The sequence below is a fragment of the Macaca nemestrina genome, chromosome 5 (assembly GCF_043159975.1).
Source record: "Macaca nemestrina isolate mMacNem1 chromosome 5, mMacNem.hap1, whole genome shotgun sequence".
Lineage (NCBI taxonomy): Eukaryota > Metazoa > Chordata > Mammalia > Primates > Cercopithecidae > Macaca > Macaca nemestrina.
In genome coordinates this window covers 11,899,918-11,972,006 of record NC_092129.1, presented here as the reverse complement: position 1 = coordinate 11,972,006, position 72,089 = coordinate 11,899,918, and the positions used below count along the sequence as shown (strand labels likewise).

At 43.4% G+C, this 72,089-nt stretch overlaps 1 protein-coding gene and 1 long non-coding RNA gene across 3 annotated transcripts in view; both read right to left on the bottom strand.

Moving 5' to 3' along the window:
- LOC105492027 (uncharacterized) overlaps positions 1–12,981 on the bottom strand; it is a 25,375-nt gene extending 12,394 nt beyond the window's left edge. Inside the window, exon 1 of the long non-coding RNA XR_011623278.1 lies at positions 7,587–12,981. This is a non-coding gene — a long non-coding RNA (uncharacterized lncRNA). The remainder of the gene's footprint in view (positions 1–7,586) is intronic.
- A 36,513-nt stretch (positions 12,982–49,494) lies between these two features.
- SOD2 (superoxide dismutase 2) lies at positions 49,495–62,882 on the bottom strand. Of its 2 annotated transcripts, XM_011758857.2 has the most exons (6): positions 62,724–62,882; positions 62,240–62,442; positions 57,672–57,788; positions 54,431–54,610; positions 52,838–53,002; positions 49,495–49,675 (listed from the first exon to the last, which is right to left on the bottom strand). In XM_011758857.2, exons 1-5 carry the CDS (start codon positions 62,744–62,746, stop codon positions 52,857–52,859), a joined length of 669 nt encoding a protein of 222 aa, XP_011757159.2. In that variant the 5' UTR covers positions 62,747–62,882; the 3' UTR covers positions 49,495–49,675; positions 52,838–52,856.
- Positions 62,883–72,089: the final 9,207 nt, after the last annotated feature.

The window sequence follows — 72,089 nt, the reverse complement described above, 5'->3', positions numbered from 1 at the left end:
CTTTGTGTGCATTCTCCTGGTTCAAAGCCAGTGCTCAGTAAATGATACTATTCTTATTGTCAGTCTCTCTAAGTGGTGCAAATGTTCACATCTCATAGTAAGTATAATAAGACAGACAACACACTTACCAGGAAGGGGAACTCCAAGATTAGGAAGACATATCAGATAGCTTTAAGCCAATGTCTCAAGAAGAGAATAGGAAAGAATTCTGGCATCAGAACTGGCTTGAGCACTAAGATGGCCAGTTATTTGTATTTTTCAACAGCTTTCTATGTTGTAAATTAAAAGTAATGTTCACTTTTAGTCAGTAGGTTTTTCTTTAGCCTAAATTACAGTCTTTTAATTACAAGTATTAGCATGCCTTCCTTAAAATTATTACTAGTTAGTGACTTCAGTTATAAGAAATTTTATGTAATTATTTCTATGACACACTAGTCTTGTAATTGGCCTCATTTTAAAAAGAAATACAAAAGGCAAAAGCGGTACCTCAGTGGCCAGGATGTACAGAAACAGACATGCCTGGCCTCTCGATGCAAATTCTTTCCTCTAGGTGGCACTGGGGCATGATTGTATTTTAGAGTCACATCTCATCTTTTTAGTAATGGTGTTCATAAGCACTGGTTATTAAACTGAACAATCACACTTCATTTCCAAGTGATAAAGACCAGAACTGATATTATCTGATTACATATTGTGCTTACTCCTAAAAACCATCCCAGGAAAACGATATGAAGTGACTGGAGACTCACTGGTTCCAGTTTTATATGCCGTAATACTCTCAATTCACTTCCACTATAATTGAGCTCACATATTCAAATAAAGAAGAAAGAACAGCTGGGTGCGGTGGCTTATGCCTGTAATCCCAGCATTTTGGGAGGCCAAGGTGGGCAGATCACCTGAGGTCAGGAGTTCAAGACCAGCCTGACCAACATGGTGAAATCTCATCTCTGCGAAAAATATGAAAATTAGCCAGGCATGGTGGCACGCACAGCTACTCAGGAGGCTGAGGCGGGAGAATCGCTTGAACGCAGGAGGTGGAGGTTGCAGTGAGCCGAGATCACACCACAGCACTCCAGCCAACTCTGTCTCAAAAAAAAAAAGTCACAGAAAATTGAGCCCTTTCATTGAACTTTCACCAGATATTACAATGCCACATGATGCCTGATAGCTTAGCACAAACTCTCTGAGGATAATGTTTGGACTTCCAGTGGAGATCCCTCATCCATATTTTTTCTTCTTCAAACACATAGAAATCTGGGTAAAATTAATTATTCACTAGTATACACTCAAACTCAAAAGCAAGAAGGAGAAAGTGCTAGAAGAAAGACAGGAAAGAACCTTGCACAGTGGGCAGGTTGGAGGAAACCTCCAGCTGGTCTGTAAGGGAGGAAGCAGAGGCACATGGAAAAACACTCTGGGGCAAGCCACTCATAGGTGGAGACTGAGGATGAAAGAGCCAAGGAGTGCCAGCTCCTGCAGTGGGCCCGGCCCAGGGTGGGGAATTACTGTTACCACCTCAGCAAGAAGAAAATTTAGCCCAGAAGCGAGAAGAGTGCATGAAGTAATGAGCTTAAAACAAAACAACAGAAAACTTGGAAACTCTAAATAACACCTATCTCAAAAATAAAAATAACAACTTTTGAGATTACAATTTGGAACTAAAATAATAGACAACATTTGGAACTAAAATAATAGACAACAATAACATGGAAGATGATAAGTGGATTCAAAGGGAAGTTACAGCATTCTAAGGTCACTGTTCATGAGTAGGATAAGGATATTTATTAACCTTAGACTTCGTTAGAAAAATAAAAATTATGTATATGTGAATAGAAATATAACTTATATTAATAATACAATAAAGATATTTATTAACCTTAGACTTCATTAGAAAAATAAAAATTATATATGTGAATAGAAATAGAACTTACATTAATAATTTCCAAATCTACAGAAGAACAAGAGAAACTTTTTATAAAAAGAAAGAAAAGAGAAAGAGAAAAAAAAAAGAAAAAGCTCTTTTAGTTCAATAGAATGCAGTAAAGAAAAAATAAGACCTTGGCCATCATGGTGGCTCATGAATCTCAGTACTTTGAGAGGCTAAGGCAGGAGGACTGCTTGAGCCCAGGAGTTCAAGACCAGCCTGGGCAACATGGCGAAACTCTGTCTATACAAAAGATAAAAAAAATTAGCTGGGCGTGGTGATGCTTGCCTGTGGTCCCAACTACTCAGGAGGCTAAGGCAGGAGGATCACTTGAGCCCAGAAGGTTGAGGCTGCAGTGAGCTGTGTTCGCAGCACTGCCTTTCAGCACAATCTCAAGAAAAAAGAAAAAGAACCAAAGAAAAACATAGTCGACACAAAATAAAATGATAGAAGTCCAAATGCACAGTAATTATAGTAAATGTAAATATATTTTGACTCACTAGTTAAAAGACAGAAACTCCCAGAGGTTTTTTATAGAATATCTAGGCTTTTTATTCAAAAACTGGGCATAAAAATTTGAAAATAAGGCCAATTTAATAGTATTAATTTAGTCAAATATAATTAAGGCCAACAATACTAACAAAGATAAAAAGCTAAAAAGGGAGCTAATAATAAAAGGAAAACATAGCTAATAAGATATAGAAATCATAAATTTGCTTCATCTAACAAAATACCCTTGAAATACATATGCCAAAAATTACTAGAATGTAAAAGTACAAATTGACAAATACACAATCATAGTGGTTTTTTTTTTTAACACATCTCCATCAGAAACTGTTCCATTAAGCACGATAAGAGCACAAATGATTCAAGCAATACAATCAATAGCTTGATATACATCCCAATAGATACAATATACAGTCTTTTTTTTTTTCTTTTTCTTTTTCTTTTTTTTTTTTTTTTTTTTTTTTTTGAGACGGAGTCTTGCTCTGTCGCCCAAGCTGGAGTGCAGTGGCGCGATCCTGGCTCACTGCAAGCTCCGCCTCCTGGGTTCACGCCATTCTCCTGCCCCAGCCTCCCGAGTAGCTGGGACTACAGGCGCCCGCCACTGCGCCCGGCTCATTTTTTGTATTTTTAGTAGAGACGGGGTTTCACCGTGGTCTCGATCACCTGACCTTGTGATCCGCCCGCCTCGGCCTCCCAAAGTGCTGGGATTACAGGCGTGAGCCACCGCGCCCGGCACAATATACAGTCTTTTATGAAAGCAATTCTCAACACGGTTCAAAAAAAATTATATCACATAAACCAGGTTCTGTAATTGCAATAACATTACAAACAACAGTAGTTTTTTAATTGAAAGAATAAAAATACCTTTAGAAATTAAGAGGCAGATTTCTAAAATAATTTATGGTTTAAGGAAAAGCTCACCTGAAAGTTACAAATATTTAGTACTAACAACAAAAACATAAGCTATCAACATTTATTGGATGCCATTAAACCAGGAAGCATATTTTAGGAAACAAAAAAACCCAAAACAATGAGGTAGAAATCTTCAATCAAAAAGCTAGAGAAGCCACAAACTGAAAAAAAATTTGAAAATCACATATATGGCCAGGCACAGTGGCTCATGCCCGTAATCCCAGCACTTTGGGAGGCCAAAGCTGGCAGATCACGAGTTCAGGAGTTCAAGACCAGCCTGGCCAAGATGGTAAAATCCCATCTCTACTAAAACTACAAAAATTAGCCAGGTGCAGAGGCAGGCGCCTGTAATCCCAGCTACTCCGGAGGCTGAGGCAAGAGAATCGCTTGAACCTGGGAGGTGGAGGTTGCAGTAGACCAAGATTGTGCCACTGCACTCCAACCTGGGCAACAGAGTGAGACTCTGTCTCAAAAAAAAAAGAAAGAAAATCACATACATGATCAAGTATTTACATCTAGAAAATATAAAGGACTCTCAACGCTCAATAATAAGAAAACAAGGCCAGGCGCAGTGGCTTACGCCTGTCATCCCAGCACTTTGGGAGGCCAAGGCAGGCGGATCATGAGGTCAGGAGATCGAGACCATCCTGGCTAACACGTTGAAACCCCATCTCTACTAAAAATACAAAAAATTTAGCTGGGTGTGGTGGCGGGCGCCTGTAGTCCCAGCTACTTGGGAGGCTGAGGCAGGAGAATGGTGTGAACCCGGGAGGCGGAGCTTGCTGTGAGCCGAGATCATGCCACTGCACTCCAGCCTGGGCCACAGAGCGAGACTCCATCTCAAAAAAAAAGAAAAAAGAAAAAAGAAAACAAACAACCCAATAAAAACACTTGGGCAAAGTTTTGAACAGATGCCTTACCAAAGAAGACACACAGACAACAAATTAGCATGTGAAAAGATGCTCAATATCTTTGATGCTAGTTTTAATTAGGTATACTAATTAAATGGATATGCCCAGGATAATGGATCCCAGGATAATGCCCAGGACATGGATAATGCCCAGGAGACCCTGGGCAATTGGCAAAACCCCATCTCTACAAAAAAATACAAAAATTAGCTGGGCATGGTGGCACACGCCGTAGTCCTAGCTACTCAGGAGGCTGAGGTAGGAGGATTGTTTGAGCCTAGGAGGTCAAGGCTGCAGTGAGTGGAGATTGTGGCACTGCACTCTGGCCTAGGAGACAGAGTGAGACCCCTATCTCAAAAAACAAAAAACAAAAAGTCTGTAATGAGATTTCACTACATACTAAATTAAAAGAATTGATCATTCATAGTGTTGGTGATATGTGAACGAGTGTTGGCAGGAAGTTTCTTTAGGAGTCATTCCATGACTAGATATTTATTTATCCAAGAGAAATTAAAACATATGTCCAAACAAAACTTGTACACAAATGTTCATACCACCTTTCTTTATAATAACTAAAAATCTAGTGAATGAGAAAAAAATATTTTCAGCCCACAAAAGATTGTAGTTAGACTGGGCACAGTGACTCACGCCTGTGATCCCCACACTTTGAGAGGCCAAGGCGGACAGAACACTTGAGACCAGGAGTTCGAGACCAGCTTGGCCAACATGGTGAAACCCCATCTCTACTAAAAATACAAAAATTAGCCAGATGTGATGGCACATGCCTGTAATCCCAGCTACTCAGGAAGCCAAGGCACAAGAATGGCTTGAACCCGGGAGCCAAGATTGTGCCACTGCACTCCAGCCTGGGCCACAGAGCAAGACTCTGTTTCAAAAAAAAAAAAAAAAGTTTGTAGTTGGAACAGACTTTTGTAACAAAAGACAGATTAACAAGAGAAAAAAAATTACTAATGTGTGCAGTGCCTCAGTGGAAAGTGACTCAGACAGCAGTTTAGGTGTGTGGCTTATATAGTATATCTAACAAAAAAAAATACATTTTAGAAAAGTGACAAGACAAAATAAAACAGTCCCAGGCCTCCAAAGGCAGGAAACTGTGGGAAAGGAGAAGAAAATAATGGAGTAAAGTCTGTTCACAGGTTTCTCTAGTGCCATCTCTGAGCTAATAAGGATTTATTTAATAAAGGAGAATGTACATCCTGTCTTCAGGAAGAAAAGTTGGGGAGGGAAATAGAAAGACCTTTTGTATGTAAATTTCTGTCCTGCCTTTTTTTCTTTCTTTCTTTTTCTTTTTTTTCTTTTTCTTTTTTTTTTTTTTTTGAGATGGAGTCTCACTCTGTCACCCAGGCTGGAGTGCAGTGGTGCAATCTCAGCTCACTGCAATCTCTGCCTCCCAGGTTCAAGAGATTCTCCTGCCTCAGCCTCCCATGTAGCTGGAATTACAGGTGCCTACCACCATACCCAGCTAACTTTTTTATTTTTACTACAGACAAGGTTTCACCATGTTGATCAGGCTGGTCTCGAACTCCTGACCTCAGGTGATCCAACCCCGTCAGCCTCCCAAAGTGCTGGGATTACAGGTGTGAGCCACCCCACCCAACCTCCATCCTGCTTTTAAGCAAACAGAGAGAAAGCAGAGGACTCTCCTGCGTCTTAATTGTCTTTAGCTCAACCATATTTTATATTTTGGGGAGGTATTTTCTGGTCTCTCACACCATAAACAACCCTAATGTCCATCAGTAAATGGATCAACAGACTGTGGTACATCCGTACAATGGAATACTGCTATGCAGTGAACAGCAGTGTGACTTCCTGATGCACACAACAGCATGGAGAAATTTCAAAATAATTATGCCAAGCAAAATAAGCTATACAAAAAGAAGTGCCTACTGTATGATTCCACTGATACAACTCTAGAAAATACAACCTGCGCCATGATGGAAAATGCTGGAACTCAGAGAATGATGTCCAAAGTATGACACTTTGACATGCTGAGTGCTTTGAACTAAAGAAGCAGCCTCAGAATCAAGGTCTCTCTGACCTTTCGCCACCCTGCTATCTATTCTCTTTCTCTCTCAAAGCATGAGAAGGGACTTTCTCTGAAGTTTTCTGTATCTAAGGGAAGTTCCTCCAGAAGGAGGGCCATTGTCATGAACCCCTTCCCTGAAATCTACATTAACCAGAGAAATTGAACTTGTATTGCAGGAGAGGAGGCAAAAGGTCTCCATCCAGGTCACCATGCCCAGACTCTTCACCTATTCTTCTGAAGGTAGCTAACTGAGAGTATGCCTGCATTATAAGCCAGCCTTTGTTTGCAGTGCAGTTCCTCCCCCTATTCTCCCATAGCTTGTCACCATTGCTCTCCAGGAGCCTCCAAGCCCCATTTCTTTCTGTATCTCAAAATGATATTTAAGCTTCAACAGTCTGGCCCATTTCTGAGTCTAATATTTTGTGTGGTTCCTGTGCACATGTGCATGTAATAAACTTGTATGCCCTTTCTCCTATTTGTCTACTGTCAGTTGATTCCAGAGACTTAAATTATTGAACCTTTAGAGGATGAAAGGAAAGGTCCCAACACCCCTATGAAAGCAAATCATGAGTTGCCGGGAATCTGAAGTTGGGAGAGGCAGAAGGAAGGGATTGCCAGCGGCACAAGGAAACTTTCAGGGGTGACGATGCAGTTGTGATTGTGGGGATCGTTTCATGGGTATATAAGTCAAAACTTAGGTAACTGTAAACCAAATATGTGCAACATATTGTATAATTAACAATTATACAATATGTGCAATGTATAATTGACAAATCATACCTCAATGAAACTCGTTTGAAAAAACAGTTTGGTGTCTGTGCAAGCGTTGATTTAAAAAAAAAAAAAATCAGTGGATCTGAACAGTGAGTCCATAAATTGACCTGTATATGTATAAAAATAACATATAATGTATACATTATATATAAATATACATATATATTTAGAAACTTGGTATAGTATAAAGATGGTATTACCAACAGTGGAGAACTGATGACATTCAATTAGTGGTACTGAGGCAGCTGACTTTTCTTATTGAAAAGTTAAAGTAGATGCATACTTCCAAAATAAATACCAGGTTGATCAAAGACTCAAATGTGGAAAGAATAAAAGAGGTTAAAATTATCAGTAAAGACAAGGAGCAATGACTCATGCCTGTAATCCCAGCATTTTGGGAGGTCAAGGCAGGAGTATCACTTGAGGCCATGAGTTCAAGACCAGACTGGGAAATGTAGCAAGACTCTGTCTCTACATAAACCAAACAAAATTAGCTGGGTGTGGTGGTGCATACCTATAGTCCCAAGTTACTCAGGAGGCTGAGGAGGGAGGGTCCCTTGATCCAAGGAGTTCAAGGTTGCAGTGAACTGTGATCACACCACTGCACTCCAGCCTGGGCAATAGAGCAAGACCCTGTCTTTAAAAATAAAAAATAAACATGTTCATGACTAATCCTTTTTCCCAGGCCAATGCGGAGTGAATGTTTAGGGGGAAAAAAACTAAGTTGGCAAGTTTCTCAGTTTTCTGCAGTTTTTGTTCTCTCTTTAGTTTTCCTTCGGGACTTTCAGGATTAGTTGATCCAGAGGGCAAACAAAAGGATTTCGATTGAAGATAATATAACTGATTGCCAGGAAATAGGACAGAGACATGCATCGGAGTTTCAGCCGACCTTGACTTTCAGCTGAGAGCCTCTTGAGCACCTGCAGGTGACAAAAGCACAGGGACGAGTTGGTGTCTTCTTACTCCCACACCACCTCCTTCTTTCCTATAGAAGCACTTTTCTGCACCTGGGGGAGTAGGACCACTAAGTCTCCAGTAATAGAAGGACTCACATGTCCCGAGGTCACATTTCTGATTTGGTGCAGTGCCCTCTATGAATCAGACCCCTGCTGGGCTGGCCTGCCCATAATTCAACTCTTATGTTAAAAACGTACACATCAATAATACAAAGAAAAACTGCCCAATAAAAAATATGCCAGGCAATGAATGGGCGAATTCTTGATTTTCTTTTAGCCAGAATCTCCCAACACAGCCAAGTGCAAGCAGCAGGACAGCCAGACCAAGGCATCCCAAAGCACGTCAGTTGCCACGTGCAAACTAAAGGAGAGGCCTCCTCTGGGTGGATAAGGTTAAGGGCTGGACTCTACAGCAGCTGAGCTCAGCCCCACTCACCCTGTCTTCCAGGTGCCAGGTGCCTTTTGGCCATGCAGAAACTTCATCATTTTCCATTGTATCCCTGATCAGAATCCCTCTTCCTCAGCTTACAGACCATTCATTAGCCCGGTTTTTCTCATTTGCCACCCTTCTCTCAAGAAGCCTTTTAGACATTTTTTTCCTAATCACTCCCTCCCATAAAGTGGTAATGATACAAGAGATAGAAAGAAATTACTTAGGCAGATAGTGAGGGCAAAATAGTCCTCAGCAAAATTTCCCTTCTAACAAAAAGCAGCCCCAAAGAGCATTTTCTTCTTACAAAGAGCAGCCAGAAAGATCAAGCTTCAAATATAGATAAGGAAGCTGGAAGCTTGCACGAGGGAATGCCAGCAGTTGTGCCAATAGAAAAAAGCTACCTGGGGCAGAAAAGCCTGTCCACTGTGGAAGCTCCACCTTCCCTTTTTTGTTAGCATGTGTACAGTAAGGAAGAAATGGGCAACATAGAGAAGCTCAGGCAGAGAACCCACCTGCACAATAAAAGATTGGGGTGGGGACTGCCAGAGATTCACACCCTATGTAGATGGCACATCTGGTTCTAACCACCTCCCCACTAGCTCATCTACAAAAACCCCTGCATTTCACTGAGGATCGGCAACCCATTTTTTCCCGGACCCCTCTCTGTAGCAGAGAGCTAGTCTCTTTCTTTCACCTATTAAAGTTCCGCTTTTAACCTCACACTTTGTGTGTCCGCGTCCTTGATCTCCACGGCCATGAGAAAACAAACCTCGGGTGCTGCCCAGACAATGAGGCTGCTTCAGTAATACACAGATATACTGCATATTGGTCATGCACTGAAGGACTTTAGAGGGCCAAAAGCCACTGGTATTTCTAAGATTTTTTGCCCCAACTTTTGAATAAACTTTTGCCCCCATGGGGTGATACCACCCTGTTGAGAGTTCACATTTTAGCTGTTAGCTGTGGAGCCTGTCCTCCATCACCAGAGGAATCCACCCACCTGCAGTGAGGTCAAACACAGCCTTCACATTGATGGCACTAAGACAACCAGCTGGTCCACTCCAGGACCAGGCACCCTGTGACGGTCCTCCAGTACCACCTGCAGGCAGCAGGAACCTGGCATAGACCCCACCACCTGCTGTGCCCACTCTTCATGCTCCCTCCACCTCACTAACCTCCACTCTCACCTGGTTTTCTTCTATTCCCACTTCCTGGTTTGCAGGAGAGAGAGGGAGAGATTCAGCTCACAAGGGAATCTCATGATTTTTGAATGCTTGACCAATAAAACCTCATAGTCTCTAAACTGGCCAGCTGATAAAGCAACAAATTCATTCATGTGCTAACTAGCTCATTCAACCAATGACAGCAGAAGGAGAGGACCCTGTGCTAGGCTCAAGGCTGCATGGAGGGGCAACGGGAAGTTGTCCCAAAACACAGGACATTGGGGTGTGAGGGATGCAGTGTCAATTCCAGAAAGAGCTGATGCTTGAGCACAGTCTTGAGGAATGAGCACAACTTGGTTTAGTGAATAACTAGGGACCTTTGTGCACAGACCAGGAAAGCAGATGGGCTTGGGAAACTGCATCATAATGCAATGGCCGAGGTGTGGAGTAAAGGCACAGAAACCGAGGGACTGAGGATGGTGGATAAGGGGCTGGAAGATGCAGGCTGTGCCCAGTTGGTTTGTGTTATTAAATGGATAAGAAAAGATGTGGTGGCTCTTGACAAGTGATGTCTCAGGCTGTGCCCACAGAGAGGGGCAGGACTCCTGGGGCAGCAAGAGCGAAGCAGGGCTCTGCTAGAGGCTGCAGAGACAGAGATAGCCTGTCAGGCTCAGATGAGACAGGACAGGCTGACAGGGAGAGAACTAGACCAGAATCCATCCAGACTCATGGGGCGGTTGAAGCCCGAGGGTCTAAGCCTAATGCACTGTCTGATTTTAATAATTTCGGGAAGTCAGATAGGCATATGCACTTGAAAGTAGATTTCAGCCCATCAAGATTTAGGAAGAAAAGACACAGAAACCACCGGCCAAAGGCCTAAGCTGATTCGAATATGTCTGGTAATTAAGCAGCGACTGTGCAGGAAATCATCAGAGTTCAAATGGACAATCCATCTTCAGACCAGAACGGAGGAGCAGTGGGAATAACCAGCAGCCAGAATGAGCACATGAGCTTCCAAACAACAGCTTTCTGCATCCTCCTCAATAAGGAAAGGAAAGGAATGAAAAGAAATGAAGTGAAAAAGAAAGTCTGGGTCTTCAGTTGGATTTGTGCCTTTTGCTAAAGAGTAGTATTCTATCTTTTCTTCTTTCCCTCCCCATGCTGCAGCAAATACATGGAGAGAGGGTTGACTCCCCCACTGGGTTGCAATAGCATGATTTGAGGGGTTGATACCAGCTCCATGGATGTACTCTGACTGGTCTACACTAAACAATTGTAATTTGGTCCTCTAAGTAGAGATTGGTTCAGGAACCTAGGTCTAAGCCTGTTAGGGAATGGATTGATTCAGAAATGGGCATGTGGCTCAATTCAAACCAACGCAATGCAAGAAGTTTGGGTTTCTGGGTTTCTGCTATTCAGAGAACCACAAGACATAAAACTGTCTCCCACTAGATGTGAACAGAGAAGCATGAAGCCCTGACTGAGCTGCAGCCAAACCACGACTCCTCAGAAAGCTAGTTTGTGGATGAAACTGATATTGCAGATGTCAGAACAAACAGATAGAAGATACCTGGATGCTTGAAGACCAACCACACTGAGCCGCTGGATCAAACAGCCCCGGAGTGTATCATAGCCTTGGATTTCTGCATGTGAGTCATTTCATTTTCTCTTAAAGCTGTCTTGAGTGGAGTTTCTTTTTCTTTGCAATTAAAACACCCTAATGGTCCCCCCACTCAATTTGGACCAACCCTCAGTCTCATGGTTCAGCATGCTTCTCACTCAATGTTCACCTAAGTGTGGGTGCTTGTCTATTAGCACCTTGAAAAATGCAAATTTTGAATTGAAATTTCTAACATGATTTTTGTTGAGTTTGTTCTTTTATACTCTACAAGGTTTCAACAAATTAGTGTTGTACACCATAAAGACTGTGTAATTGCAAGTACACACACACACACACACACATTATTCCCTCTACAATGTTGATTTTTTTCCCTCTTGTTAAGATTACGCCAAGTAGACAGTAGGGCTCTAGTAAAAACAGTGAGCAAAAACTATGGTAATAGGCATGACACCAAGGACACCACAATGGCCCACATTCTGCATGAGTAAATACATCTGTTTGCTGTGCTACTCTGTGGCCAGGTCCATGGAACGCTAAACATCTGGTTGAAAACTAAAAATAATCAAGTAATAATGAGGGTTTCCAAATAGTCATGGCTTTCAAGTATGAAATAGAATTTTACACATTAAAGTTTTCATCCCATGATCTACCTATAATACAGCTTGTTGGAATTAAATTAGAAACTAAATTTTAACATTTGTGTACTTTTCGAATTAAGAGCTAACATATTGTATTCCTCAACTACTCCATAGACCAGAACTAGAAAATAAAACATAAAATTGAATTTGAAGTCTCTGTATTTTTCCTTAATAAAGTCATCTAAATTTTGAGACTCCTATACATTTTCCAGATGTAGATTCCACATTAATTTCACAATTTAATTTTGAAACATAAATTTATTTCAAATGTTCACAGATGTTAGAATTCAAATACTCAAATTTAAGACACATACATTCTCTGGCAGTAGTAAATATATACTGTACTTTTGAAGAATTCACAGAACACTTCAAAAAATGTTTGCATGAAGTCAAGGAAAAAAAGTAATGACATTTTAACTGAAATCTGCCTCATAACAATTATGAAAGAACAAAAGCAGATAATTAACCTGTTTATTGTAATATAAACACCAGTAAGTTTTAGGTAAACTGTCTAATGAATGGTCTAGAATATAACAATATGGTAAACATCATCTCCAAACACATTTTTAAATATTTGACTTAAGTGGAAAATAAAAAGCAATGGTATTGGCATTTGCCCAAGACACTCACTTGCAAGTTCTTGTATTTATTTTCTAGATCTACATAGTACCTTTCATCTCAAGAATTCCAATTTAATATTAAAAATCTTGAAAATAACCATGGGCTAACACACTGCGTTGTTCTCCTCAAAAAACTCCCTAAGAGATTATATATCCACCAACATGTAAGAATCAGCTTAAACAATTATATTTAAAGAATAACTCTTGGAGGCCAGGCACGGTGGCTCATGCCTGTAATCCCAGCACTTTGGGAAGCCGAGACAGGTGAACTGCCTGAGCCCAGGAGATCGAGATCAGCCTGGGCAACATGGCAAAACTCTGTCTCTACAAAAAATACAGAAAATTGGCCGGGTGTGGTGGTGGGTGCCTGTAGTCCCAGCTACTCAGGAGGCTGATGTGGAAGGATCACCTGAGCCTGGGAGGTCAAGGCTGCAGTGAGCCGTGATTGTGCCACTGCACTCCAGTCTGGGTAACACAGTGAGACCCTGTCTCAAAAAAAAAAAAAAAAAGACTCCTCTCTCTCCCTCCTTCTCTGTCTCTTTCTCTTTCTTTCTCTCTCTCACACACACACACCCCACACACACATGAACACATACATAAAGAAAAAAAATACCAAATTGATTATTTGGATCTGAATAAATAGGCAGTAACAATTTAGCCTAATCTTTTTAAGCTATTGTCCTCTGATATATTTTTGGAGACTCCCAAGTTTTCTGCCTAGATTATTAATTTTCACTTCTTCATTTCAGTAACAATCTGATGTTGTGAATGCAAGCATGCTCTGGGTTATTTGGGTGTCTGATTTCATTTGTGGTTGTGCTTCTTGATTACATGGTCATCAGGTAATAACACTTTAAGTTTGGTGGGCTATGCAGAGTTAGACTTAATAGATCAAGGGGGTTTTTTTGGTTTTGCTTTGTTTTGAGACAGAGTCTAGCTCTATACTTAATAGATCAAGGGTTTTTGTTTTGTTTTGTTTTGTTTTGAGACAGAGTCTAGCTCTGTCACTCAGGCTGGAGTACAGTGGTACCATCTCTGCTCACTGCAACCTCCCCCTCCCAGGTCAAGCGATTCTCCCACATCAGCCTCCCAAGTAGCTAAGACTACAGGCATGTGCCACCACGCCTGGCTAATTTTTTTGTATTTTTAGTAAAGACGGGGTTTCACTATGTTGACCAGGCTGGCCTTGAACTCCTGACCTCAAGTGATCCACCCACCTCGGCCTCCCAAAGTGCTGTGATTATAGGTATGAGCCACCGTGCCCAGCCTAAGGATTATTTTTAACTCAGTGAAGGTAAATTTCCTTGCAGACCACAGAAGAAATACATATTTTGCAATATTCTGAATAAAGTGTTAACAGAATTGTATCGCCTCAAGAACGGAGCCTGCCAAAGACCACAGAGGAGGGGAGGGGCAGAGAGGAAGATTGTCAATGTTAGGTGCAAATTTGTTTCACTGATGCTGTTAATTTGAATTAGATTGGTTTCATAACTTTGTTTGGATTAAATGATACATTAATCTTATTTTACAGTTGAACAAGATCTGTATAAATAGAGATATATAGGTTTGTATTTTTACATATTCATATTAAATATAATAAAAAATAATTTAAGGTTAAAAAAACAAACAGCTAATAGAGTCTCCTGAATTCTTTCATTTACACACACACACACACACACACACACACACACACAATGGGTTTCTTATTAAAATTTACCATTCCTCTGATATTTCACAACAAATTAGCAGAGTGGGAAATTCCAGACAACTGCTAAATCATGGCCTACGCCAGGCTCCATGGCCCGCATCTTGCTATCATAACATGTAGTCTTACAACATATTCTTAAATACACAGATTTTCATCCAACAATATGTCTGCTTATGGCTCTCCAAACAGAGGTTTCATAACATAGGTTCTGGCATTAAGGGAATAAAAAAATAAAAATAGTCACTCTGATTCAGTTCATTCATTCAACAATATTTATTAAGTGTACAGTACACTGTAGCAGGTTCTGGGGATACAATGCTGATTTTCTTTTCTTTTCTTTTCTTTTTTTTAGACAAGATCTCACTCTGTCTCCCAGGCTGGAGTACAGTGGCACAATTACGGCTCACTGCAGCCTCGAACTCCTGGACTCAAATGATTTGCTTACCTCAGCCTCCTGAGTAGCTACTATTACAGGGGAACCACCATACCCAGGTAATTTTTTTTTTTTTTTTTTTTAGAGGTGATGTCTCACTATCTTGCTCAAGCTGGTCGCAAACTCCTGGGCTCAGGTAATTATCTCACTTTGGCCTTCCAAAGTGCTGAGATTATACGCATGAGTCCCCGCACTCAGCCACAATGCTAATTTTCGAAACAACAGCAAGGCTTGTGCCTTCATGGAGCTTATGACCAAGTGGAGGAAATAGCTATGAACCACACAATCACATAATCAAGAAGGTAACAACTAACTGTGGTAAGTGCTCCAAGGTCACTTGGTGCTTTGAGAAAGTTATACAGACAACTAAGTCAGGCTTCGTCAATCTAACAGTCTATTGCCAAAAAGGAGCCCTCGCTTTGATCTAGGAGTTGATTTAGACTAGCTTTCTGGCTGGCAACACAATGAACACAGCTCTAGAAATCACACAAGTCATACTTTAAATAATCTTTCATAATCTTACCTCTCAACTCTCAGAAACACAGCTGACCCTTACATTGCAATTTAAGGAAAAAAATTTCATGTTGATCCACCAGAAGGAGAAGGAGAAAGAGAGGAAGAGGAAAATGAAGGGGAAGAGGAAGAAAAAAAGAGATAGAGATGAAGCCTGGCCAACATAACAAAACTCCATCTCTACTAAAATTACAAAAAATTAGCTGGGCTGTGGTGGCACACACCTGTAGTCCCAGCTACCCTGGAGGGTGAGTCACGGGAATTGCTGGAACCCAGGAGGCAGAGGCTACAGTGAGCTAATATCACACCATTGCACTCCAGCCTGGGCAACAGAGTGAGACCCTGTCTCAAAAAAAAAAAAAAAAAAAAAAAAAAGAGAGAGAGAGATGAAAGAAAAGAAAGAAGGAAAAAGGAAAGAAAGGAATTGAGGGAGGTTAAAAGGAAGCAAGGAAGGAAAAAACAAAGGCAGAGGGTGGGCAAGAGGAGCAAAAGGGAGAAAGAGAGCAGAGAGAGAGAAGGAAGAAGGATGGAGGAAAGCAAGGGCAGAGAGGAAAGAAGAAAGCTATGATATACAAGCTGAGCAATGTACTCTCAACTCACACCCCTCCAATGGCCCCATCTCATTCAGAGCAAAAGCCAGTGGCCCTCCAGAGGCCAACAAGGCCTCAGAGAACCACTTCCCTAGACAATCTCTCCACCTCAAGGCCTGAGTGGGGATGATCTCCCTAGATATCTGTGTGTCTCACCCCAACTTTCTTCAAGTGTTCACTCAAATGATGCCTCAGGGAGGCCTACCATGCACCCTTCTTACAGTGCCCCCTCTTCCCCACTGTCTTACTCTACTCTGCTCCATAGCACCCTCGCTGTCTCTTGTATTCAGTCATTTCCTTATTTATTATGTTTCTTGCCTGCTCACCCAATGTCAACTAGAATATAAGCTTCTTGAGGGTGGGGGTTATTTAATGTTTTGTTCATTGCTCTATCACCAGCAAGTTAAATTATGCCTGGCATGTAATAGTCAATCAACAAATACTTATTGAATACATGAATTAATGAACATTTTGGCAACAGCTTTAGCATAATACCACAAGGGACCTCTGTCTTACAATGTTGCCTTAGCATAATACCATAAGGGACTTCTGTCTTACAATGTTACCCCCATGCAGGCCAAGGACAGTACAGGAATGTGCGGTTAATAACTATGTTAAAATAGTTTTAAAAAATATATTAAAATATATCTCAGCTGGGTGAAGTGGCTTATGCCTGCAATCCCAACACTTTGGGAGGATTGCTTGAGCCCAGGAGTTTGAGACCAGCCTGGGCAACATGACAAGACCCCATCTCACCATATATATATATATATATATATATATATATATATATATATATGGAGAGAGACAGAGTACTTACTGTGGGCCAGGCACTGTGTTAAGTGCTGTCCATGAATTATTTGTTTAATCATTGCTACAACCCTGTCAAGGGTATCTTTAACCCATGTGACAGATGAGGAAACTGAGGCAGAGAGGTCAGGTAACCTGCCAGCGGTACACAGCTGGCAAGAGGATACAGCCAGGATCAGAGCAGGGTTTAGATCAGGGCCGTTGGTCTCCACAGTCCAAGCACTCAGCTGCTTTCTTCTCCCTACCTGTTCAGCGAATGCAGGTCTACAAAAGGCCACAATACCTCAGTGCACATGGGCAGCAGCCAATGGTCTGCCCAGTTCAAGGATAATTTCTAAAGCATCTAGCAAAGTCCAGAGAACAGATAGACTTCATCATCATCGTATCAAGGAAGTGGAAGTCCATGCTGGGGGTGGGGAGAGAGCAAAATCTATTATTTATGGATTACTGTGTAATGTGCTAGGCAGTCATGCTTCAGACAAATTCCTATAATTATTATTTCCTAATTTGTATAAATATTGGTCAGCAGAGTTTGGGGTTTTGCTCTGACAATTATCCAAAGTAAAATTACAGTATATGTTGCAAATTACGGACAGGTCCACCCTCCTCGAGAACCAATAGGGTTGAGGCAGGGTCTCTAGAATAAACTACAATGTGCCATTCACTCCACAGGAGGTGGCCCGGGATGGCAGCCGGAGGCAGGGCCCTCGTTTCCCAGGGGACAGTTCCAGGACCCCTCAACATACAAATGGATCCTTGAAGTCCAAGCTGTAGGCCATTAAGGATACCCACAAAAATTCCTACCAGGCGAGTGTTTTTAAATGAATTTTACCAAACGCTATTTGTAGCTGGGTTTTTTTTTTTTTAATCTTAGTAAAGAGCCAGAAATGTCTTTAAACATTTTCACATTTCAGAAGCTTAAATAAACTGACCCAGTCATGCAGCGTGCTTAGCAATGAGCCTTTAGAATGACAATCAGGCTTTGGAAAGGGCTACCTTATGTTACATTCCCTGATGATCATGACATGTCTATTTAGACAACCCCTCATTATTCATAATAAAGCCATCAGCATTGGGGTAATGCTTTCTAGTCTGTTTTCCTCAACAAAAAAATACACGCCATCTCAACTGAGAAAAACAATGGACTAAAATAAAACGTGAGAAGGAAACACTCAAAGAAAGAGTTCTTAGGTTCTAAGAATTCTTAGTATTCCCCATTTTAAATTAACACGCGCTAGGCGTCAAGCCCTGCGATAAGCTTTCAGGACACAAAAGTGAGTTACAGCCCCATTCCCATCCTGAGAAACTTGAAGCTTGTGGAGAAAGCAGACCTAGAAGCAGATTAAACCAGCAAGTACCAGAAAAGAGGGAGGAGCAGAGCCAGTGATCGATTTGGCCTGGGGCCTCAAAAAGAGGCACCGTTACACGGAATCATGGAGAATAAGGGGATTTTCCCAGACAGAAGGCACAAGTGAAACATTTGAGGAAACAGGAACTGAGGATTATAACCTACACAAATCGGATTACCCTCTTGTGGGAAGAAACTCCTTGGCAGGAAGTGAAGGGAATAAAATAAATACACGCCGTCGTGACTGGCATTCGCACTGGCGGTTACCCTACTGCCCCTTCACCTGTCTGAAAACTGACTATGGCATCCTGGTAACCTAAGTAAGTCAGAACAAAGGATTCAGAAAAAAAGAACTTGAAGCATGAGTTATTGCCTTAGGAAATGTTTTCTAGATGGGTAAGAAAAAGGAGAACGATACTAGTGCGTTCAAATTGGCATGTGATAATAAGTCATCCCCGGCAGATTGAGGCAGCCTGTGCGGGATTGTGTATGTAGGCTAAATACTCTACTCAAACGTATGGTACAAGACAAACGGAAAGAGTGTTTTTCCGTGGTCCCCACTTGCACAGGGTCATGTCAGTGTCCAAGGCAGGTTTCAAGCAGTTTCTAGTGCAGATTGTCGGAGGCCAGAGCCAAGGCCCGCTTCCTAGACGGTGGGACCTGTGCAGATGCACGGGGACTATACCCAGAAAATCCTTGCTTTGTTTAATGCTCTACTGGCACCATCTGGAAATCCTTAATAATTTTATCTTTGAACTTGTGTTTTGGATGTGAAGTCCAACGGGACACAGAACATGTGAATCAGCAGAGGAGACAGGCACAATGCCCATGTCTGCAGTTCACAGATGTCACATTCGTAACACTGGCGATGCCCAGGAGCACAGAATTCCTGTGGCCCATGATGAGTGGCGTTCGGTGACACCCAAACCAAGTACTCAGCAAGTACATGTCACATCTGTGACAGAGTAACAGGGCATTGACAACTCTGCGTTGAAACGCCACACTCTGCGTTTCAACTAGAACCTTTTTCCAAAGTAATGAAAGGAACACAAAAGACCAAGGAACCCTATCATGTTCATTATGACACGTGTTATTTTGTTTTAACCAGCCAGCTGTGCAGAAAACAGTGATGTAGAAGGAAAAGCAAAGAGAGGGCTCCACGTCATTCCTTCTCCTTTCCGTCCTCCCTTATTCATCAGTAAGCCAAAGGCAGAGAGTGTCATAGAATGTGCATGTATCAGGAGGAAATAAAAACAAGTGAGTTAGTACTGTACAGTGTTTCCACCCTTCTGGTAGGAACAAAATTCGCCTGTACAATCTACAAATTATGCGTTGTGTCATTATCAGTGAGTCCCCATATGAGTTAAATGCTCTTATATTTGCATTGAAAACTAGCATTACAGCAAGGCGCAATGGCTCACGCCTGTAATCTCAGCACTTTGGAAGGCCGGGGCAGGCGGATCACCTGAGGTCTGGAGTTTGAGACCAACCTGGCCAACATGGTGAAAACCCATCTCTACTAAAAATACAAAAGTTAGCTGGATGTGGTGGAATGCGCCTGTAGTCCCAGCTATTCGGGAGGCTGAGGCAGGAGAATCCTTTGAACTCAGGAGGCAGAGGTTGCAGTGAGCCGAGATCATGCCACTGCGCTCCAGCCTGGGTAACAGAACAAGACTCCGTCTCGAAAAAAATAAAAAAAGAAAAGAAAACTAGCAGTGCACAACATAAAGATGAGTATTAAAATTAATGCTAGTAATTTACATTTTAAATTATTCTTTCTTAGAATGGCATTAAATAGCAAACAAAAATACTGTGAAAAGCTAAGAGAGGCTGTGAAAATACGGCAAAGGTCTATATTTCAGTAACTTTAATAGCACTTTTTTCTGCTTTTTGAACAAGGGACACTACATTTTCATTTTGCACTGTGCCTTGCAAATTATGTACACAGCTATGGTGTGAATTCATGGTTTTCAATATATATAAATATAGAAATAAATACAGCTGTATTTGATATATGTATATCTATATATACACATATGTATATCTATATGTATATCTATATAGATATACATATGTGTATATATTTTTGTATGTGTATATGTACATATAAAAATAAAAATATCTGTGTGTATATGTATATATCTATACATATATATTATATCTATATCTATATATAGGTATTTCGCTCTGCCCATCAAAAAGACCCACAAGCAATGATACTCCAGTAGCAATGAGCTTACCTGAAACCACTCTGCACAAAAAGATCCAGGGATCCGAGGAGAAATGGCTGATTTGGGATCAGAGGAAATACAATTTGAACTTTGAACGTGTTGTGCCAGAAATTATTGATGAGCATATCAAAAGGTCATAAAAGACATCTTGAAGTACTTTCCACTGACTAAATCTGAAACAATTTGAGCATCAAAATAACCTACTAAAAGAAATAGAAATTCATCAGTCTATACTTACATAAATAAATAAACGAATAATTTGAAAGTTTGATAATAAACATGATACATAGTCTCAAAGTAACTCCTCACAAAAGTCCTATTAGTTACAAAGGGAAAGAGAATGTGTTTCCAGTGGAGAAATCTGGCAGACACAAAAGAGAATCAAGTGATCAAAGTTAACATCACTGATAATGAAACAAATCAACACGGTGTGCCATCTGATAGTATGCAATGATATTTCTGCCAAATACGCATAACTTGAATCTAATATTACAAAATTTAGACAATCCTAAATTGAGGGACATGCTACAAAATAAAGCATGTGATCTCAAAAGTGTCAAGGTAATGGGAGACAAGGAAAGACTGTGGAGCCAGTCCAGTTTGAAGGATGGTAGGAGATATGGTAAGTAAATACACAGGGTGATTGTGGACTGGGTTTTGCTATAAAGAGCACTATTGGAATAATTGGTGAATGGTATCTGAATGGTATCTGAGGATTACAAGATGGTAATGCATGAATGTAAATTTCCTGATTTTCATGGCCTACGGTGGCTATGTAGGCGAACGGCCTTGTTTGCTGGAAATGCACAGTGGTGATGGTACATCACATCAGCAACTTACACCCCAATGACTGGAAAAACTAAGGTTCTTGTACTATAATTGCAACTTTTATGTCTCAGAATAAAAAGAATTTAAAAGTTTAATAATGAAAATAAAGTAAAAGATTATCAGTTCTCAGTGAACAACAAAAAAAAATTTCTGGGTAGAGCTCTGCTTCGTGGCACACACCTGCAATCCCAGCTACTCAGGAAACTAAAGCAGGGGGATCTCTTGAGCCCAACAGTTCAAGACCAGCCTGGGCAACATAGTAAGGCTCCGTTTTATATTAAAAAAAAAAAAGTTCTGGGAAATATGCATCTTAGGAGAACTCCTTTAAGACTGTTCCAACACCCTGAACCCACTCTGCTTTTAGGTAAATCCTAGTACCTGAAAGGGAGAAAAGTGTAGAAATACTGCCACCTACCGGTTATGGAACAAATATATTTAAGTTAATAGGAAAATAAGAACTCTTTGAGATTTACTCGGACAATGGAAAATAGAACTTTTTAGGGACATTGACTTTTAGAAGTTGTTGAAGAGCAAAGGAAACAGAGGTCTTTTAACCTTGAGACATGCCTAGGAATTAATTCTGTCAGAGCAGATGGCAAATGACTTTTTGATTTTCAGATGAGCCCCAGGGCATAGGGGGAGTTTAAGAGAAGGGGTTCATCTAGAGGGTTTAATAAAGACAAAATAATTTTTCATTCCCCACCCCAACCGCAGCAGCCTTGGTGAAGATGAATTCCCTAGAAAAGAGAAGAAATGGGAGTAGCGTACCAGGCCAGGACTCAAGGAGGGAGAAGACTGCTAACAAGCCTAAGCTAACTCATGGAGCAACTTTGTAAGACCCTGAAGAGGAAAAGAACATCCTCTTCCTCTGAGCAGGTGCAGCTCCATGGGAGAAGTTTCCGGCCTTACCTGGAGCTGAGTCAATTTAGAGAGCCAAGTGAATTACAGGGGTAGAAGAAGCAGCGGAAAGGCGCTGGGAGCTCACTGGCCCCCAAGCAGGCCATTCCTGCCTGGCACCACCAGGCACCCTTCAGGAAGGTGGCTGGAGGCATGCGGGTGGTGGTGGGGGGGATGCCACAGGGAGAAGGAAGTCTCCAGCTGAACTTTGTAACAATTTGAACCGGGTGAGAAACCTCCTGGCTAGAACTTGGGGGAGGGTGTGAATCTGCCGTTCAGACTCCACAGGCAGGGGAAGAACCAAAGCCCTTTTCTTTCACAGTTGGGTGGTGGGTAGCCTGGGGCAAGTTCTGAAGCCCTGCTGGGGCTGTTGGTGGGAGTGAAACCAGCCCTTAGGATTGCATGGGAGCTGGGTGAGGCCTATGACTCCTGGCTTTCCCCGACTTCCCTGAAAACCTGCATGACTCTGCAGAGGCAGCCATACTCCTCCTAAGAACACAACTCCATTGACCTGGGAACCTAACCCCCAACCCCTGCAGCGGCCACAGCAAGACCAGCCCAAGGAGAGTCAGCTCAGACATGCCTAGCCCTGCCGCCACCTGATGGGCCTTCCCTACCCACCCTGGTAACTGAAGACACAGGGCATATGCTCTGGGGAGTTCTAGGGTCCCGCCCACCGCCAGTTCCTCTCCATACTACCACCGCTGATGCTCTCTAGAAAGCACCACCTCCCAGCAGGAGACCAACCAGCACAAAAATAGAACATTAAACCAAAGCTAAGAACCCTCACAGAGTCCATTTCACCCCCGCCCCCATCACCTCCACTGGAACAGATGCTGGTATCCACAGCTGAGAGACCCATGGGCAGTTCACATCACAGGACTCTGTGCAGACAACCCCCACTACCAGCTAGAATCCAGGTAGACCTGCTGGGTGGCTAGACTCGGAAGAGAGATAACAATTACTGTAGCTCGGTTCACAGGAAGCCACATCCATAGGAAAAGAGGGAGAAGTACTACATTAAGGGAATATCCCATGAGACAAAAGAATCTGAACAGCCTTCAGCCCTAGACCTTCCCTCTGACAGAGCCTACCCAAATGAGAAGGAATCAGAAAACCAACTCTGGTAATATGACAAAACAAGGCTCTTTAACACCCCCAAAAAGTCACTCTAGCTCACCAGCAACGGATCCAAACCAAGAAGAAATCCATGATTTACCTGAAAAAGAATTCAGGAGGTTACTTACTGAGCTAATCAGGGAGGCACCAGAAAAAGGTAAAGCCCAATGCAAGGAAGCCCCCCCACCAAAAAAAAACAATACAAGAAGTGAAGGGAAAAATATTTAAGGAAATAGATAGCTTAAATAAAAAACAATCAAAAATTCAGGTAACAGTGGACACATTTATAGAAATGCAAAACGCTCTGGAAAGTCTTAGCAATAGAATTGAACAAGTCGAAGAAAGAAAATCAGATCTCAAAGACAAGGTTGTTGAATTAACCCAATTCAACAAAGACAAACAAAAAAGAATAAGAAAATATGAACAAAGCTTCCACAAAGTCTGGGATTAAGATAAACAACCAAACCTAAGATTACTTGGTGTTCCTGAGGAAGAAGAGAAATCTGAAAGTTTGGAAAATATATTTGGGGGAGTAATCAAGGAAAACTTCCCCGACCTTGCTAGAGACCTAGACATTCAAATACAAGAAGCATAAAGAACACCTGGGAAATTTTCATCATAAAAAGATCATCACCTAGGCACATTGTCATCAGGTTATCTAAAGTTAAAATGAAGGAAAGAATCTTAAGAGCTGTGAGACAAAGGCACCAGGTAACCTATAAAGGAAAACGTATCAGATTTTTTTTTTTTTTTTTTTTTTTTTTTTGAGACGGAGTCTCGCTCTGTCGCCCAGGCTGGAATGCAGTGGCCGGATCTCAGCTCACTGCAAGCTCCGCCTCCCGGGTTTACGCCATTCTCCTGCCTCAGCCTCCCGAGTAGCTGGGACTACAGGCGCCCGCCACCTTGCCCAGCTAGTTTTTTGTATTTTTTAGTAGAGACGGGGTTTCACCGGGTTAGCCAGGATGGTCTCGATCTGCTGACCTCGTGATGATCCGCCCGTCTCGGCCTCCCAAAGTGCTGAGATTACAGGCTTGAGCCACTGCGCCTGGCCAAACGTATCAGATTAACAGCATATTTCTCAGTAGAAACCCTACAAACTAGAAGGGATTGGGGCCCTATCTTCAGCCTTCTCAATAAAACCAGTTAGGCCGGGTGCGGTGGCTCACAGCTGTAATTCCAGAACTTTCGGAGGCCGAGGCAGGCAGATCACAAGGTCAGGAGATCGAGACCGTCCTGGCTAACATGGTGAAACCCCGTCTCTACTAAAAATACAAAAAAATTAGCCGGGAGCAGTGGCGGGCACCTGTAGTCCCAGCTACTCAGGAGGCTGAGGCAGGAGAATGGGGCAAACCCAGGAGGTGGAGCTTGCAGGGAGCCGAGATTGTGCCACTGCACTCCAGCCTGGGCGACAGAGCAAGACTCTGTCTCAAAAAAACAAAAACAAACAAACAAACAAAAAGTTATCAGTCAAGAACATCCAGTGAAACTAAGCATCATGTATGAAGGAAAGATACAGTGTTTTGCAGACAAACAAACGCTGAGAGAATTCGCCACTACCAAGCCACCACTACAAGAACTGCTTAAAGGAACTCTAAATCTTGAAACATATCCTGGAAACACATCAAAACAGAACCTCTTTAAAGCATAAATCACACAGGACCTATAAAACAAAAATACAAGTTAAAAAGCAAAAACAAAAAATAAACAAACAAAAAAACAAGGTATACAGGCAACAGCATGACGAATGCAATGGTACCTCAACATCTCACTACCAACATTGTAAATGGTCTAAATGCTCCACTTAAAAGATACAGAACTGCAGAATAGATAAGAACTCACCAAGTATCTGCTGCCTTCAGGAGACTCACCTAACACTTAAGGACTCACATAAAGTAAAGGGATGGAAAAAGGCATGTCATGCAAATGGACACCAAAAGTGAGCAGGGGTAGCTATTCTTATATCAAACAAAACAAACTTTAAGGCAACAGCAGTTAAAACAGACAAAGAGAGACATTATATAATGGTAAAAGGTCGTGTCCAACCGGAAACTATCACAATCCTAAACATATATGCACCTAACACTGGAGCTCCCAAATTTATAAAACTTAGTAGACCTAAGAAATGAGATAGACAGCAACACAATAATAGTGGGTGACTTCAACACTCCACTGACAGCACTAGACAGGTCATCAAGACAGAAAGTCAACAAAGAAACAATGGATTTAAACTATACCTTGGAACAAATGGACTTAACAGATACATACAAAACATTTCATCCAACAACTGCAGAATATACATTCTATTCAACAGCACATGGAACTTTCCCCAAAAGATAGACAATATGATAGGCCATAAAATGAGCCTCAATAAGTTTAAGAAAATTGAAATTATATCAAGCACCCTTTCAGACCACAGTGGAATAAAACTGGAAATCTACTCCAAAAGGAACCACGCAAAACCATGCAAATACATGGAAATTAAATAACCTGCTCCTGAATGAGCATTGAGTCAAAAATGAAATCAAGATGAAAATTTAAAAATTCTTCAAACTAAACGATAATAATGACACAAGTTATCAAAATCTCTGTGATACAGCTAAGGTGGTGCTAAGAGGAAAGTTCATAGCTCTAAACACCTACATCAAAAGACTGAAAGAGCACAAACTGACATTCTAAGGTCACACCTCAAGGAACTAGAGAAATAAGAACAAACCAAACCCAACCCCAGAAGAAGAAAGGAAATAACCAAACCAGAGCAGAACTAAATGAAATGGAAAGAAACCCCCCCAAAAATACAAAAGATAAATAAAACAAAAAAACTGGTTCTTTGAAAAGATAAATAAAATTGATAGACCATTAGCAAGATTAACCAAGAAAAGAAGAGAGAAAATCCAAGTAACCTCATTAAGAAACAAAATGGGAGATGTTACAACTGACACCACTGAAATCCAAAAGAACATTCAGTCCTACTGTGAACACCTGTATGCACATAAACTAGAAAACCTAGAAGAGATGGATAAATTCCTGGAAAAATACAACCCTCCTAGCTTAAACCAGGAATAATTAGATACCCTGAACTGACCAATAACAAGGAGTGAGACTGAAATGATAATTAAAAACTTACCAACAACAACAAAAAAAGTCCAGGACCAGACAGGTTCAAAGCAGAATTCTACCAGACATTCAAATAAAAATTGGTACCAATCCTTTTGACTCTATTTCACAAGATAGAGAAAGAGGGAACCCTCCCTAACTTATTCTGTGAAGCCAGCATCACCCAAATACCAAAACCAGTAAAGAACATAACCAAAAAAGAAAACTACAGACCGATATTGCTGATGAACATAGATGCTAAAATCCTTAACAAAATTATAGCTAACGGAATCCAACAACATATCAAAAAGATAATCCACCATGATCAAGTGGGTTTCACACCAGGGATGCAGAGATGGTTTAACATATGCAAGTCAATAGAATTAAAAACAAAAAATCACATGATTATCTCAATAGATGCAGAAAAAGCATTCAATAAAATCCAGCATCCTTTTTTTTTTTTTTTTTTTTTTTGAGACGGAGTCTCACACTGTTGTCCAGGCTAGAGTGCAATGGCATGATCCTGGCTCACTGTAACCTCCACCTCTCCACCTCCTGGGTTCAAGCAATTCTCCTGCCTCAGCCTCCTGAGTAGCTGGGCTTACAGGCGCTTACCACTACACCTGGCTAATTTTTTGTATTTTTTAGTAGAGACGGGGTTTCACTATGTTGGCCAGACTGGTCTCAAACTCCTGACCTCGTAATCTACCTGCCCCAGCCTCCCAAAGTGCTGGGATTACAGGCGTGAGCCACCGCACCCAGTCCAGCATCCCTTTATGATTAAAACTCTCAGTAAAATCAGCATACAACGGACATATCTTAATGTAATAAAAGCCATCTATGACAAACCCACAGCCAACATAATACTGAATGGGGAAAAGTTGAAAGCATTCCCTCTGAGAACTGAAACGGGGCAAGGATGCCCACTCTCACCACTCCTCTTCAACATAGTTCTAGAAGCCCTAGTCAGAGCAGTTGAACAAGAGAAAGAAATAAAGGGCATCCAAATCAGTAAAGAGGAAGTCAAACTGTCCCTGTTTGCTGATGATATGATTGTTTACCTCAGAAATGCTGAAGACTCCTCCAGAAAACTCCTAGAACTTATAAAAAATTCAGCAAAGTTTCTGGATACAAGATAATGTACACAAATCAGTAGCTCTTGTATACATCAACAGCAACAGGGCAGAGAATCAAATCAAGAACTCAACCCCTTTTACAATAGTTGCAAAAATAAAATAAAATAAAATACTTAGGAATATACCTAACCAAGGAGGTGAGAGACCTCTACAAGGAAAACTACAAAACACTGCTGAAAGAAATCACAGACAACACAAACAAATGGAAGCACATCCCATGCTCAGGGATAGGTAGAATCAATATTGTGAAGATGAACATACTGCCAAAAGCAATCTACAAATTCAACACAACTGCCATCAAAATACCACCATCATTTGTCACAGAATTAAAAAAAACAATTCCATAATTCATATGGAACCAAAAAAGAGCCTGCATAGCCAAAGAAAGACTAAGCAAATAGAACAAATCTGGAGGCATCACACTACCTGATTTCAAACTGTACTATAAGGTCATAGTCACCAAAGCAGTGTAGTATTGGTATGAAAATAGGCACACAGAGCAAAGGAACAGAATAGAGAACCCAGAAATAAACCCAAATACTTAAAGCCAACTGATACTTGACAAAGCAAACAAAAACAAAGTGGGGAAAGGACACCCTTTTCAAAAAATGGTACTGGAATAATTGGCAAGCCACATGTAGGAGAATGAAACTGGATCCTCATCTCTCATATTACACAAAAATCCACTCAAGATAGATTAAAGACTTAAATCTAAGACCTGAAACTATAAAAATTCTAGAAGATAACATTGGAAAACCCCTTCTAAGCATTGGCTTAGGCAAGGATTTCATGGCCGAGAACCCAAAAGCAAATGCAATGAAAACAAAGATAAATAGTTGGGACTTAATTAAACTAAAGAGCTTTTGCACAGCAAAAGGAACAGTCAGTAAATAGACAACCCACAGAGTGGGAGAAAATGTTCACAATCTATACAACTGGCAAAGGACTAATATCCACAATCTACAACGAACTCAAACAAATCAGTAAGATAAAAACAAACAATCCCATCAAAAACTGGGCTAAGGACATGAACAGAAAATTCTCAAAAGATTTGCAAATGGCCAACAAACATATGAAACAATGCTTAACATCACTAATGATCAGGGAAATGCAAATCAAAACCACAGTGTGATATCACCTTACTCCTGAAGAATGCTCATAATAAAAAATTCAAAAACAATAGATGTTGGCCTGGATGTGGTGGTCAGGGAATACTTCTAAACTGCTGGTGGGAATGTAAATTAGTACAGCTGAGAGGTGAAGCCAACTGAGCTTCTGGGTCGGATGGGGACTTGGAGAACTTTTGTGTCTAGCTAAAGGATTATAAATGCACCAATCAGTGCTCTGTGTCTAGCTAAAGGATTGTAAACACACCAATCAACATGCTGTAAAATGGACCAATCAGCACTCTGTAAAATGGACCAATCAGCAGGATGTGGGTGGGGCCAAATAAGGGAATAAAATCCGACCACCCTAGCCAGCAGCAACAACCCGCTTGGGTCCCCTTCCACACTGTGGAAGCTTTGTTCTTTCACTCTTCACAGTAAATATTGCTGCTGTTCACTCTTTGGGTCCACACTACCTTTATGAGCTGTAACACTCACCACAAGGGTCTGTGGCTTCATTTCTGAAGTCAGTGAGACCACGAACTCACTGGGAGGAACAAACAACTCCAGACGCATGAACTTTAAGAGCTGTAACCTCACTGTGTAGGTGTGCAGCCTCACTCCTGAAGTCAGTGAGACCACAAACCCACCGGGAGGAACAAACAACTCTGGACACACTATCTTTGAAAGCTGTAACGCTCCCCGCGAGGGTCCACAGCTCCATTCTTGAAGTCAGCAAGACCAAGAACCCACTGGAAGGAACCAATTCCGGACACATTTTGGCAACTCCACCAGGACAATCACCAATCGGTGAGTACCAGTGGACCCCTTTCACTTGCTATTCTGTCCTTTTTTTCCTTAGAATACAGGGGTTAAATATCAGGCACCTGTCAGCCAGTTAAAAGTGACTAGAGCAGCCACTGGACTAAAGACATGGGTGTCAGCCTTTCTGGGAAAAGGCTCTCTGACAACCCCCGACTCTTCGGAGTTGGGAGTGTTGGTTTGCCTGGAACCAGCTTCTGCTTTTCCTGTACTTCTGGGCTGAGCTGAGGGTTGACAGAGAAGAAAGGCACTCAATTCCGGGGTCCCAACAACAAGTTGATTGACCCTGTGGCCATGAGCAGAACTCTCAAAGTCACGTTGCCCAAGCGAGACTCACCCATCTATCCTATCTATCCTGATCCTTGCCTCCTGAGTCCTAATACCTGTCAGACAAACTTCCTCCTGCCTTTCTTCTCTGAGGCCAGTCCTGCTTCTAAAAACCACTTCCTGTCTCTGGTGCTTTTCTAGTTTCTCCTATAAGAATGATTTCTAGAATAAACTCCAGGACTCTATTCCCTTCTTCAGGCACCTGGGCTCACCAATCAGAAAGACATAATTTTTGCCCAAAGCCCCATTGTAGGGGGTACTAGCTGGAATTTTAGGATCCCTCCTCAGACAAGCAGGCCTAACAAAAGCTATTCCTGAAGCTAGGATATGGGGAGCATCAGAAATTGTATCCTTCCTATTCATATAAGTGAGTACAAAAGGCATCACTCTTCCAACTCTGGAGATCCCTTCCCTCCCTCAGGGTATGGCCCTCCACTTCATTTTTGGGGCATAACATCTTTATAGGATGTGAGTAAAGTCACAGTACTAACAGGAGAATGCTTAGGACTCTAACAGGTTTTCGAGAATGCATCAGTAAGGGCCACCAAATCCGATTTTTCTCGGTCCCCTTTGTAGTCTAGGAGGACAGGCAAGGGTGCAGGTTTTCAAGAATGTGTTGGCAAGGGCCACTATATCCAACCTTCCTCTTTGTAGTCTAGGAGGAAAACTAGTGTTTCTGTTGCTGTGTAGGTAAGCACAACTATTCCAATCAGCAGGGTCCAGAGACTGTAGCGGGTTTTTGGGCAGGGGGTGTTTCTGCCGCTGCATTGGTGAGCGCAACTATTCTGATCAGCAGGGTCCAGGGACCACTGTGGATTCTTGGGCAGGGGGAGAAATAAACAAACCAAAACCACGGGCAGTTTTGTCTTTCAGATGGGAAACACGGGTATCAACAGGCTCACCCTTGAAATGCATCCTAAGCCATTGGGACCAATTTGACCCACAAACCCTGAAAAAGAGGTGGCTCATTTTTTTCTGCGCTATGGCTTGGCCCCAATATTCTCTCTCTGATGGGAAAAAAATGGTCACCTCAGGGAAGTATAAATTACAATACTATCCTGCAGCTTGACCTTTTCTGTAAGAGGGAATGCAAATGGAGTGAAATACCTTATGTGTAAGCTTTCTTTTCATTGAAGGAGAATACACAACTATGCCAAGCTTGCAATTTACATCCCACAGGAGGACCTCTCAGCTTACCCCCATATCCTAGCCTCCCTATAGCTCCCCTTCCTATTAATGATAAGTCTCTCTAATTTCCCCCACCCAGAAGGAAACAAACAAATAAATCTCCAAAGGACCACAAAAATCCCTGGGCTATTGGTTATGTCACCTTCAAGCTGTAAGGGGAGGGGAATTTGGCCCACTCCAGGTAAATGTCCCCTTCTCCCTCTCTGATTTAAAGCAGATCAAGGCAGACCTGGGGAAGTTTTCAGATGATCCTGATAGATACATAGATATCCTACAGGGTCTAGGGCAAACCTTCGATCTCACTTGGAGAGATGGCATGCTATTGTTAGATCAAACCCTGGCCTTTAATGAAAATAATGCGGCTTTAGCTGCAGCCCGAGAGTTTGGAGATACCTGCTATCTTAGTCAAGTAAATGATAGAATGACAGCCAAAGAAAGGGACAAATTCCCTACTGGTGAGCAAGCTGTTCCCAGTATGGATCCCCACTGGGACCTCAACTCAGATCATCGGGACTGGAGTTGCAAACATCTGTGTTCTAGAAGGACTAAGGAGAATTAGGAAAAAAGCCCATGAATTATTCAATGATGTCCACCATAACTCAGGGAAAGGAAGAAAATCCTGCCTTCCTCTAGTGGCTATGGGAGGCCTTAAGAAAATATACTCCCCAGTCACCTGACTCACTCGAGAGTCAATTGATTCTAAAAGATAAGCTTATTACCCAGTCAGCCACAGATATCAGGAGAAAGCTCCAAAAGTGAGTCCTGGGCCCTGAACAAAATCTAGAGGCAGTATTAAACCTGGCAACCTTGATGTTCTATAATAGGGACCAAGAGGAACAGGCCCAAAAGGAAAAAGCGAGATCAGAGAAAGGCCACAGCCTTAGTCATGGCCCTCAGACAAACAAACCTTGGTGGTTCAGAGAGGACAGAAAATGGAACAGACCAATCACCCAGTAGGCTTTGTTATCAGTGTGGTTTACTAGGGCACTTTAAAAAAGATTGTCCAATGAGAAACAAGCCACCCCCTCGTCCATGTCCACTATGCCAAGGCAATCACTGGAAGGCACACTGTGCCAGAGGGCAAAGGTTCTCTGGGCCAGAAGCCCCCAACCAGTTAATCCAACAACAGGACTGAGGGTGCCCAGGGCAAGTGCCAGCTCATGTCATCACCCTTACTGAGCCCCAGGTACGTTTAACCATTGAGGTCCAGGAAATTGACTTCCTCCTGGACACTGGCACGGCCTTCTCAGTGTTAATCCCCTGTTCCGGATGACTGTCCTCAAGGTCTGTTACCATCCGAGGAATCCTGGGACAGCCTATAACCAGGTATTTCTCCCACCTCCTCAGCTGTAATTGGGAGACTTTGCTCTTTTCACACACCTTTCTTGTTATACCTGAAAGTCCCACACCCTTATTTGGGAGGGATATATTAGCCAAAGCTGGAGTTATTATCTACATGAATATGGGGAACAAGTTACCCATTTGTTGTCCCCTACTTGAGGAGGGAATCAACCCTGAAGTCTGGGCGTTAGAAGGACAATTTGGAAGAGCAAAAAATGCCTGCCGAGTCCAAATCAGGCTGAAAGACCCCCACCACTTTTCCTTATCAAAGGCAATATCCCTTAAGGCCTGAAGCTCATAAAGGATTACAGGATGCTGTTAAACATTTAAAATCTCAAGGCTTAGTAAGGAAATGCAGCAGTCCCTGCAACACCCCAATTCTAGGAGTACAAAAACCGGCCAGTGGAGACTAATGCAAGATCTTAGACTCACCAATGAGGCAGTAATTCCTCTATATCCAGTTGTACCCAACCCCTATACCCTGCTCTCTCAAATACCAGAGGAAGCAGAATGGTTCACTGTTCTGGACCTCAAGGATGCTTTCTTCTGTATTCTGACTCCAGGTTCTTTTTGCCTTTGAGGATCCCACAGATCGCACATCCCAACTTATATGGACAGTCTTACTCCAAGGGTTTAGGGATAGCCCTCATCTGTTTGGTCAGGCACTGGCCCAAGATCTAGGCCGCTTCTCAAGTCCAGGCACTCTGGTCCTTCAGTACATGAATGATTTACTTTTGGCTACAAGTTCAGAAGCCTCATGCCAGCAGGCTACTCCAGATCTCTTGAACTTTCTAGCTAATCAAGGGTAAAAGGCGTCTAGGTCAAAGGCCCAGCTTTGCCTGCAGGGGTTCTTGGAATCACCAGCTTTCCCCGACTATGAATCCTCACATACAGAGAGATGGCCAGGCCACTCTATACTCTAATCGAGGAGACCCAGAGGGCAAATACTCACCTAGTAGAATGGGAACCACAGGCAGAAACAGCCTTTAAAACCTTAAAGCAGGCCCTAGTACAAGTTCCAGCTTTAAGCCTTCCCACAGGACAAAACTTCTCTTTATACATCACAGAGAGAGCAGGGATAGCTCTTGGAGTCCTTACTCAGACTCATGGGACAACCCCACAACCAGTGGCACACCTAAGTAAGGAAATTGATGTAGTAGCAAAAGGCTGGCCTCACTGTTTATGGGTAGTTGCAGTGGTGGCCATCTTAGTGTCAGAGGCTATCAAAATAATACAAGGAAAGGAATTCGCTGTCTGGACTACTCATGATGTAAATGGCATACTAGGTGCCAAAGGAAGTTTATGGCTATCAAACAACTGCCTCCTTAGATACCAGGCGCTACTCCTTGAGGGACCGGTGCTTCAAATACATACATGCATAGCCCTCAACCTGCCACTTTTCTCCCAGAGGATGGGGAACCAATTAAGTATGTCTGCCAATAAATTATAGTTCAGACTTATGCCACCTGAGATGATCTCCTAGAAGTCACCTTAGCTAATCCTGACCTTAACCTATATACCAATGGAAGTTCATTTGTGGAGAATGGGATATGAAGGGCAGGTTACCATACTTGGCAAGTAACCATACTTGAAAGTGAGCCTCTTCCCCCAGAGACCAGTGCCAAGTTAGCAGAACTAGTGGCCCTTACCCAAGCCTTAGAACTGGGAAAGGGAAAAAGAATAAATGTGTATACAGATAGCAAGTATGCTTATCTAATCCTACATGCCCATGCTGCAATATGGAAAGAAAGGGAGTTCCTAACCTCTGGGGGAACGCCTACTAAATACCACAAGGAAATTATGGAGTTATTGTATGCAGTGCAAAAACCCAAGGAGGTAGCAGGTTTACACTGACAAAGCCATCAGAAAGGTGAAGGAGAAAAGACAGAAGGAAACAGTCAGGCAGATGCTAAGGCCAAAATTGCTGCCAGATGGAACCTCTCATTAGAAATACCTATGGAAGGACCCTTGGTATGGAAAACCCCCTCCAAGAGATTAAGCCCCAGTATTCCCCAACTGAAACAGAATGGGGACTTTCACGGGGGCATAGTTCTCTCCCCTCAGGGTCGTTTACGACAGAAGAAGAAAAGATACTTATACCCGAAGCCAGCCAGTGGAAAATACTTAAAACCCTCCACCAAACTTTTCATATGGGTATTGAAAACACTCATCAAATGGCCAAATCCCTATTTATAGGGCCAAATCTCCTCTGGACCATCCGACAGGAAGTCAAAATCTGCGAGATGTGTCAAAGGAATAATCCCTTGGTCCACTGTAAGGCCCCTTTGGGAGAACAAAGAATAGGTCACTATCCCAGAGAGGACTGGCAGTTAGACTTCACCCATATGCCTAAGTCAACGGGATTTCAATACTTGTTGGTCTGTGCTGATACCTTTACAAATTGGATAGAAGCTTTCCCCTGCAAGACAGAGAAGGCTCAGGAAGTGATTAAAGTCCTAATTCATGAACTAATTCCTAGATTTAGGCTTCCCCAAAGCTTACAGAGTGACAATGGTCTGGCTCTTTTTTTTTTTTTTTTTTTTTTTTGAGACGGAGTCTCGCTCTGTCGCCCAGCCCAGGCTGGAGTGCAGTGGCGCGATCTCGGCTCACTGCAAGCTCCGCCTCCCGGGTTCACGCCATTCTCCTGCCTCAGCCTCCCGAGTAGCTGGGACTACAGGCGCCCACAACCGCGCCCGGCTAATTTTTTGTATTTTTAGTAGAGACGGGGTTTCACCATGGTCTTGATCTCCTGACCTTGTGATCCGCCCGCCTCGGCCTCCCAAAGTGCTGGGATTACAGGCGTGAGCCACCGCGCCCAGCCCTGGTCTGGCTCTTAAAGCCACAATAACTCAGGGAATTTCCAGGGCCCTAGGGATACAATATCACCACTGCACCTGGAGGCCACAATCCTCAGGGAAGGTTGAAAAGGCAAATGAGACACTCAAGAGGCACTTAAGGAAACTTACACAAGAAACTCATCTCCCATGACCTACTCTTTTGCCCATGGTCTTGTTGAGAATCCAAAATTCTCCTCACAAAATGGGGCTCAGTTCATATGAAATGCTGTATGGGTGACCTTTTCTCCTAAATTACCTCCTACTAGATCAGGAAATGGCCAACTTGGTCAAAGATATAACTTCCGTGGCAAAATTCACAGAGATCCCTTCACAGAGAAAAGGGAACAGTGTTGTTTCAACCAGGAGATCTAGTGTTGGTCAAATATCTCCCCTCTATCTCCCCATCTATGGATTCTCTGTGGGAAGGACCATACTCGGTAATCCTCTCTACCCCCACTGCAGTTAAGGTGGCAGGAGTGGAATCTTGCATTCACCACACCCGAGTTAAATTTTGGACACCCCCGAGGAACCTGCACGACCGTTCGCTCAAGAGTCCCAAGATCAGCCAGACCAGCCTCAATACACCTGCGAACCATTGGAGGACTTGCATCTCCTATTTCAGAAGGAAACATCCCAGACTAAAAAGACTCCTACCACTGATCCTGAAGAAAAACCCTTTCCTCCTTAAAAAAAAAAAAAGTAAAAACCTACATAATCTTTATATTTAATACCTCTCCTTGCCCCTTTAATGGAATCCTTTTACTATTTCATCATATTATTAAGCAGCATACTAACCATGCTCTTTGCGATAGGACTATATACTGTAGCTCCTGCTGGGATGAAAATCCTAACCACATCAACCTTCTTTCTATCTTCCTTCTTTCTGACAGCAATTTACTCCTACTTTTAACTCAGACTGGATAAAATGATATCGTCTTGCAGAGCACCCTCTTTACCTTCCTATTTACTCTTTGCCTATCTATCCCTCCTGCTTCCTTGGATACTTCATACAATCACCCCTCCCCTTCCACTAGCTCCTAATTACCTCTGCAAAACTCTCAACTTAACCCACTCCCTGTTAAACCAGTATAATCCTTCCCTGGCAAATGACTGTTGGCTTAGTATTTCTCTATCAACCTCTGGTTACGTTGCCACTCCCATTCCTGCAAAAAAATTGGGTCTTTACTAACTTAACCTACCACCCTCGTTATGAAGGAAAATATCATTTCCGACTTCTAAATATGCAATCATTAGCCGACTTCCCCATCTCTGAAAGGACCAAGAATACCCTAACACGACTTGCAATCCAACTGTTACGTTCTTACATTTCCAACCTCACCTATTACACAAGCAATGAAAAGCCCATGCATGGCCCTGTAACTACAAATACCATCTTAACTTTCCAAGCCCCTTTATGCATCCAACACAACCTGTTATCAGGCCTGCCCCTGGGGCACCTACTGCCCCATCAGTGTAATTACACCTACAACTTCAAGCTCCAACTGATCGTAGTAACTTCCGAGTCACCCAAATAGCTCCATTCAGATGGCTTGTCCACTTCTCAGGGCCCCCCAAAATCATCACCTCCTCCCTGCTTAACAAACAGTACAGGTTTTGTAATGGCAAACATACTCCCTGCATGACCATTCACCCCTGGACCCCCTGCAGCAGCACCACCACCACTAGTGAATGCCTTCTCATCACCTCTTTCAATCACTCTCTTGAATGGTTCCTAGTAGATACAAAATGGTTTTTTCTCCAATTTGAAAATAGAATGCAGGGAGCCACTCAGTTTGCTCCCAACAGCCCTTTCCAGCCGCTCACCAGAGCTACCTTGGCAAGTACTCTATGAGTATGGGAAATGAAAACAACAAACTCACACACCTTTTTAACATACACAACCAGTTCTGTTTACCCATCCAGGTATATTCTTCTTATATGGAACGTCAGCCTATATCTGCCTCCCCACTAACTGGACAGGCACCTGCACCTTAGTCTTTCTAAGTCCCAACATTAACATTGCCCCAGGAAATCAGACTCTATCAGTACCCCTCAAAGCTCAAGTCCATCAGCGCAGAGCCATACAACTAATACCCCTACTTCTAGGGTTACGAATGGCTACTGCTACGGGAACCGGAATAGCCAGTTCATCTACTTCATTATCCTACTACCACACATTCTTAAAGGATTTCTCAGTTTGCAATAAATAACAAAATCTATCCTTACTCTACAATCCCAAATAGACTCTGCAGCAGTGACTCTCCAAAACCAAGGAGGCCTAGACTTCCTCACTGCTGAGAAAGCAGGACTCTGCAACTTCTTAGGGGAAGAGTGTTGTTTTTACACTAACCAGTCAGGGAAAGTACGAGATGCCACCTGGCATTTACAGGAAAAGTCTGAAATCACACAATGCCTTTCAAACTCTTATACCAACCTCTGGAGTTGGGCAACATGGATGGCTTCTCCCCTTTCTAGGTCCTGTGGCAGCCATCTTGCTATTAACTCACCTTCGGGCCCAGTATTTTTAACCTTCTTGTCAAATTTGTTTCCTCTAGGATCGAGGCCATCAAGCTACAGATGGTCTTACAAATGGAACCCCAAAAGAGCCCAACTAACAACTGCTACTGAGGACCCCTGGATCAACCTGCTGGTCCTTTCACTGGCCTAAAGAGTTCCCCTCTGGAGGACACTACAACTACAGTGTCCCTTCTTTGTCCCTATCCATCAGGAAATAGCTAGAACAGTCATCTGCCAATTCCCAACAGCAGTTGGGGGTGTCCTGTTTAGAGGCAGGATTGAGAGGTGAAGACAGTTGAGCTTCTGCCTTGGATGGGGACTTGGAGAACTTTTGTGTCTAGCCAAAGGATTGCAAATGCACCAATCAGCACTCTGTGTCTGGCTAAAAGATTGTAAACGCACCAATCAGCACTCTGTAAAATGGACCAATCAGCACTCTGTAAAATGGACCAATCAGCGTTCTGTAAAATGGACCAATCAGCAGGATGTGGGCGGGGCCAAATAAAGGAATAAAAGCTGGCCACCCACACCAGTAGGGGCAACCCACTTGGCGCCCCTTCCCGGCTGTGGAAGTTTTGTTGTTGTTTTTTTTTTTTTTTTTTTTTTTTTGAGACGGAGTCTCACTCTGTTGCCCAGGCTGGAGTGCAGTGGCCAGATCTCAGCTCACTGCAAGCTCCACCCCCGGGTTCACGCCATTCTCCTGGCTCAGCCTCCCGAGTAGCTGGGACTACAGGCGCCCACCACCTCGCCCGGCTAGTTTTTTGTATTTTTTAGTAGAGACGGGGTTTCACTGTGTTAGCCAGGATGGTCTCGATCTCCTGACCTCGTGATCCGCCTGTCTCAGCCTCCCAAAGTGCTGGGATTACAGGCTTGAGCCACCGCGCCCGGCCCTGAAGTTTTGTTGTTTTGCTCTTCACAATAAATCTTGCTGCTGCTCATTCTTTCGGTCCGTACTACCTTTATGAGCTGTAACACTCACCACGAGGGTCTGAGGCTTCATTTCTGAAGTCAGCGAGACCACAAACCCACCAGGAGAAACAAACAACTCCAGATGCACCACGTTTAAGAGCTGTAACACTCACTGCGAAGGTCTGCAGCTTCCCTCCTGAAGTCAGTGAGACCACGAACCCACCGGGAGGAAGGAACAACTCCAGATGCACCATCTTTAAGAGCTGTAACACTCACCACAAGCATCCATGGCTTCATTCTTGAAGTCAGTGAGACCAAGAATCCACAAGAAGGAACCAATTCCAGACACACAGCCACTAGGAAAAATAGTGTGGAGATTCCTTAAAAAACTAAAAGTTTTTTAAGTTTGATCTAGCAATCCCACTACTGGGTATCTACCCAGAGGAAAAGAAGTTATTATACTTGCACGTGTTTTTTTTGTTTTTTGTTTGTTTGTTTGTTTGTTTTTCCTGGTTTTTTGGTTTTTTAGATGGAGTTTCACTCTTGTTTCCGAGGCTGGAGTGCAGTGGCGTGATCTCAGCTCACCACAACCTCCACCCCCAGGTTCAACCAATTCTCCTGCCTCAGTCTCCCAGATAGCTGGGATTACAGGCATGCACCACCACACCCAGCTAATTTTTGTAGTTTTAGCAGAGACGCGGCTTCACCATGTTGGCCAGGCTGACTTTGTACTCCTGACCTCAGGTGATCCACCCCCCTAGGCCTCCCAATGTGCTGGGATTACAGGCGTGAGCTACCGCAACCGGCCCAAGCACACACATGTTTATAGCAGCACAATATGCAATTGCAAAATTGTGGAGCCAACCCAAATGCCCATTAATCAACAAGTAGATAAAGAAACTAATATGTATATACTGGGATTACAGACGTGAGCCACCACATCTGGCCCAAGCACACTCATGTTTATAGCAACACAATTTGATTGTGGAACCAACCCAAATGCCCATCAATAAATGAGTGGCTAAAGAAACTGTGATATATATGTTCCATCATACATCCATCATACCTATATACACACACATGTGTATGATGGAATACTACTCAACTATAAAAAGGAATAAATTAATGGCATTTGCAGCTACCTGGCTGAGATTGGAGACTATTACTCTAAGTGAAGTAACTCAGGAATGGAAAACCAAACATTGTGTGTTCTCACTGATATGTTAGAGCTAAGCTATGAGGATGCAAAGGCATAAGAATGATGCAATGGACTTTGGGGACTTGGGGGGAAGGGTGGGAGGGGACCGAGGAATAAAGGACTACAAATAGGGTGCCGTGTATACTGCTTGGGTGATGGGGTGCACCAAAATCTCACAAATCACCACTAAAGAACTTATGTAACCAAATACCACCTGTACCCCAATAACCTATGGAAAATTTTTTTAAAAAAAGATTAAATGAAGTCATAAGAGAACAGCTTGATTCTGATAGGACTGTAGCGCTCTCTCGCTCTCTCTCTCTCTCTCTTTCTCTCTCTCGCTCTCTCTGTTGTGTGAAGAACACAGCAAAAATTTAGCCAGCTGTTTGCACACCAGGAAGAGAGTCCTTGCCAGGTTCTTGGAAGTCCAGCATCAAGAACTATGAGAAAATAATTGTCTCTTGTTTAAGCCGCTCAGTCTATGATATTTTGTTATTGCAGCCTAAGCTAACTAAGACAAACACTGTTGACTTCCTATTGGAAAACTTATTCCATGGAGACAGCTACAATTCCACAATACATGGCTATATATCTCTCTGTCACTCCAACCTACGTGATATTAATTGAGATATCATATTTGATATGCTTTAGTTCAGGAGAATCATTAACCCTGGAATCATTAGGGCCCATAGACAACTTCTAGTCTGGGGGTTTCAAACTGCATTGTTAGAACCTCTCAGGGCCTGCCACAGGCAGAGGAGAGTTTATATTTGAGCATCGACTATGTACTAGACACAGTGCCAGGAGAGTCAGCTATGGTACAAGGTTCCTGTCATCTTGAAGCTTACATTCTAATGGGGAGAGACAGATAATAGACAAATAAAAGAGTAAATAGCTAAGATAATGACATAATCTCCTATGAGGGAAATACTAGACTAAATAGCATGGTCAGGGGAGGCCTCTTGGGGAAGTGGGGCCATGAAAAGAAAGAGGAATAACTTCTTAGATGGAGAGAACAACAGGTTCGAAGGCCCAAATGTGCAAAAGGGCTGCAGGTGGCCTGGGAAAGACGGAATCCAGAATACCTGGCACATACTGAGCAAAGGGGGGAAGGTGTGAGATGAGAGTGCAGAAGCAGGCAAGAGCCAGACCGTGCAAGACCGTGAACATCTTGGTAGAGGATTTTAGGCTGTAAGAGCAAAAGAATGACACTGGACAGTTTCAGGCAGAAGAATGCCCAACTGTAGGATTCTCCTGGTTGCTATATAAGGAATGAATTAAGGGGAGGCAGGAATGGAAGCTGGAAGACCATTTACAGGGCCTTTGGAGAAATGCAGGTGAGACAGCATAGGGAGGAGAAGGTTATATTTTGAAGGTAGACTTGCTGCTAAACTGGATAAAGGAAGGGAGAGAAAGAGAAGACTTAAGAGTAGCCTAGGCCAGGCGCGGTGGCTCATGCCTGTAATTCCAGCACTTTGGGAGGCCGAGGCGGGTGGATCACCTGAGGTCAGGAGTTCGAGACCAGTCTGACCAACATGGAGAAAGCCTGTCCCTACTAAAAATACAAAATTAGCCCGGCGTGGTGGCACATGCCTGTAACTACTTGGGAGGCAGAGGCAGGAGAATCGTTTGAACTTGGGAGGCAGAGGCTGCAGTGAGCCGAGATTGAGCCACTGCACTCCAGCCTGGGCAAAAAGTGAAACTCCATCTCAAAAAAAAAAAAAAAAAGAGTAACCTAAACTCTGAGTTCAAGCAATTAAGTGTTACCATTCACTGAGGGGAAAGACTCGGAGATGAACAGATTTGGAAACTGGCAGAATCCAGAGTTCACTTTGGAGCAAGTGAGTTTTGAACGCCTCTTAACCACTCCAGTGCAGTGGTGAGATAGGGTGTATCAACTACCAAGTCCAGAGAGTGGAGGCTGGAGCTGGAACTGTAGTGGGGAAGAGTGTAAGTCAGTTCTCTTTTGACTGCAAGAGACAAAAATTCAACTCGAGTAGCTTAAGCAAAATAAGTAACTCAACAAAAATTGAACACAATAATATTAGTGAACTTTTTCAGCTCACATAACCGGTAAACCCAAGGATGGGCTTCAGGCTCGGCTAGACGCAGAGACTCATATAATGCCATGGATGATGCCTCTCTCCATTGCTTGGTTCTTCCTTCCTCAATATACTGGACGAGGTGGCACCACCTCACAGATCCTCTACACAGGAGTCCAGATAAAGGGGAATCTTTCCCGCTGCCCATATGCTGAGGCTTCAGGACAATTCTCATTGGCACAATTTGAGTCATGAGCCCATCTCTGAACTTATCATGCATCCAAAAAATAAAAGGAGAACATGACTAGTCTGGGTTGTGAGCCAAAGTAATGGGTCAAACTGGGGAGAGGAAGCCACAGAGCACAGAGATAAACAATCTTACCAACCCCTGAGGAAGCGCAAAGAAGTTGCTTCCCCAAAGAATAAGCAGGGTGCTTTATCAGACAGAGGGGATGGCTGCTAGATGATGAGTAACGTTAGTTATTGTAACAAGCAAATCTCAACATTTCTATATCTGAACACATTAAAGTGCTATTTCCTGCTCACATACTTCTTCTTTTTTGAGACAGGGTCTTGCTTTGCCACCCAGGCTGCACGGCAGTGGCATGATCTCAACTCACTGCAGCTTGGATCTTCCTGGCTCAAGCCGTCCTCCCACCTTAGCCTCCCGAGTAGTTGGGACCACAGGCCTGAGCCACCATGCCCAGTCACTCACATAATCTGTGTGTTCTTGATCGGGCAGCTTTCTTTGAAGCAGTGATTTGAGGAAACGGGTTTCTTCTCTTCTGTATCTGTGCCAGCTTCAACAAGTGGCTTCTAAATTTCTAACACTAAGCCAGGCGTGGTGGCTTATGCCTGTAATCCCAGCTCTTTGGGAGGCTAAGGCAGGCAGATTGCTTGAGCTCAGTAGTTCGAGACCAGCCTGGGAAACTTGGCAAAACCCCATCTGTATGTAAAAAATAAGAAAAAAAATTTTTAAAAAATTTTAAAACCAACAAAAAAATAAAATAGTAGCACTCAAGCCAGCAGAAGTGGGTGAAGAAGATTAAGAAGACACACCCATTTCTCCACCACCTCTAGTCACATACAGAACTAGCCATGGGGCCCCACTGTGTGTAGGGAAGTCTTGCAAAAGTCAGACCTGGCTGGGCAACCGCTCCCAGCAGCCACTCTGCACAATGGGAGGGAAACCTAAGCCTCTGGTGGACAACAGCCATGTCTCCCACAGGTGCTGAGCAGCCAAAGAGCAGATGTCCACCTCCAGCGCCCATCCAGCAGTCCTGCACAGGGTGGAGAGTGATCGGCCTGGGCTTACTTCATGCTTTTCTGGGCTGGTCTCTCTCACAATGAAGCTCCACGTTTGTGATTTTTGGCCCTAGATGTATATTAGAATCACTTGTTGCTGGGTATGGTGGCTCATGCTTGTAATCCCAACACTTGGGAGGCCGAGGTGGGAGGATCACTTGAGCTGAATTCAAGACCAGCCTGGGCAACACAGTGAAACCTCATCTCTACTTACATTAAAAAAAAAAAAATCAGCCAGGTGTGCTAGCACATGCCTGTAGTCCCAGCTACTTGGGAGGGGTGGGCTGAGACGGGAGGATAGCTTGAGCCCAAGAGGTTAAGGCTGCAGTGAGCCCTGAGTGTGCCATTGCACTCCAGCCTGGGTGACAGAGCAAGGCCCATATCCATGTTCAGACTGATTGAATCAGTGTTTCATGGGTGGAGTCTGGCATCATTATTTGGGTAAAACTCCTTTGAAGTGGCTCTAATGTGTACCCAGGAATGAGAACCATTTGGCTTAAATAAAAGAAAGACATTTGGCCGGGTGCAGGGGCTCATGCCTGTAATCCCAGCACTTCGGGAGGACGAGGCGGGCAGATCACCTAAGGTCGGGAGTTCAAGACCAGCCTAACCAACATGGAGAAAACCTGTCTCTACTAAAAATACAAAATTAGCCAGGCGTGGTGGCGCATGCCTGTAATCCCAGCTACTCAAAGGCTGAGGCAGGAGAATCGCTTGAACCCAGGAGGCGGAAATTGTGGTGAGCAGAGATCATACCATTGCACTCCAGGCCAGGTAACAAGAGCGAAACTCTGTCTACGAAAAGAAAAGGAAAGGAAAGCAGAAAGAAAAGAAGGAAGGAAGGAAGGAAGGAAGGAAGGAAGGAAGGAAGGAAGGAAGGAAGGAAGGAAGGAAGGAAGGAAGGAAGGAAGGAGGGAGGGAGGGAGGGAGGGAGGGAGGGAGGGAGGGAGGGAGGGAGGGAGGAGGGAGGGAGGGAAAGAAAGAAAGAAAGAAAAGAAAGGGAAAGAAAGAAAGAGAAAAAGAAAAAAAGAAAGACATTTAATAGTTCTCAGTAATAAAGAGAGGAACCAATTGTCTTTTAAAATTGTAGTCTTAAAAATTTGAGGGAGGAAACCCAGGGAATCCCATCTTGGGACAGGCGGCCATCACTAGATTAGGGACCATTGCTGTAGGGATGACTCATGAAAAATGTGTCACACAAAACTACAAATGTTCAGCACGGTGTTCAAACACACACTGGGCGTGGCATGGGACAGAACCTGCAGCGGCAAAATCAGCGGATGCGAGGTGAGAAAGAAGCGGGACTGAAGGCTACATGTTCAAGGAGTTTGTCTCAGAAGGAAACTGTGAAATAAAGACCATCCCTGACATGTTGACATTGATGCTGAAAGGGATAGAGAAAGCCCGGAAGGCCAGGCGCGCTGGTTCACGACTGTAATCCCAGCACTTTGGGAGGCCGAGGCAGGCAGATCACCTGAGGTCAGGAATTCGAGACCAGCCTGACCAACATGGAGAAACCCCATCTCTACTGAAAATACAAAATTAGTCGGGCGTGGTGGCGCATGCCTGTAATGCTAGCTACTCCGGAGGCTGAGGCAGGAGAATCGCTGGAACCTGAGAGGCAGAGGTTGCGGTGAGCCAAGATCGCGCACTTGCACTCCAGCCTGGGCAACAAGAGTGAAACTCCAACTCAAAAAAAAAAAAAAAAAAAAAAGAAGAAGGGAAAGCCCTGGAGAAGGAGTGACTCTTGGGACAGAAGGTTTGACACACTCAAAGTGAGAAAATTGATCACTCGGCATACATCATGCACAGGCCAAACCTGGCCCAAAATATCTCATTTTGTCTGAAAAAATGAAAATGTCACTTTCAACACCCCCCCAACCAAAATCCTTATTTGTTTACAAGAACCATGTAAGGATTCTTACTCCTTAACCATTTGATGGTTGAGTCCCCCCAAAATAGAAATTAAAACCACACACCGTTTTTCATCTGCCCTCTTTGCAGGGGTATGTTCACTTTGGGCTCATCCCAGGCATTCTTTTTATTTTATTTTTTTTATATAAAGAGTTTCACTCTTGTTGCCCAGACTGGAGTGCAGTGGTGCGATCTCGGCTCACCACAACCTCCACCTCCCAGGTTCAAGCGATTCTCCTGCTTCAGCCTCAAAAGTAGGTGGGATTACAGGCATGGGCCACCATGCCCGGCTAATTTTGTATTTTTTTTTTAGTAGAGATGGGGTTTCTCCATGTTGGTGAGGCTGGTCTTGAACTCCCGACCTCAGGTGATCTGCCCACCTCAGCCTCCCAAAGTGCTGGGATTCCAGGCGTGAGCCACTGCACCCGGCCACATCCCAGGCATTCTTACAGAAAAGCTTAATCAAATAAAAATAAGCTTTTTAGGAGGTAAAAAACTGTTTTGTAAACAATGATATACTTTGGGACTCATGAAGAAATGAAAGGATACATTTAAAACATGTATATGGCCGGGCGCGGTGGCTCAAGCCTGTAATCCCAGCACTTTGGGAGGCCGAGACGGGCGGATCACAAGGTCATGAGATCGAGACCATCCTGGCTAACACGGCAAAACCCCGTCTCTACTAAAAAAAAACACACAAAAAATTAGCCGGGCGAGGTGGCGGCGCCTGTGGTCCCAGCTACTCGGGAGGCTGAGGCAGGAGAATGGCGGGAACCCGGGAGGCGGAGCTTGCAGTGAGCTGAGATCTGGCCACTGCACTCCAGCCTGGGCGACGAGCGAGACTCCGTCTCAAAAAAAAAATAAAAAATAAATAAAATAAAATAAAATAAAACATGTATACCAAGAAGCAAATAAAAACATTAGTGGAGTTAATTTATTAAATCAGAAAATTACAGCATTTTTGTACATGAAAAAGCTTTCCCCCACAGCTAATAAGGTACAAATGAAAGGCATTCTGTCGGAATTATCATGCACTATTGTGGAAAGAACACTAAGGCAGGAAGTGGGTTCCAGAACTAGCCTGGTGAATGTTCCATGTGCTGATGAAAAGAACGTGTGATCCACAGCTATTAGAACATTCTGTAAATGTCTGTCAGGTCCATTTGGTGTAAAGTGCAATTTAAATCCAATGTTCATTGGTTTTATGTCTAGGAAATCTGTCCGATGTAAAGTGAAGTCCTCAACTACTATTGTATTAGAGTCTATTTCTAACTTTAAATCTAATAACATTTGCTTTATATCTGGGTGGCCCAGTGTGGGGCACATATACATTTACAATTATTATATCCTCAGGCCTGGCACAGTGGCTCATGCCTATAATCCCAGCACCTCAGGAGGCCAAAGCAGGAGGACTGCTTTGATACCCAGAGTTTGAGACTAGCCAGGCAACATAGCATAACCCCATCTCTACAAAAAAATTTTCTTAATAAAACAAATACAATTATATCTTGCATGAATTGATCCTTGTATCATTACATAATGACCTTCTTTCTTTTTACAGTTTTTGACTTAAAATCTATTTTATCTCACGTAAGTATAGTTATTCCTGCTCTTTTTTGGCTTCCATTTTTATGCACTATCTTTCTCCATCCCTTCATTTTTGGTCTATCTGTCTTTACAGGTGAAGTTTCCTATAGGCAGCATATAGTTGAGTCATGGGGGTGATTTTTAATCCATTCAGTCCATCTATATCTTTTAAGTGGGAGAATTTAATCCATTTATATTCAAGGTTATCATCAATAGAGGTGTGGACTTTAAAAAAAAAAAAAAATCTTCCCAGGAGAATCGCCTGTTGTTTTAGAGACAGGGTTTCTTTTGCCCAGACTGGAGTGCAGTGTAGACTCACACTGTAATCACAGCTCACTGTAGACTCCAACTCACGACCTCAAGGGATCCTCCCACCTCAGCCTTTCAAGTAGCTGGGACTACAGGGGTGTGCCATCATGCCCAGCTAAATTTTAACTTTTTGTAGAGATGGGGTCTTGCTTTGTTGCCCAGGCTGGTCTCAAACTCCTGGACTCAAGAGATCCTCCTGCCTTGGCCTTCCAAAGTACAGGGATTACAAGTATAGACCACCACACTTAGCCTTGATAGGTGAAGACTTATTTGTGTCATTTTTAAAAATTGTTTTCTGGTGAAAATGCTAACAGTAACTAGGAGCTAAAAGATTCATTTTTTTTTTCCTCCGGGCATCCACTCTGAGCCCCAGTGAAGAATGGTGCCGGCTGTGAGCACTACCAGCAAGCATACCCTACTGGTTGGAGAACTTCATTTAAAGGATATAAGTTGTATGTCTTCTGTAAAGGACATGACGATTTAATAATATCAATATCCACTTATCCACTATAATCATAGTAAATACACAGAGAAAACCATAAAATGCCAGAGTTGGCACCTTAAGATTCTCTTTCACAGCAAAGGAGCAGGACTAAAACCAGGCATCTTGACCAATATCCCACAGGTGCTTTGGTAAAATCTCCAAGACCAGGACTCAGGCCTTCCAGTACCTAATTCAATGTTCTTTCCATGCCGACACAAAGGCAAGCAGCAGAAGGAGAAGCAAGCATAAGGCCTTCCCAGTCACCACAGCCATGCTGTCAAACCTCTCTATGGATATGCTGTGTTAACTTCTGAGCCTTGGAGATACCCATATTTACAAAATGATAAATACAGTTAGTCACAGTGTTTAATATTTGGATATGGACCCAGACACACAAATGAACAAGAACCTCATGTTCTGGGACTTCATGGAGCACATGTTATAGTGGGCAGAGAGACAAACTTGGAATCACCCGTGACACTGCGCATCGAGACTACTGGGTGCAACAATGGGACACACTGAAAGATGACAAGCATGTCACAGGAACTTGAAAGCATTCATGCTCCTTCCTTTTCACACACTGAGACACCTTCATTTTTTTAACATGTCCCAGAATCATCTTGACAACAGAAGCACTCTCATTACTATAAAGCCCACGATGAAAGCAGACGGCATGAATTCACCCTAGACAGGTCATGCCAGCTTAACATCCCTTTCCAAATAGTATGCCGGTACTATACCAAATAGTATACCACTCTAAGAAGAGTGGTACCAGGTGGTAAGCTCCTATATTCCAATGACCAGAGTAAAATATCACCAGAACTTTATGTAAAATACATCTTGTAAAAGTATGATTACTTTTTCAGAGTGAAGGCAATATTCTGTGGTTGGTTAATGTTCTAAGATGCTACAAGAACTTTGAGACAGGGTTTCACACTGTTACCCAGGCTGGAGTGCAGTAGCACATAGCTCACTATAGCCTCACACTCCTGGGCCTGTGATCCTCCTGCCTTAGCCTGTTAGTAGCTGGGATGATAGGTGTGAGCGACCACACCCAGTTATTATGAGAAATATATAAAATACTATTTGTGATCATGTTATTTATAAGAAATATATATATTGTCTTAATCCTTGCTTGGTCTCTTGGCTGTAAACCCCTTGAAGTATCTTTTGTTTGCTAATGAAATGATTGGCGGCTGGGAGCCCCTAGGTAGCTTCAGGATGGGGGGCTGCTCACCAGAAAGACCAAGGCAAGATTAAAGAGTTTAGACTCCCAGCCTCAGCCCACAACCTCCATAAAGGGGAGAGGGGCTGCAGGTTGAGTTAATCGTCAATGGCCAATGGTAATCATGCTGACATAATGGACATAATGAAGCCTCCATAAAACCCCAAAGGGTCAGGGTCCAGATGAGCTTCTGGGTAGCTGATGGCGTGGAGAGGGCAGGAAAGCTCCATACCCCTTCCCATATGTTTTGCCCTGTGCATCTCTCCCATCTGGCTGTTCATCTGTATCCTTTGAAATATCCTCTACAGGCCAGAGGCGGTGGCTCACACCTGTAATCTCAGCACTTTGGGAGGCTGAGGTGGGTGGATGACTTGAGGTCATGAATTTGAGACCAGCCTGGCCAACGGAGTGAAACCCCATTTCTACTAAAAATACAAAAATTAGCTGGGTGTGGTGGTGCACACTTGTAATCCCAGCTGCTTGGGAGGCTGAGGCACGAGAATCGCTTGAACTTAGGAGGAGGAGGTTGCAGTGAGCTAAGATTGCACCACCACACTCCAGCCTGGATGATGCAGTGAGACTCCATCTCTAAATAAATAAATAAATGAAATATCCTTTACAGTAAATTAGTATTGTACCCAATATGTAATTTTAATAAAGTAATAAAATTAAAAATGGGTAAACATAAGTAGAGTGTTTCCCTGTGTTCTGGGAGCTGCTCTAGCAAATAAATCAAAACCAAGGAAGGGGTCATGGGAACCCCATTTTATAGCCAGTCAGAAGCACAGGGACTTGCGATTGGTATCTGAAGTGGGGGCAGTCTTGTGGTCTGAGCCCTCCACTTGTAGGATCTGACTTCAATTCCAGGTAGATAGTATCAGAATTGAATTATAGGACATCCAGCTGGTGTCCACTGGACAATCTGGTATAAAAGTATTGAGTGGTATGTGACAACAGCAAAAACACTTTGGTTTTGTCCTATATCCCTAATACTATGCTTTTATGTTATCAGATGATGTTATTACAGATATGACTGGAGATAGAGTTCTTGGTCTTAAAAGTAGTATTTCAACTACCTATTATTTACGATTCCTTTCCCACGGAAACTCAGTGAAAATGATAGAACATTATAGAACTTTTAATGTTTTTGACATGCAAGCATAATGCAGACCTCTTTGATGGTTGACAGATTCCTTTATTAAGTCAAAAACTTCATACAATTGGAAAATAAATGTTTCTTCAATGAATAATCAAACAAAAATTATCCAGGACCTTATAGGATTTTCAGTATGTACCAGGCTTGATGCACATCTTAGCAGACAGGACATTATCTTGCTGAGATCATTAGAGTATGACTGAAAATGAGAAACAGTAATTTTTAAAACATTTGCCTAATAATAGCTTTCCCAAACAGTAGTTCCCCTGAAATTAAAACAGGAAATACAATTTACGTTTATACCTGGTTTTAGATATGACTCAATATACATCAATTTTAACTTTATGGTTTGGTATTACTTTTTTAAAGGTGCTCAATAGAAACTCAAATCTCACTTTAAGACCATGAATTTCAAGCTGCAATGAAGTGTACAATAAAGTTGTAATTTCTCAACATCAAAGTTTAATTATTACAAAATAGTTCAAGCAACAGAATTTCAAAAACAGAATTTGCTTTGCTTCCTTGTTTTACTCCAACACTAATCATGCTAAGATTTTTGAAGCACAGCTATGACTAGGACAGGCACTGGTGATTCAATCACAAAAACCCTTCTTGGTCTGAACAATACTTGCTCTTTTCAGAAGAAAAGGCAACTTTACTTTTTCTATTTCTATTATGAAAAACAGAGCTAAACGATCTTTTTAAAATTTTTTTGTATTTTAGTAGAGACAGGGTTTCACCATGTTGGCCGGGCTGGTCTTGAACTCCTTCAAGCGATCCACCTGCCTTGGCCTCCCGAAGTGCTGGGATTACAGATGTGAGTCACCCCACCCAGCCTGTTTTACAATCTTAAAGTCTCCTTTTCCACCAGATGATTAAATTCTTTAGTTTGTAAATTCCCTCAGTCTCTTAAAATCAATCTATCCAGAAGAGAAGACAAACAGTGAAGGAAAGAACGCTTCCTCACTCTCTCACCAGAAAGCCAAAGCAAAAATAGAGCCCCATAGAAATTTCAACATTGATTATTTTTTAAATCTTAAAGCTTAGTAGGAATCAAAAAGCTTTATGTAAGTCAGCAGATCTGCAAACCTTGTTAGTTCAATACAAACCATGATCTAGCAGACGACTTATATTCAAAAGCTCATCTTCCAAAAGGTTCCACTTGCCCATCTACTTACACAGAGTCACCACCTTGTTTAGAGAGGCAAGTAGTAATCTTACATGACACATAAAAGCCGTTTCACTGTGATACATATATAATGAAAAGCCATCAGTCTCCAAAGTTTTTCCAATCCACGAGCATGCGTACGCACACATACACACACACAGTTTCGGTACTCCCGTCTCTAATAATTTTTAAAGCCTACTTTTCTAATTGAATTTTAAAAGTACCTTGAATTTAAATTTTTTTTTAACTTCAGTCTTCAATATTGAAACTGCTAAGTTACCCCATTTTTCCTTAAAAAAAAAAATAGAAAAATAAGGTTGGGGAAAAAATTAAAAATTAAAAATAAACTTGGGAAAACATTACTAAATAGGTTTAAGAGAAAAGTCTATACAGGCCAGGTGCCGTGGCTCATGCCTGTAATCCCAGCACTTTGGGAGGCCGAGCCAGATGGATCACTTGAGGTCAGGAGTTCGAGACCACCCTGGCCAACATGGTGAAACCGTGTCTCTACTAAAAATACAAAAATTAGCCGCGCGTGGTAGCATGTACCTGTAATCCCAGCTACTCAGGAGGCTGAGGTGGGAGAATCACTTGAACCCGGGAAGTGGAGGTTGCAGTGAGCCGAGATCACGCCACTGCACTCCAGCCTGGACAACAGAGCAAGACTCCGTCTCCAGAAAAAAAAAAAAAAAGCCTATATAAAGAAAATATTCCAATAGGAGATAAACCTATGTGCACAGAGTTACTCACCCCACCCCAGCATGATCTGTAATAACAATTAGAAACAAATGAAATACTCAAAAACAGGAAATTAGGGAGATGATGAAACAACATGGGAAATGCATGATAAGCCAAATATAAAAAAAGATCCCTGTGAGATGGAGCAGGGACCCCTCTTTGGGGTGTGCCAGGGGGATTCCCACAAGCACAGAAATAAAGGAAAATCTTGAGTTCCTTCACTGAAAATTCCAGGCACCTAGCTAGCCCTGAGAAGTAAACGAGCAACCTGATAAGCAAGAAGGTAATACAGTTTCAAACAATAGCCAGGGAAGTTAGTCTCCTAGAAACATCCTTAACATGTGTCCCTGAGCTACTTTTCAGAAACCCAGATCCCCACCAAATGGATTCACACAGACATCAGATAAGGGGGAACACCAGGGACTAAACTCTGACCTCCATTCTTTGTTCTAAGTTTCTTGCTGAGGGGCCTGGCCCGACCTTTTTGTTCCTTTCTGTGGACCCCAAGTTTTTAGACAAAGCTTTGCTTCCTTAACCAATCACAAATCAGGGAGTCTTTGAATCCACCATAACCTGTAAGCCCGCCCACTTCACTTTTCAGGCCAAACCAATATATAAGCTTCATGTATTGATTTACAATTTTGGTATACAGCCATTCCACCCTGAATGCACCCGATCTCAACTGATTTATAATTTTGCCTTTAGCTTCTGCTTTCCTGAAATTTACCACTGCCTTTAAAAACTCTAGCTTGGAAGTCATCATGGAGATCGGGTCTTAAGTATGAGCTGCCCAATTCTCCTTGCTTGGCGCCCTGCAAAGAAACATCCTCCTTTCTCCTGCTGCAAAAACCACCTTTTTGCAGTTTTGCTGTTGAAGTTTGCCTTTACTGCGCAGGTGAGCAAACCCCAGTTCAGTTACACCTGCTACATTTAAACAGTATACAGCTCTATTTGCAAAAACTATTCAGGAACATTTGACCATAACAAAACCACTGGGTGACTTCTACCGGAAGTATCACTGCAGAGGATTACTCAACAAAAAGTGCAGTTTTCTATAGAAAGCCGAGGGTTTCCCTTGGGAAAGTGTTAATATTTTATTGTTAAGTAACTGGGGCAAAAAGACTAGATTTTCTATAACTGCAATGAAATAGGATTGGAAAGGCATCCCTGCAAGTCCCCAAAGCATAAGGATGGAATATTTTTGATGGTTTTATAATGACAATTATAATTTAGCTCTCTGAAGAAAATGTCCAATCAGACTCAATCACACAAAGCATTTACTATTTTCAATCACTTGCCCAATAACAAAATGTTTAGTAAGAAATTATTCAGAACATTAAGTTGCTTATGAAACATGTGACTAAGCAACATCAAGAAACGCTACAATAGAGCAGCTTACTGTATTCTGCAGTACTCTATACCACTACAAAAATAGTCATAAAGAGCTTAACATACTCAGTATAATGATCGTGGTTTACTTTTTGCAAGCCATGTATCTTTCAGTTACATTCTCCCAGTTGATTACATTCCAAATAGCTTTTAGGTAATCAGGCCTGACATTTTTATACTGAAGGTAATAAGCGTGCTCCCACACATCAATCCCCAGCAGTGGAATAAGGCCTGTTAGAAAGAAGGGGAAAAAAGAACGAGCCATCAGTTTCAGTCTAAAACACTGCATCTTCTCACGTTCAACTTTTATTATTCCACCCATACAAAATGACCCTTTGTAACAATCTCATTCACTTGTTTTTTTAATAGAAATAGGAAATCTAGATAAGAATGAATATTCCTATAGAATATTTTAAATTTATTGTTTACAAACAAAATGTGACAAATACTAACAATAAATAAAATAGACTTAGGAAAATTAATAACAGTATTTTAATAGCTATTCTTAAAAATGCCAACAAATTCATTCAAGAGCCAATTCTCAGTGTTCCTCATGGTGGTCTTAGGAGCGGCAGGAAGGGGGTATTACATCCGTGGGAGTGGGCAGAGGCCCCCTGAGAACCTCCTCCAAAGGGTCTGGGCACTCACAGGGGTTTATGAGAAAACAGCTCCGCTCCGCAAGTCTAATTTTAATCTTTGGGAACACAGAGCAGTTGGAGGACACAGTGTTTTCAGAAATTAAGTGAGGTAAATGAAGAATTTGGTTCTAACTGTAAAACATTCATTTAAGAAAACTCTTAGGCCAGGCGCAGTGGCTCATGCCTATAATCCCAGCACTTTGGGAGGCCGAGGCAGGTGGATCTCTTGAGGTCAGGAGTTCGAGACCAGCCTGGCCAACATGATGAAACCCCATCTCTACTAAAAGTACAAAAAGTATCCAGGTATGGTGGTATATGCCTGTAATCCCAGCTATTTGGGAGGCTGAGGCAGAAGAATCGCTTGAACCCGGGAGGCGGAGGTTGCAGTGAGCCGAGATTGCACCACTGCACTCCAGCCTGGGCAACAGAGTGAGATCTGTCTCAAAAAAATAAATAAATAAATAGGCTGGGCATGGTGGCTCACGCCTATAATCGCAGCACTTTGGGAGGCCGAGGCGGGCAGATCATCTGAGGTAGGGAATTCGAGACCAGCCTGACCAACGTGGAGAAACCCCATCTCTACTAAAAATACGAAATTAGACGGGCATGGTGGTGCATGCCTGTAATCCTAGCTACTCAGGAGGCTGAGGCAGGAGAATTGCTTGAACCCAGAAGGCGGAGATTGCAGTGAGCTGAGATCGCACCATTGTACTCCAGCCTGGGCAACAAGAGCAAAACTCCATCTCAAAAAAAAAAAAAAGAAAAAATTTAAAAATAAATAAATAAATAAATGCAAAACATTTTTGTTAATGTACCTATAAAATTACATGCACTTATTTTATGAAATATCAGGACTTGTAAAACATTTTTACTTACACAAGATTCTGAGTGTTATCTGTTAAGATTCGCACAAGGTATTACATGATCGTAAGTGAAAACACTGCTGGGTTTCCTTATTTCTAGTTGAATGCTTTACAGCAGAGCATCTCTCCCAAATGAAATGACAATTTTTAAATCTAACCTGTTGTTCCTTGCAGTGGATCCTGATTCAGACAAGCAGCAATTTGTAACTGTCCCCGTTCCTTATTAAAACCAAGCCAACCCCAACCTGAGCCTTGGACACCAACAGATGCAGCCGTCAGCTTCTCCTTAAACTTTTCAAAGGAACCAAAGTCACGTTTGATGGCTTCCAGCAACTCCCCTATTTTAAAAAAATCCAAAAACACCCACAAATGAACAGATTTCAACAATTACAAAAAATGTTGTATTACATGTATTAAAATACTTTTGTCATAGGGCCCAAGAAACTAGACATCAGAAAGCGACACCTGGATCTAAGTTGCACAATTTTAATTCACATGTTTTCGTTTTTTAAACATTTTTTTTTTTTAATTTTTTACTTTTTGAGACGGAGTTTCACTCTTGTTGCCCAGGCTAGAGTGCAATGGCATAATCTCGGCTCACTGCAACCTCCGCCTCCCAGGTTCAAGCGATTCTCCTGCCTCAGCCTCCCGAGTAGCTGGGATTACAGGTATGCACCACCACGCCTGGCTAATTTTGTGTTTTTAGTAGAGTCAGGGTTTCTCCATGTTGGTCAGGCTGGTCTCAAACTCCCGACCTCAGGAGATCCACCTGCCTTGGCCTCCCAAAGTGCCGGGAATACAGGCATGAGCCACCGCACCCGGTTCAAATTTTATTTTAAATTCAGAGGGTACATGCTCAGGCTTGTTACGTGGGTTATCATGTGATGCTGAGGTCTGGGGTGCAATTGATCCCATCATCCAGGTAGTGAGTTTAGTACACAACAGTTTTTCACCCCCTCCCCTTCTCTCTCCCTCCCTGCTCTGTCCCCAGTGTCTATTGTTGCCATCTTTACGTCCATAAGTACCCCATGTTTAGCTTCCACTTGTGGCATTTGGTTTTCTGTTCCTGGGTTAACTTGCTTAGGATAATGGCCTTCAGCTGCATAGTTTACATTTTTTAATGAATCATGTTAGAGGGATTTCCCCACTCACTGTGCTATTTTTGTTAGGAAAGAAATACTACTTCTGTTAGCTTTTTCTTTTCCCTGAATAGAAAATTTTCCCTTGACTTCTACCCTGCTTCTTCTATGTCTCTATTTGGGAATAAAGCTATTGTTCTTATCCAGGGCAGCCCAGATCCTTCTGTCTTGATAACATTGTTTTAAAATGGGCGATTTTCTCTATGACTGAACTAAGGGTATACTTTAAGAGCTACAACCCTTTTATTCTGTAGCAATACAGAATATAATTCTAGATTAGTCACATCAACTAAATCAACTGGGTCAAAATCGCACTTCTCTTATTCTACGGGTTTAAAAGTAATCATCTTTGTAAGCACAAATGATGGAATGAAATGGTACAGATTAAAAAAAAATGGCAGTGTACCAAAACCATTGGTTGCATATGAATATATCTGATATTCTGATAACTGACAAAACTTCATAAGTATTAACCGATAGTCTAGAAGACTGAACTCAGAAGAAAAATAAGTTGGCTGGGCACAGTGGCTCACACCTGTAATCCTAGTACTTTGGGAAGCTGAGGCGGGTGGATCATCTGAGGTCAGGAGTTTCAAACCAGCCTGGCCAACATGGAGAAATCCTTCTCTACTAAAAATACAAAAAAATTAGCCGGGCACGGTGGCGGGCACCTATAATCCTAGCTACTCGGGAGGCTGAGGCAGAGAATCGCTTGAACCCGGGGTGGGCGGAGGTTGCAGTGAGCCAAGATCAAGCCACTTGACTGTAGCCTGGGCGAAAGAGCTAAACTCCATCTCAAAAATAATAATAAACAAAAACAAAAATAAAAAGTTGCCCAGTTTCCCATGCTTACTCCCCTCAGTCATCATTACCTTAAAATGAAATTGCTTATTTCAAGTGCGTAAGATAGGTTGCCTTCCATAACACTGATTAAAAACGAACAATAAAACCACAGAAACTTAGCGTGCATATCCGGAGCCCAGAAACAAGAGAGAAGAACTACATTTAGGCCTCATGCCTTCCCTGGGTGAGGAAGATAATTGAAGTCATCTGGGCCTCCACAAGCTACACAGGAAGTCAAGGAAACAGTGATAGCGAACAAGATCATCTAGCCCTGTCCTCTCCTCATTCCCTGAACACTTTTAAAAAATACCCAGAAAACCTAATTTCCTGGAACAACTGACTTTTTATCAGTTAGGAAGAGTGAAAAATAGCAAATGACACTGTAATTTAATTCTCAAAACAACACCATTGTTATCCCTGTATCACATAGATGAAAAAAGGTACAGAAGGTTAACTATCTAATCCAGGCCCTAGAAACTAACTAGTAAACAGAAAGTTCATCTTTTTTAGGCTGGGCGCGGTGGCTCATATCCGTACCACAGTACTTTGGGAGGCCGAGGTGGGTGGATCACTTGAGGCCAAGAGTTCAAGACCAGCCTGGCCAACATGGTGAAACCCTGTCTCTACTAAAAATACAAAAATTAGCCAGGAGTGATGCCACATGCCTGTAATCCCAGCTACTTGGGTGGCTGAGGCACGAGAATTGCATGAACCTGAAAGGCGGAGGTTGCAGTGAGCCGAGATCACACCACTGCACTCCAGCATGGGCGACAGTAAGACTCCGTCTCAAAACAAAAAGAAACTTCATAAAACAAAGTTTCTCAGTCTTTCCCTAATATGTAGTACAGTCCAGAAACCAGAAGGTGGAGTTGATGTGATATTCTATGTGTGTGTGAACATAAAATCTTATGACCTAACTCCATGAATGCATTCTCCATTCCTACTTGTGTCCTTTTGAAAGTTACAACTTTTATCGTACTCGTTGTTATGAAAAATATGCCACTATGATACCTCTGGTAAGAATAAGGTAACTTAGGCTGGGCACAGTGGCTCACACCTGTAATCCCAGCACTTTGGGAGGCCAAGGCAGGCAGATCATGAGGTCAGGAGTTCAAGACCAGCCTGGCCAACATGGTGAAACCTCATCTCTACTAAAAATGCAAAAATTAGCCAGGCATGCTGGCAGGCGCCTGTAATCCCAGCTACTCGGGAGCCTGAGGCAGGAGAATCACTTGAATCCGGGAAGTGGAGGTTGCAGTGAGCCAAGACTGCACCACTGTACTCCAGCCTGGGCAACAAGAATAAAACTCCATCTCAAAAAAAAAAAAAAAAACAACTATAAGGTAACGTAAGTAAATCAACCATTGACTCCTACTGTGCACAAGATGAAGATAAGGGTGCACCAATATATACTAACCTTTGGGTTCTCCACCACCATTAGGGCTGAGGTTTGTCCAGAAAATGCTATGATTGATATGACCACCACCATTGAACTTCAGTGCAGGCTGAAGAGCTATCTGGGCTGTAACATCTCCTGAAAAGTTAAAATGCAAACACATTTTTTTTTATAACTCTTACTTTTTCAACCACTTTATACATTATATTTTTTTCTTTGTAAGCTATTAGATAATGGGACCAGCTTATCTATAACATCCCTGTTTGTCCTAAAATTTACCTCCCTCCAAAATTATTTGTCCCAGACATGATGAAGGGCCTAGCAGAGGTGGAAAAGCTAGAAAATTCACTCCTGGCTGCTAGGCTCAGGGTCTTTTAGATAGAAGAGATTTCAGGAAATGAAACACCAAAGAGGACAATCAAATAAAATAATAGAATGCCAAAATGTATGGCTCAACACACAGACTGTACAGAAAACTTTCAACTCTCATTTTCAAGACAGACAACCATTCATTGGGAAATATCTCCAAGTCCCATTAACAAGAAACTCAACATACTCAAAACTGAACTCCTGACGTTCAACCCCAAACTTAAGTCCTCCTATTGTCCCCTCCGATCTCAGTAAATGCCAGCTCTGTCCCTCAGGACATCCTTGGGAACCTGATGTCATTTTTGACTCCTCTCCCTTCACCCCACATCCAATCCACCAGCATATCCATTAGCAAAGCCAGCTCTACCTTTAAAATACATCCAATCTATATAAAAGCACACAGGGAAAAATGAAAGACAAAATACAGCACAAGCAGAACCCAATCCCTTCTTCCTAACTCTACTGCCACCTCATTGGTACAGAGGACCAGTATCTCCCACCGCACTGGTGCCACTATTCCCTCAGTTTTGGGAGGGGGATGGGCTTTGCCCTCTCCAAAAGCTCTCCTTCTCACTGCAGTGAACCCTAGGTGCTTACACTCAGCTACTCTCACCACCAAGAGGCGCTGCACTTGACCCCGTCATTGAGCACGTGCTTACCCAGCTGCATCCACATGCATTTTTGCACTCACATGACCAACTCGGATGTTCCCTTCAAGGCTAGCTGAGCACTCCTGCCTCTGCTAAACAGTCTTCCCCATGACAGCCTCATGCTGCATTCCTGTTCCTCCTCCAAGTCTCCACTGAAGCATCAACCCCATCAGTGAAGCCTTCTCTAAACACCATACATGAATTAGCAATTCCCTGCCACCCTCCCAGACCCTTTACTCCATCCCGATAGGCCCTGTAACTCCTGGCATACTGCATGGGTACCTTGTCAAACAAGTAGGCAAAATAAAATATTCTTTTCTATGTCTTCAAGATGCTACAGATTAACTGAACTATTAATATTAGAAAAAAATGGAAATCCCCTTGTTTAATAAATATTTCATGCATATTATCCACAAGATACCAGAGAAGCAAAGTAAAGGACAGAGAGACCCACTGAGAGCTCTGCTCTCAAGGAGCTTACATTTTGGAAAAAGTTCTCAACTGCTGTTCTGAAAGTGTACATTAAGAACACATGTCTGGGTCGGGCGCAGTGGCTCAAGCCTGTAATCCCAGCACTTTGGGAGGCCGAGGCGGGCACATCTCTTGAGGTCAGGATTTCAAGACCAGCCTGGTCAACATGGTGAAACCCTAAAATACAGAAATTAGCCAGGCATGGTGGCGCGTCCCTGTAATCCCAGCTACTCAAGAGCATGAGGCAGGAGAATAGCTTGAACCCAGGAGCAGAGGTTGCAGTGAGCCGAGACTGCGCCACTGCACTCCAGCCTGGGCGACAGGGCAACAGGGCAATACTCTGTCTCAAAAAAAAAAAAAAAAGAAAAAGAAAAAGAAAAAAAGGTACATACAAGGCCAGGTGACGTGGCTCACACCTGTAATCCCAGCACTTTGGGAGGCCAAGGTGGGTGGATCACCTGAGGTCAGGAGTTCCAGACCAGCTTGGCCAACATGGAAAAACCCCATCTCTACTTAAAAAACCACAAAAAGTAGCCAGCCGTGGTGGTGTGCACCTGTAATCCCAGCTACTCAGGAGGCTGAGGCAGAAGAACTGCCTGAACCCAGGAGGCGGAGGTTGTAGTAAGCCGAGATCACATCACTGCACTCCAACCTGGGGGACAGATCGAGATTCTGTCGTCAAAACAAACAAACAAACAAACAAACAAACAAAAAACATATGTCTAGCTAGGCACGGTGGCTCACGCCTGTAATCCTAGCACTGCGGAAGGCTGAGGTGGGGGAGCCCAGGAATTCAAGAACAGCCTGGGCAACATAGTGTGACCCCGTCTATTTTTTAGATAAAATTTAAAAAAACATTTTTTAAAAAAGGAACATACATAGGCAATGCTGCTTTCTGAAACAAGCTCCAGTTGTTCAGCAATTCAGAAAGGAGGAGAGGACCAAGTGATATCTGAATACATGGCTAATCTCGAAGGGTTATTTAAAGACACCAACTTTTTTTTTCCTTTGCTAGGTTTACAAATAATTTTCTAATAGAACTGTGTTTCCCTTATTAAAGTTGATTGAGAGTCACCCTAAAAATAAATGTAAGTTTTCTATTATTTTTTAATAAATCAATAGTAACTCAATTTTTCAAATGGGAAAGATACATGCTTAATGAGAGATAATTTAATAATCTTAACATCTTACAGTTTGCTTACTCATTTTAAAATTAATAAAAATTGAGGGCTTCATATCTGCTTTTAAGAACACTTTTCTGAAATTCAACATTTTATTTGGCTTCAGTTTAGTTTTTGCCTCAAATAATAATAAAAGTCAAATGCTTTGGGTTGAAAAATATTCATTAATCAGTTACATGTGATGAGATTATGACATTGTTTTACCTTTTTTCCCCAAGATTTCAAACAAGAAAATCTAACTTTTTAATAATTTTAAAAATATGTTTAAGTAAAAGAAAGCTCTGCAGATACTCACTTATAAACAATATAGTAAAATATAAAGCTTTTTTCCAGTGGGTTGTATTACATAAGTAAAGCTCTGATTCCAGAAGTAAAGGACTGAAATTAAGTTGTTTTTAAAATACTGAAGAGAAAGCTTTCCGGGTGTCAGATGTTGCCTTACAGGAATTACTTTCACAACTGGGGTATTCCCCAGTCTCTCCCCATTACATGTTTCCCAAATTTGTTATTTCCTAAATCACGGGGCCTTTTCCCGTAATTCAAGGTTCATCTGTCTCAAGCAAATCTTCCAGAATGTGGTAACTTCCTCCTCTTTTAGTTTAGTCATTTACTTCAAACACAATCAGGCTGAAATACCGCACTTTTCCACTAGATGCCTCCAGTCAACAAGATGTCACTGTGTAAAAAATTACTCAACAAATTTCATAACCCCGAAATTCAAAACATTTAAGGAAAAGTAAACACTTTGTACTACCTAGCTTACCAAGCAATACAGAGTCTGAAAACATGACTATTGATTATCTTCCTTGCGCACACTACTAACGAATAGATTAAGAGGACACTACTATTTTGTAAAAAAAACGTTAAAACATAACATTCCCATACACACCCACAAACGGCCCAGACTCAAAAAGTCCATATACCCCTGGTTTTACCAACCAAGTTCTTGAGGGGAAAAAAAAAAGTTAACGCCATATTTTTTAATTGCATTACAAATATGAGTAAATAGTAAATAAAAACAAGCCTATTTCAGTTTCCCACTGAAGGGCTATTTTCCTTGTGAACTTTGACCCCTAACTGAAATCAAGAAAAGTATCCAGTCTAAAGATCCTGAACTGTTCCACAGTTAGGTTACTGCTTTACCAGTTAGGTTACTGCTTTTTTGGTAACGCACACCACAGTGGTGTGCCTCCTCTTCTCCCACCTGAAGTCAACAAGTGGGCTCAGTGAAGTTTCCCCTGCAGGGTTGCTGGGGACGCAGGGAGTCTCCAAGTCCTAGGCTGGACTCCCGACCCTGTTTGCTCTCAGGAAGATGACCAGGACCACGGTTCCTAGCACGGAGTAGTGTCCTCCTGTCTCCCACCTTCAGTGTGACCTGGCAGCAAGGCGCCACTCCCACTTCTATCAGGAGGTGACCCTGACACTCAGAGACACTCAGAGACACTTGCGGACCTGATGATGTCTGGGCCGCCAGTGGACAGGCGCTCTCAGCCCTCCTGCAAACGGCTGGCACACCTACCTGAGAGACCAAACATTTCGCCAAAACACATTATACAACAAGAACAATTTTAGTTTGCAAAAAAAACGAGTGACACAGTAGAGCTTTCTTTTCAGGCCCTACAATTCACTAGTGCTGGCAATATGGGTAACGGAATGTGGCTTACAACACTAAGACAAACTCCTTCGCAGGACCCCAAGTTCCCTGAGATGACAGAAGTGCGTTCAAACCCATCGAGGCACTCCTTCTACAACGAGGTAGACCATGTGTTTAAGAGAGACTACTGTGCCTGGAAAACTCGGAACCGGTACAAACGCGAAGCGGGTTCTCCCCCACGGAGAGGCCCATTCGTGTGGGGCCCGGCTCCCCTGGGGTCGCCTCTGCCGGGGACTGCCTCCCGCCGCTCAGCCTGGAACCTACCCTTGGCCAACGCCTCCTGGTACTTCTCCTCGGTAACGTTCAGGTTGTTCACGTAGGCCGCGTGGTGCTTGCTGTGGTGCAGCTGCATGATCTGCGCGTTGATGTGAGGCTCCAGGGCGCCGTAGTCGTAGGGCAGGTCGGGGAGGCTGTGTTTCTGCCTGGAGCCCAGATACCCCAAAGCCGGCGCCAACTGCCTGCCGGTGCTGAAGACGCGAAAGCACAGCCCGGTCAGTCCGCGCCGCGAGACAGTCTACGCAGGCTGGGTTGCCGAGGAACGGCAGCGCGCGGCGTCCCCCGAGACCCCGCGTCCCCTCCCTGCGGATCCCCGCTCCAGCCGCCGCGCCGCGCACTCCCGGGAGAACCGCCCGCAGGTGCCCCGGCCCCGCCAGGCCCGGTGCGGCCACTGTCGCCATCGCCGCGGAGGCCCTGCCCGCCGCGCGCCCCTTCGCCCTTGGGGCCTTGACCGGGTCCCCTTTCGTCTCACCCGCAAACTGCCCGGCTCAACATGCTGCTAGTGCTGGTGTTGGTGCTGATGCCGCCAATCTGCTGAAGCCGCTATAGAGCCCGCCACAGCCACAACTGCGGCTCCTGCGCCGCCCGCCGGCCTTAAGAGAGCGCGGGGAACAGCGCCGCGACCCCAGCTGCGCCGCAAGGGCACCGCCGCCCCGCCCCCCCCCCGCGGGCCCCGCCCCGCGCCCGCCGCGCCCAACCGGGGGGGCACGCAGGGCGCCCCCGGGCCTGTCCCGCCCGCCCGCGCTTGCCGTACACCCTGCGCCCAGGGCAGGGGAGAAAGGGGACTGCAGGCTAGCCTCGGCCTCGGCAACCTCGCTGCCTGTCTGCCTTACTTGGGCGGCGCGCGGCCGAGGGAAGGCGGCCCCTGTCCCCGTGGAGTTGGTACGGCCCGAAGGCCCTGCCTCCGGCTCCCCCAGATCCGGGTGCCGGTGGGGATCGCGCTGCACGAGGCGGCTGCGGCACCTTCCCCTGAGCTTTGGTTACGCTGGGGCGGCCGCGGGGTCCAGAGGCCTGACTGCAAGAAGACGTTCGTACCCTCCCAGGGCCCCGGCGCCGTTCCTAGGGAAGACGGGGCCTAGCTGCTGGTCAGCGCCGCCCAGCTGGCCTATGAGCGGAGGGTAGAGCCAGCGCCCTTCCAACCCGTAGTCAGCACTCCTGCGCCGTGCCCTTGCTTTGCAAGTAAGCTGACCTTGGGACCTCCTCCAGGACAGCAGGCACACGACTTTGTCCCCACCGGCTGGCTACCTAAGAACAGTTCTTGGACACCTACGACTTGCCCGAGACTGCAGGCAGGATTTGCACACATTTATCTTTATTTTACCCCTAGGGTTGGTATTGTTGATTCCAGTTGACAACGAAATCCTGAGGTTAAGCAGCTTCGCCTGGGTATAGTTACTAAGTGAGTCAGGACTAGTTCCTACTTTCCTACTAAGCCCTGGCAGTCATGTTTTGTGTGTTTACAGTAACTCTGTCAACCAACTGTTCAGGATAACATAAAAGGACAACAGAGGATTCTTTCCTGCGCTGTCTAGTAAGCTGTTACGTATCAAGTGCTCTCTCAACAGTTAAACAACAATCCCGAATGGTGTGAATCTTCCATGTGTAGAGGTTAGGAAATCTACACTGCCATTGGCGGGAGTTACCCCTTTATTGAAGAGAATATGATGGAAGGTAGCAGGTGCTGAACCGTTTCCGTTGCTTCTTGCAACCCCGGTACAGCCCTCCCAAGGATGACTAGGCTTCTGGTAAGTGGAATGGGAAAACATTCAGGCAAAGAGGAACCACCTGAATTTGGCTTCACAACAGGAAGGGCTGGGCTTGTTTACAGACATCAGAAGAATGTAACTAGGGCTACGTGTTGGGGTGAAGAAGGAAATTCAGGCTGGGACCAGATTATAGATACGCTTTTTAAAAGTTATTATTTATATATTTTTGAGACACGGTCTCGCTCTGTCGCTCAGGCTGGAGTGCAGTGTCGCGATGTTGGCTCACTGCCTCCCAGGTTGGCTCTGCCTCCCAGGTTCAACTGATTCTCCTGCCTCAGCCTCCGGAGTAGCTGGAATTACAGGCGTGCGCTTTCACGCCCCGCATTTTTTTTTTTTTTTTTTTTTTTTTTTTTGTACTTTTGGTAGAGACAGGGCTTCACTATGTTGGCCAGGATGGTCTCAAACACCTGACCTCAAGTGATCCGCCTGCCTCAGCCTCCCAAAATGCTTAGATTACAGGTAGGAGCCACCGCACCCAGCCTATAGATTACCCTTAAAACGCAGACGAGCAGAGATTTCATGTGGTGGTTAATTGGAAGCTGAGAAACATTTCTGCTGAAGTGAGACACACTGAAGGTGGTTTTTCAGGCAAGGTGGTCTGGTACTGACTTGGGTGGATGAAGGGAGTGCAGGCTAGTTAGGAAGCTGGTACATTCGTCTCAGCAGGAGGTACTGCAGGTCACTTTTAGGGCACTAGCTATGAGAACTGGAAGAAAAGGGCATTTTGATGGATGAACCAACAGGATTCAGAGACAGATCAGTCATTGTAATAGAAAGACTTGATCTAGTGGTAATAAAATATTCCTATAGGGAGACTGAGCTCAGGCTACTTGCACTACTTGTTTGTACAGAGAGTGATACTTTGAGATTAAAGTAACTCCTAGGACATGCCCTTTAGAACAAGCACCAAACGTTGGGGGCTGGTAGGACTGACAGCAGCAGTCAGGTAGAAGGATCTTCAACATCACACCTGTCATCAGCTACATCATTACAAAACACTACCATGACTGTGAGCGCATCCAAGGTTGTGGGATATGGGAGGTAAAAGAAAAGTTTATCACTTTGTCTACCACACCCAGTGAATAGGCTCCGTTTTCTTTTTCTTTTTGTTGCCCAGGCTGGAGTGCAGTGGCGTGATCATGGCTCATTGCAGCAACTTGCTGGACTCATGTGATTCTCCCACCTCAGCCTCCCAAGCTGGAACTACAGGTGCATACCACCATGCCTGGCTAATTTTTTGTATTTTTTGTAGAAACAGAGTTTTGCCATGTTGCCCAGGCTGGTCTCAAACTCCTCGGCTCAAGTGATCCTCCCACCTCGGCCTCCCAAAGTGCTGGGATTTATATAAGCTTGAGCCACCGCACCTGGCTGCCTTTTTTTTTTAGGTGGCCACTGTAGGGGTTACTGAATGGCCTCAGAAGTTAGATTACAGTCGATTGAGCTGTGTCCCATTTCTCCAGCCAGCTCAGGACGTCCTCTGCAACATCAGGACACCATGAATATGGATTTCTCATAAACTTCCTAAGGCTACATCGCAGCCAGCCATCCTGAGACCCACCACAGTGCAGACCTATATATTGTTTGGAAGAGGCAACCATTGTGGGTTGAGATGAAGTCATTTTGAGCCAGGTATTAACTGCATTCATATTCCAGTAACAGATCCAGCCACAGTTTCTTAAACACAGAAGAGTGTATTCCCTCATGTAACAAAGATCTGGGGCAGTCAGTCCTGGGTTGGGATGAAATTCCAGTCATCAAGGATGCAGGCTTTCTGTCTTCAAAGCTGCCTCATGGCCCATAATAGCTTCCACAGCACCAGCAACCTCATCTCCTTTCTAGGAAAGGGGAAGCACAAAAGACTGGCCTCCCACTATCTCCCCCAACCTTTTTTTTTCTTTCTTTCTTTTTGAATCAGAGTCTTGCTTTGTTGCCACGCTGGAGTGCAGTGGTGCGATCTCAGCTCACTGCAACCTCCACCTCCCGAGTTCAAGTGATTCTCCTGCCTTAGCCTCCTGAGTAGCTGGGATTACAGGTGTGTGCCACCATGCCTGGCTAATTTTTGTATTTTTAGTGGAGCTGGGGTTTCACTGTGTTGGCCAAGCTGGTCTCGAATCCTAACCTAAAGTGATCTGCCTGCATCAGCCTCCGAAAGTGCTGGGATTACAGGCCTGAGCCACCGCGCCTGGCCCCACTATCTCCATTTTAAGGATCCTTTGTAGTAGATTCACCCAACAAATTCCACTCACTGCTCACTCGTCAAAATTAGGTACAAGGCTACCTAGCACAGCCTAGCTACAAAGGAAGCTGAGAAATGTAGTCAGGTATGGGGCCAGGTGCAGTGGTTCATGCTTGTAATTCCAGCTCTTTGAGAGGCTGAGGTGGGAAGACTGCTTGAGGCCAGGAGTTTGAGACCAGCTTGGGCAACATAGCAAGTCTCCGTCTCTACCAAAAAAAGGTAGCCGGGTGTGGTAGCACATGCCTGCAGTCCTAGCTATGCAGGAGGCTGAGGGCAGGAGGATCACTTGAGACCAGGACTTTGAGGCTGCAATGAGTTATGATTGTGCCACCTTACTCCAGTCTGGGCAAGAGAGGTAGACACACACACACAGACGTAGTCAGCTTTGCACATCTGAAGTCAGAAAAAACTTGCAATTCTGTACCTACAAGGGAAAATGAGTTTTAAAAAATCGTCATTGCTACGTATCCTCCTATGAGGCATTATTTCCACATGCTTTGACATAAACTGATCATTAATGGAATTATCTTAGCTACATTCTCTTGTTTTTCTTTCTTCCTGCCTGTGGTTTGTGGGGTTTTTTTCTGCTTTTTTAAAATTTGGGATCACAAATCTTATCCAGGCAATTCTCTTATCTGAGAATTGGTTGTACCAACCTGTCCTTTGCAAGATTGGTATTGTTAATAGGACCAAAAGTAGTACTTAAATTGCTAAAATGAAATGATCTAGGCTAAAAGAGAAAATGGTTATAGAGATATATTAAGGTTTCAACGTGAGCTTAATTTTTTTCCCCACTTCAGGCAAAATTATGATTAGATTGCATCCTCAAAGAACACATTAACTATTAGAAAGGAAAGGAGTAGCTTGGTTCAGAACAAAAGTGTTCTGTTAAACAAAGGGATAAAGTGGACACGTGTGGCAGGTAATCACAAGTTGATTCTATCCATAAAGGGAAGAGGGAATCAGCATCATTGAGCAGATCCTCCATGTTGCTAGCTACTAAGTCAAATGCTTTATTCCTTCTGTAAGCAAAGATAGTGACTTGACCAAGGTCACTCATAGAGCTAGTAGGTAGTAAGGGGGATATGAATGTACGGTTGACCCCTGAACGATGCAGTGTCATGGGTGCTGACCCCTTCAGTCAGAAATCTGCGTATAGGCCCAGCACCGTGGCTCATGCCTGTAATCCTAGCACTTTGGAAGGCCGAGGTGGGCGGATCACCTGAGGTCAGGAAATCAAGATCAGCCTGGCCAATGTGATGAAACCCCATCTCTACTAAAAATACAAAAATTGGCAGGGCCCAGCGGCTCACGCCTGTAATTCCAGCACTTTGGGAGGCTGGGGCAGGTGGATCATGAGGTCAGGAATTGGAGACCAGCCTGGCCAATATGGTGAAACTCTGTCTTTACTAAAAATACAAAAATTAGCCAGGCGTGGTGGCACGCACCTGTAGTCCCAGCTACTTGGGAGACTGAGACAGTAGAATCGCTTGAACCCGGGGGGTGGAGGTTGCAGTGAGCTGAGATCTCACCACCGCACTCCAGCCTGGGAGAGAGAGTGAGACTCAGTCTCAAAAACAAACAAAAACAAACAAACAAACAAACACTTGAACCCAGGAGGTGGAGATTGCAGTGAGCCGAGATCCCGCCACTGCACTCTGCACACCAGTCTGGGCAACAGAGTGAGACTCCTTCTTAAAACAAACAAACAAAAATTAGCTGGGCATGGTGGCAAGCACCTGCAGTCCCAGTTACTCAGGAGACTGAGGCAAGAGAACCGCTTGAGCCTGGGAGGCAAAGGTTGCAGTGAGCTGAGATCACGCCACTGCACCCACTGCACTCCCGCCTGGGCAACAGAGTGAGACTTTGTCTCAGAAAAGAAAAAAAAAGAATCCAATAAAAAATTTAGAAGAAAAAACAAGAAAAGAAATCTGACTATAACTTTTGACTCCCCAAAAACTTAACCACTAATAGCCTGCTGTTGACTGGCAATAACAATAAAGATTATACATCACAGAGAGGACAATAACAAAGTTGATTAGCACATATTTTGTATGTATATTGTGTTCTTACAGTAAAGTTAGCTAGAGAAAAGGAAAATGTTAATAAGAAAATCAAGGAAGTTATATTTACTATTCATTAAGTGCAAGTGGATCATCATAAAGGTCTTCATCCTCCTCATCTTTATGGTGAGTAGGCTGAGGAAGAGGAGAGGATGATCTTGCTGTCTCGGCGGGGCGGGGGCCAAGGCAGAAGAAAATCTACATAGAAGTGGACCCATGCAGTTCAAACCCATGTTGTTCAAGGGTCAAGTGTATTGCTGTTAAACCTGTGTAACTCTGTGCCTTTAAACAGCTGCCACTCCCTCTCCCACATTCCTCAAACCCAAAATAATTGGGCCCAGCCTTATCTAATTGGAGCCCAAGGTTTGAAACTTTCCTCCTCCTTCTGTCCCTACGCAACTTCCCAACTTATCCCCGTCTCCCCAACTCCCGATTGGCCTGTTGTCCCATCTCTTACACATGACTCTGGTCATCACTCTTGGACCTGAAGCTTGATACTGCTTCTCTGCCCTGACCTTGGTCCATCTGCCCCTTAGATCACATTTGCTTGGTAGCCTCAGTGAAGACCCAGTTTCCTGGAGTTTCCCTTCACAATGGCCCAGCTGAGTCTTCCCAACCTAGTCTAGTGAAAGACTCAGACTTGCTGGGGACCCAGAAGGCCAAAAGAGAAGGGTTGTCCCATATTGAAAGTCTGGCAGAGCCCTCCATAAGATCCCTTCATGAGGACTTCCTGCAACATCCTGCTTCCTTTATGGAAATGAACACCACCTCTTCCCCATTACTACTCCACGGAAAAAAAAAAAAAAAAAGAAAAACCATGGTCACTGCATTCTATGTAAGGGGTGGGATCTGTCATTATTAAACTGCCAACTTCTAGTTCATATCCCAGGATTTGTCATAGAGTAAGACTGATTTCAGGTGCACAGTTCCAAGAATGACTCTCAAGAGCTACTCAAGCTACTAAAGAGTGGCCCAGACCACTGAGGGCCGTGACAAAGCATAGGATCTTGGCTGGCTGAATCTCTGGGCCAGCACAACCACCCCACAGTGTACATCTACTCGGAGGAGCCAAAATAGGTACACAGGAGGAATGGCCTCGCATACCACCCATGCCAGATCATGGTCCACTGAGAACAGTATTGATATCAGAGTATTTCTGGGAACCAGTGTCCCATCCAGGCAACTCCCAGGACTCTATCCATCCGGGCCGCATCACCCTCCTCTAGTGCCAGCTTACGTCTGCATTTACCCTTTGGTGAGAAATTAGATAAAATCGCATAAGACTTCATTTTCATGCTAAAGATATTTAGTTTGAGGGAACTAGACAGCTATATGATGGTACACTAGAGGCGAGCCACTAAAAACGATCACTGTTCAGTTAGATGTGAACAAAACAAATATTTAAGAGTGGGTCAATTATTAAACATTTAAGGGATCAGATTGGTTTGCAGGTGTCTAAGTTCCACTCCACTTCAGAGAACTGATGGAAATTAGAGACAACACATTACTAGTATGGTGATGCAGTAGCTCCAATAATTTTCTGGTTCTTCATCTGATTGTATTTACATGTTTTAAGTTAAAATGCATTGTTAACATGTGTGGCATGTTTTCCAACTCCCATTTTTTTTGATGGCATGGATAAGAAGACTTAGTCTCCAAGTACTAAATGAAGAACAGATATCTCTCTGAGTCCATTTTGAAAGTAATGCTTAAATGTGTCTGGTCTCAGCCAGGCGCAGTGGCTCACACCTGTAATCCCAGCACTTTGGGAGGCCGAGGTGGGCAGATCACGAGATCAGGAGATCGAGACCATCCTGGCTAACATGGTGAAACCACGTCTCTACGAAAAATACAAAAAATTAGCCGGGCATGGTGGCGGGCGCCTGTAGTCCTAGCTACTCGGGAGGTTGAGGCAGGAGAATGGCGCGAACCCAGGAGGCACAGCTTGCAGTGAGCTGAGATTGCACCACAGCACTCCAGCCTGGGTGACAGAGCGATACTCCGTCTCAAGAAAAAAAAGAAAAAATGTGTCTGGTCTCTGGGACATAACATCTATCTTTGTTAAACTCTGACTTTTTATTGACCTGATTTTCATTTAGGTTCAATCTTAAGCTTTCCAAATCAAGCAGAGACCTAATTTTCTTAAGCTTCCCTGGAACACAATGTAGGTTCCCGACTTTTAGATTGAACTCTAAGAGACATTCTCAGCGATGGGGTGTTCTCCAAAATCTTATATAAGAGTCCACTTAAAGCAACTGTCAGGCAAGACAGAATGTAAGATTTCCCTGTATTCCACCCACATGCCACCACCGTGAGCAATATAAATATAACCCCACACCTGCTTCCTCTCCAGGCCAATCCCTGGACATGTGAGGAACCATGGTTAGCATGCTCAAAGATGAGGAGCAGCAGCAGAAGGCAAGACGCTAGAGAAGACACCTGCCAGCTGCCAACATCTTTCTCCCTCAGTAGGCTGCTGGTCTACTAGAGGCCTGTGTTGAAGAAGTCTTGACTGTAAATCACTTTCGGAGTTTTGGTTCTCACATGGGAATGAGCATTTTGGATAGTGAATTGAGCCTGTGTTCTGACTTAAAGTGATTATAAGACTTTTTATTACTAAAGAACATATTTTTTAAAAGGTCATGGGACCAAGCTGGGCGTGATAGCACATGCCTATAGTTCCAGCTACTTGGGAGGCTGAGGCAGGAGATCACCTGAGCCCAGGAGTTTGGGGCTGCAGTGAGCCATGATCATGCCACTGCACTCCAGCCTGGTGACAGAGTAAGACCCTGTTTCAAAAAAAGAAAAAAAAAAAGTCATGGGACCAGCATTTGCTCCAGGGACAAAGAAAAAACAAGCCCATGAAGCAAATTTAATGACCTATTGGGCAATAAAGGAATGTCACTTCATGATCTCATCCATGAGTCACTGTTATTCATTGTGTAATAGTCACACATCAGTGCTATGGTGGAATCTCAAAATCTCCCATATTTTTGGTATTTGAAGAGTACCCAACATTTCCAGCTTGAATGTGGACTTTTCCCCCCCAGTCTATATATTCTATGAGTCATTTCAGTGGGGATTTTAGGAGAGAACCTAAATTCCCCTTCTTGCCGGAGGATCACCCACCCCCAGTCAGCCCAAGCGTGACCTTTACAGTTAGAAAGTGCTATGCACAGCTGCAGCTTTGGATCTTAAAGACTTCCTGAGTTGTCTTCAAACATTTTTTGAAATTCCTTTAGAAGAGTAACACTCGCTGCTTTGACAGATATATTCCTGCTTCTCCACGGTTTACATTCTCATCACAGTCTCGTGCAGAGGTTCCTTGGCTTCCACTTCATGGCTTCATCCTCCTCTAGGTCCTTGGCTTCCTCTCCATCCAGTTGGAAGAAGGCAAAGAGAGTGAGAAAGGTTGTTGTGGAGTGGAAACATCATATATCCCCTCTGGATTATCCGGAGCTCAGCTACGTGGCCACATTCTGGCCATACCTCTGTGACCAGGAAGAAGAGGAAATGGATTTGGTGACTATTTGACAAGTCTTTGTCACAAAAAGTTGATTAAGGTTTCTGTAACTGGTAATTAGTAAATGTTAAGATATCAATTAATATCCACAGACTATCAAGAAATGTTATGCCACAATTCTAGTCACTTTCTAAAGAATTTAGACATGCAAGAAATGCATGCTTTAGCTGAATGCCTAGTGACCAGCTGTTAGGATCAATATCTGATCAAATGCAAATATTACCATCAGAGAATGAACTTCTGAAATTCA

Coding starts and splice junctions, on each gene's coding strand:
- SOD2 (XM_011758857.2), bottom strand. CDS start 62,746: ATGTTGAGCCGGGCAGTTTGCGG. Junction 62,443..62,723: donor TTGAGCCGGGCAGTTTGCGG/GTGAGACGAAAG, acceptor TCGCGTCTTCAG/CACCGGCAGGCAGTTGGCGC. Junction 57,789..62,239: donor CCAGGAGGCGTTGGCCAAGG/GTAGGTTCCAGG, acceptor TTAACTTTTCAG/GAGATGTTACAGCCCAGATA.